The sequence below is a fragment of the Mixophyes fleayi genome, chromosome 3, assembly GCF_038048845.1.
Source record: "Mixophyes fleayi isolate aMixFle1 chromosome 3, aMixFle1.hap1, whole genome shotgun sequence".
NCBI lineage: Eukaryota > Metazoa > Chordata > Amphibia > Anura > Limnodynastidae > Mixophyes > Mixophyes fleayi.
In genome coordinates, this window is record NC_134404.1 from 268,145,289 (window position 1) to 268,217,377 (window position 72,089).

Genomic DNA, 72,089 nt, shown 5'->3' on the forward strand with positions numbered 1-72,089 from the left:
GTAATAGTATTCCCATTTAATAAGTAGCTCTATATCCCTTCAAACAACCCCAACATTAAAGTAATAGTATTCCCTTTTAATAAATAAATCTATTTCCCTCCCTCCAAACAGCCCCAGCAATAAATTAATAACATTTATGTATAATAAATAAACCTATTTCCTGCAACCATCACTGCCATTAAATAATTCTTATTCACATTTAATAAATAGACCTCATGGTCCCCAAACTCAGCCCCACTGTCACATTAATGACTCTATAGATGCCACTGAGTGGCATTGACGCAACGAAACAGGGAGGCACTGAGTCAAATGCACCCCGTTATTCACTAGCGACCCCGGCAAGGAGCTATGAATTTGGCTGCGTGAGGTGCGTAGGTCGTGGTTCTCCAAGTTAGTTACCAATGCAGTGGATAGAGTACAGGAATGTTCGTGCAGTCCGGGTCGGACACCAAATGATGATGCGGTACACAGGGAGGATCCAGAAGAATGGTCAGATGCAAGCCAGAGGTCAGAATCCAGATAAGAGAGCAGTACAAAAATGCAGGACAAAAAAATAGTCAGTAACATGCCAGGAGTCAGGACCAAGCAACAATAGAGGGAACAGGGAACAGGAGACAGGAACGCTGGAGCTGGTGAGCCAATACTCTGCCATTAAAATGGGGTTAGGAGGAGCCTAAAATAGTGGAGGGCAACCCCTGATAGGTGGCAGATGATTTTGGCGGCCCGTCATGGAGGACAGGCATCCGTCCCCAGCACTTATGGACAGTGCTGGAACGGCGCCTGACACCCACTTTCAATTAATAGCCCTCAAACAACCCCATCTTAAAATAATAGTCTCCGCTATGAAATTAAATTGTCCCACCATCACTCCACAAACAATATAGCACCCATTAATTAGTCACCATATACCACCCACACACTACATTTTCACAAGCCCCCTATGCCATCACACAGACACACACACACACACACTACATTGCCAAAAGCCCCCTGTGTCATCACACACACATACTACATTGCCACAAGACCCCTGTGCCATCACACACATTACTGTGCCCCTTCATACCAATGCTGTGCCCCCTTTTGATCATACTGTGCCCTCCGTGCTGATTTTGCTCCCCCCTTCACCTGGCCCCTTTCATCAGACTGTGCCATGCTGCTTTTGCTCCTCCCTTCTCTTAGCCCCCCTTCATCACCCTGTGCCATGTTGCTTTGCCTCCCTCTTCTCCTGGCCCCCCTTCATCACACTGTGCTATCCTATTTTTCCACCTTCATCACTCTGTGCCATTCTGCTACCACCTCCCTTCATCACTCTGTGCCATCCTGCTTTCCTCCTCATGTCTCGGTTCCTTTACTTACCTTCATATTGGCTTCTTTCTTTCTTTCTTCTCTTCTCTTCTCTTCTTACGGTCTGTCTTCTTGCATGCTAGCTCCTCTCTGCACTACTCCTCACTGAATGCTCGGCATGACGTCATCACGTCACGCCCGACATTCAGTGTGAACATAGCAGGGAGGAGGAAGGAGGGGCGCCGGCACTGCAATCAGGTAAGTTTAGGGTCTTTTTTAGTACCTTGCTCCGCCCAACCAACAAAGAGGGCAGAGCCATCAGGCATCTGGGCCCACGGGGGAATACCCCAGCTCCAAGGCAGGCAAGTCCAACCCTGCATAAGTGCATAATCAGACTCAAATATTTCTAACGAGTCAGTGGGTATAAAAGAATAGACAGCAGGAGTTGAAAGCTCCAGACTGACACAATTCAAGCAGACTCTAACACTTACTGATAACCCACTGTGAGATATATTCTATGATTTTAGGTGATGTAACAAAACAACGTAATAATTAATGTCAAATCAATTCTAGGAGCTAGCTCCCTGATTGCTAGATAGTATCTATAAGATAACTACTGTACACACTTATTGATCACTGGCTAAGATTCACAGCACAAGTATTAATGAAGGAGACACTCATGAATAACTGTCAACTTTGTTTCTAGTGTTAAAGTATTTTTTTCATGGGATATTATGGTATATACTGATTAGATCATAAGGTATAATATTTGTCAGCTGTGCAACCAATTACATTCCCAATAAAATACACTTTATATTAATTTAATAGGTGTAAGCAGGTTAGCATTGAATTAAAAGTGCAATCAACAATCACTGCTTAATTGAGTACAATGTAATACTATATTGTTGATTTAAATACACTGTGATATAGATATACATAGAGCATTAAACAAAACTGAGAAAGGAATTATTCCATATATTGAGTCGAATGGCATATATACTGTATGTGCCATGGTCTGATTATCCCCTACATGCTCTACTTATTCTATTATTTTATTTTTTGTTTATTTTCTTTTCATTATGAAAATTGTATTTATTTATTACAAAGTAAAAAGGTAAGAAGGTGTTCGCGAGTGTTTCACCAGAAGTGTGATGCTCAGGGAAGCAAGTTTTCGCTCCCCAACCCGTGTAAACTTTAACACAGAAGAGGTTTTGAGAGCCTTCGTGAAGGTGGGCGCTGTGCATCAAGAAGAGCAAGCTTAGGTGCTATGAGTTGCAGAGGAACAGTAGGGAAACACCAGGCTCTTAAGGGAAGAGTCAGTGCAGGTGAAACATGACAAAGATGTACCGATGCTTATATGAATCTGGATGAGGACCGGGCCTCTGATTATCCGTGTCTAAAGCCTGAGATATTGGCTCACTGTGGGATTTCAGGGCCAGGCCGGGCTATCATGAATGACTTTATGATAATGACAAAACCAGTCAGAGCACAATTGGTTGAGCTCTCCAAAATTTTTAAAAAATTGCTGCAACCTTAGGAGAATTCGCCTACCCAGATTATTAAAGTTCTGGTGAAAGATCACTGCATCCAAGGGCTGGACCGTGCTCTGGAATCAGGCCCAAAAAGTTATGAAGAGCTTGCCACAGGGGCAGAGATGTTTTGTGCGCTACAGCAAATGAACAAATGACCTGCTTTCCTGCCAAAGTTGATGCCACGTCAAAAGCCAGGTTTAACAATCCTTGCTAAAGAGCCCATTGGCAAAACTGCCAGTTACAAATGTGTCTAATCTGAAGTGGTTTGAATGTGGTGAGCCAGGCCACTTAAGGGCTGAGTGACCTAAACTACTGGAACCCATTTACTGTTCTGCTGCACATGTTGGGCCTGCTTTCCCAAGCTGTTGTACCATGAGGTCCGTGTTTGTTATAGGTGACTACTTATCAACCAAGACCTTGTCTTGGCATTGGATTACTCTGGCAGTGAACTTACGTTGGTTTCCATATCTGCCATACCCGAAACCAAAACTACGTGCCTGCCCAAGGTGAAGGTCATATGCGTACACGGGACGACTGACTAGTATGAGAGAACATTTCTGCCAGTCACACTTAAAAACCAAACAGTAATGATGGTGGCTGCCATAGCACCTAAAGTCCCATATCCACTCATTCTGGGGTGAGACTTCCCGCTGTTTAAAAAGGTTCTCCGTGAGCAGGTCTGGCCAGACATGCCAGAAACTGATGCAACGGTTTTAAAGGAGCTGTGTCAGAGTCCACAACATCTGGACATCGATCTTTGGGAACCACCAAACCGGAATGAAATCCTGGGGAGGACACAGCAGGAGTTCCACAAAAGCATCCACCTGGGAAGCATGGACAGTCTAGTATTGGCTGGTAGCGACAGGTATGAGCCCATCCCATCTGTCAGTGAAGATGAGGACTGGTCTAGAATACCAATTTTATTTAATCTGCAGGACTTTAGAGCGTGCTTTTAAAAGTGTGTCTGAGGTGAATGGGGTAACGCTGGCCAGTCTGCAGAAGGTATACCATATATTGTTGTCAAAAATAATTTTCTGTATAGAGCTGGCATTTTACAGGGGGTAAAAGTAGAACAGTCAATGGTTCCACTGGTCCATGTACCTCTAGTGTTAAAAGCAGCACACACATATGTCTGTAGGGGACTCCTGGGGAAGGATTTCTGCTCAGGATTTACTATCCCAGTGTACATATAGCAGTGAAAAGATATGCCAATCCTGTCCCATTTGTAAGAGAACCTGTCCCAATCCCATTTACAGGCACCTCTCATCTGTCAGGCGCCATCCCCGTGCTGTGTCCTTCACAGAGGGACGGACGCCTGTTTACGCTGACCAGCGCCTGGTTGCTAGGCAACCAGGCGCACTTCCGGATTCCGGATTGCTTATCTCCAACATCCACAAAACTAACAAGATATTTTTCTTAGCTAACAAAATATTTATATTTTATTTTATCACATGTAATGCCTAACTCTAATAAAAGTTTCCCGTCTGCGGCGCGTCCCGTTGCCTTGCAGATTCCGGCGGTGGTGATCAGTGTCACCACCGCCAATAGGTAGCCCAGCCCCCTTACACTATTTATAGCTGGCTCTGGCACCTAGTGGGTGCCAGAGTATTTGGTCCCCTAATCTCCAGCATTCCAGAGCTTCTGAATCATTGTGTCTCTCAGTGTATGACCCGGCTATTGATCCTGACTATTCCTGTTTCCAGTGCTCCTCGTGAATTGACTTGGCTATGTTTGACCTCCCTCCTATCTCCAGTGCTCCTGATATCTGACCCGGCCAGTTTATTGACCACACTTATGGACTTCCCTATTGGTACCTACTGATTGCACGGCTTGACTCGGACTGCCTGACTCCTCTTCCATCATAATGCTTCACTGGTTACTCCCTCTGAGGACCGCGACCTGCGTGTCTCCAGCAGCAAAGTCCATATTCTCTTGCGGGGGTCCCTGGCGAAGACCTGGGAAACGTTAGACTCAACACCTCTTTGGTGAGTAGTGTTGAAACCAGTAAGTCACGTACCCTTAGTTTCGTGACATCATCCCAATAGGAATAATACAAATTATTTTTGAAGGGATAGCCATGGACCTGGTAGGGCCACTGGAGAAATCCACTCTTGGGCACCAATATATACTAATAGTGTTTGACTATGCAACCAGATATCCAGAGGCAGTTCACCTATGTAACATAAAGCAAAATAACTTGTATTGATGTTCACATGCTTTGGAATACCCAAGGAACTTCTCACAGACCAGGGTATCCGTTAATTTCCAAGCTGATGAAGGACATGTGGCAATTGTTAGGGTTGATGGCTATTCATACCTCTGTATACCATACACAAACTGACAGCTTGGTGGAGAGATTTAACAGCATATTAAAGCACATGCTCATGAAAAGATGTGGCATAAGATAAAATAAATTGGGACACACTTATACCCTATTTGATGTTTGCCATCCGTGAGGTACCTCTGGCCTTAACAAGGTTTAGTCCCTTTGAGTTATTGTTTGGGCGACAGCCCAGAGGTATCCTGGATATGTTAAAGGAAGGATGGGAGCAGCAAGGCCCAAGGAAGCCAAATCTGGTACAATCTGTGTCCCAAATGTATGAAAGGCTAAGAAAGATAGAGCCCATTGTACAACAAGTAAAAGAGGCTTAGGAATTGCAGAAAAGAAGTTATGATAAAAGTTCTGTAATTCAATTTTTCAAGCCTTAGGACAAGGTTCTAGTCTTGGTTCCAACACAGGAAAGCAAATCTTTTGCCCGCAGGCAAGATCCATTTGAAGTCCTAGTGGTTGGCGGCTCTGTCAATTACAGTGTCTGCCAGTTGGAGAGGAGAAGGGAGGAACAAATATACAATGTCAATCTCCTGTGTATTTAGTCAGAAGCAAATAGAGCAGCTGATGAGAACTCTTTTTAAAAGGAAGGTGGGAGTGTCACCTACCCATTAAGCTAGGGCTGTGGTAAGAGTGTCAGGTATAAAAACCTGTTTGTTTCGCTGTTCAGTGTGACCGATGCTAGAAAAACTGGCCAGTGGCTAGAGAGTTGGTCTCTGTTAATTTAGTGTTCAAGGTCACAGTACTGTGTGGAATATTTATATTGTCAAGTACTTTTACCAAACTGAAACAAAGTAAAAAGGCAAGAAGTTGTTTGGTGTTTCACCAGAAGTGTGCTCTGCCACAATATTTTTAAAATACAGCCACAAAACCCTATAATATATACAAACTCAATTCAGAAAGCACCAATCAACTTCAGGGGTTAATTTGTGAATAAAAGAAACAGAAACCGTTAGCTAGTGCTGGCAACCATCATCATCATCGGCTTATATTTGTACCGTCCCTCTTGCAAGCTCAAAAGATACAGCTCCTGACAGGCTTACATGTGTTTCCATCCTTGTCTTCATTGGCCCATTTCCGTAAGCACGCCCTTATTGCCTACATGAGACTGCCCCTTCTCTCCCTCTTTCTGACTCTCCAGTCGAAACGAGGCAAAAGTGTCAGATGCATGCAACTCTGCATTTGCACATATACTTACTGTGTTTGTAGGCATGCACAGTGCAAGTTTTCATAATTTATACTGCACAAGCTGCCATACATAAAACTCAGCTTATTGTGTTTGAATCTCATAAGCTCATAATCATACATATCCAATGTTAACTTGTGCCCTCCTGTCACGATCTGCCTGCTACATCTCCCTTTTGAATGCTGCTTGCATCCTGCACCCCCTGTTTGTTTTGCACTGTGCTGTATTAGTGTGTATTTGCAGCAGTACCTCTGATCACCAGAGGTGCTGCTATCTTGCGTTTCATGGTTGCATTAGGGTTAACACTTTCTCCAATTATCCCATGCACCTGGGCGTGGTTTCTTTTCCCTTATATATACCTGTTCCTCCCAGCAGTCATGGCTGGTTATTGTTGTCCTATTCTGATGTCATATCCTGTGGTTACACCTTGTGATTCTTCCTCCTGCATTGTTCCTGTGATTCTACTGCATTAGGATCTCATCATTCATTCTGCTGATCTGTTTCATATGTGAACCTGGGACTTACCTGTGCATTTCCCTGTATATGCTGCCTGGAATCTTTCCTCACCTTCCATTTACCTACAACTGCTGAATATCAGGTATTTCTGCAAACTTAAGATTTCATCACCTGTTTATATTTGCCAGCAATAAACATCGTTTGTTTCTTCACCTATTCATGGCTCTTTAGCTGTATTTCTACGTTGTATCGTGACACCTCCTTCGCCATCCATGTAATTCTTATTCTTTTTCTGTAGTTTAGGTTATTATTGTCTGGTAATCACTATTAAAATGATACCTCATTTGAAAGAGGGGACTTCCCTTTTTCAAACAAGGGTGCCCCTGATTATACATGTGCCAGGATATAGGATTTAGAGCATATTTTAGTGCCCTCTCATAATTCCCTAGCTTAGCATTATTTTTCTGTAGGCAGTGGGCAAGGAGGTAGGATTCAATGGCTTCATCACAATTGCATAAGTTCAAAAAAGATTGTAAAATCCTTGCTTAGAATGTGAATCTATAAATAATGAAGTAGAACAAGAATGAAGTGATACATATAATTATGGTGCGCATCACAGTGCAGGCAATTTATATTAGAATAATAAAAATAATTAACCTGCATATTAAATTTTAAGATACATCATTTTACTTAAGGTACTTAATTTTCCGTAATCCCCAGTTAATAAAGAAAAAATGAATTTGTTATCATGCTGGAAATGTTTGCTTTCAGGAGTAGATTCATTTTCTTCCATTTATGTGACCACATGCATTATTAATTCCACAATAGACCATAGATATAAATATAGAACCCTCCATACCAGCAATGATCATGAGATTGAATAATGTAGATTTTTTTTTTTATTAGAGATGAGCAAGATCTGAGTTTTGGGATCTGAGTGAGACCGAGTCATGACTCTGGCTCGCATGCCAATATAGGATCATAAAACGAAGCAAAACGGGATGTCTGAAAAAATTTCAATTCAAAACTCATGAGAGTTTTGGACCAATATCTTCTATATATATATATATATATATATATATATATATATATATATATATATATATATATATATGTAGCCCTCCCTTCTTTTATCAAGTGCCATTTTAGAACAGACAGCGTGTAGATAGGAGGTTATCTGCAGTGCTCTGTTCTGAAAATAGTGTTATGAGTTAAAGAAGGATATAGAAAGCAATAGAATTGTGTGATAATTTTAAAGTGGTTCTGTAGGATCAGTCAACTAGCATAGTTTGCTGATTAATTGGCTTTAATTTCAATCTTTCAGAGAGTTTAGCAAACTAGTGGCTTGTGGCTGCTATTCATGCATATATAGTACTACCAGTATATAAACTGAGTAAGATATCATTCTGAACTAAGTAGTATATTTAGTGGAGGAAAATAGTGTGCTTTTTCTATATGACTATAAGCAGCAGAATCCAAAGGACAAACAGATTTATTTATTTTAGAATGTTAAATTTTTCTAGTGAAAGCAATCTTGTGTTAATTTTTTTTTAAAAAAATGGGTATTTGCATGTGAGTGTCAACACTGTTGCACACCCCAAAAAACACTATATATTCTAAAAAAAATAATATTTTACAATATTTGTCAACTTTCCAAGGGTCATTAAGTAACGTCTTCATTTAAAACTGGGTGTTTGAGTGTGAGTGTCATTGTAACTGCCCCCCCCCCCCCCCCATACAACGCTATATGTTCTAAAAATGTTTACTTTTTTCAAAACTTACAACATTTTTTCCCCCAGCACACTGCTATAGCCAGCAACAGATATGGCACTGAATTGCTGTTTGGAGACTTCTCAGGGTACCTCTTTGGTAAGTTGGCTCTCAATTTAAAAACACATATGTATGGCCCAAATATATGGGACTCTCATTGTTTAGAGTAGGACCATCCTATTCGCAAAAGCGCCTTGGCGTGGCGGATGGCTTAAACATACATTTGCAAATGTGTGCAACAAAGACTTTTGCATTTTTATCTACAGTAGAAATGGCAGATCTGTTGCTGGCTATAGCAGTGTGCTGGGGGAAAAATGTTGTATGTTCCTTGCAGGATAACCCCACCCTTTCAAGCACCTGTTATGGCCTATAAATTGATTTGAGCAGCTTCCACTTTTGTATTTTTTGAAAACTTGTCAGTTTTCAAAGGGTCATTCAGTGACATCTATACTCATAACTGGGTGTTTGCATGTGAGGTTTTTTATTTGCACTTTCGACATTCAGTGACTGCCATGCCACCACTGAAGCAAGCCCATTAGATAAACTAAATAACAGAAATTTAGTGTAAGGTGCAACAGGTAAAAATGTTGAAATGCTACACACACTAAATTTGGAGCGTTGGACAGCATTCATCATTAAGAGTGAAGTGGCAGTAACAATCAGATGTCATTAGATGTACAGAAGCATCAGTAGATATTTAGGCAATTGTATATAAATAAATTATCATGCAGATAGATGAAGGTGGCCTGAACCCATACAATAAATCATCAAAGACTACGCTCACAATGAATTTTGAAGGGCATGCATCATAGATGGTGAAGCTACAGTAACAGGCAGAGGTCATTGGATGAACAGGGGTATGAATGAAAAGAGTAAGACCTTTATAAAAAATAAAACGAGAAAGGTGGCCTGCACCAATACCAAAAACTTCAAAGATTAGTACTATGCACTTTTCGATGGTCAGAGAGAGCATTCATCGGTGTCAAAGAGCAAAACTTTCATACCTTGTTTTACTTATATGCTCTATACTGTAATGCTGCCCTTCTAAATCAGACCAGTAGACTCGCATATATTTATGGAAAGTGCTGAAGTATCGGTCGCCCTGGGGAAGCTTTATTTCACCCTGACCTATACCAATGACATCATTAGTGGGTATGTCCTTGGTATTTAAATGGATCCTGCTTTGGGCCTTTTCCCATTACCTATTTACTACTCCCTGAGGAAGACCAGTTGTGAGAGGGGAGAAACGCGTTGGGTTACCACCCCTACAATCACCCTGCTACCAGCTTTCATTACATTCTACATCCTATAACAACAGTGTTATATCAAGACATTTAGCGCGTATAAGTTCTCATAGATGAAAAGAACATGAATTATTAATATAAACACGTTTGTCAAAAATGTCCATAATATAATCTCCAATCCTGTACAGTGTAGAAGGCAGTTGTTCCACGACACAGGTAATGTGCTTCAAAGTGATATTCACCTCCCCAACACCTTTGTGGTAGGAATCCATCTTTTATTATTACCACGAAGGTGATGGGGAGGTGTATATCACTTTGAAGCACACTACCTGTGTTGTGGAACAACTACCTTCTACATTGTCCAGGATTGGAGATTATATTATGGACATTTTTGACAAACATGTGTTTATATTGATATTTCATTTCTGTTCTTTTCATCTATGAGAACTTATAAGCGCTGAATGTCTTGCTATAACACTGTTGTTATAGATATCTTTTAGGTTGTACACCCTTGTATCAGGATTTTGGCTGCATTTAGGACCATAGAGCGTTGTATTAGTGGTTATCTATTTATTTACATTCTACATCCTGCATTTGAGGAGGAGGAGGAAGGGTCTTTTAATCCCCGGCTATCATGCTTAACATAGGCACACATTGAATTGTTCCAATTGCCGGTAACATCTAGAGCCGCACATCCGGACATCAGTGTACACCAACTTCTCCATCTGCGCATGCGCTATTTTCATTTGCCTTGGTTTCATACATTTCTCATGCTTAGCTACTTCGTATTTTATAGCCCCTTGTATTTGGGATATTATACCATCATGGTCCTCATGGAACCTAGTCCTGGGCGCACAGTGTCTGCTTTTTACTACGGACATACACAGACATGTAAGTGTTTGCTTTTCAAGATCCTTATGTTTATTATCTTACTGGGTTCAGGGACATGGCCGGAATACATCCATTCTGCTGTTCAATTTTAGACCTTCTTTTATTTGAACATATATGATATGGATTGGATTATGTGTATTGATGTGTTTTCCCTCTGAGGATTGACAAAGTATAGTATCTACTTTTTTTTAAATTTATCAAGGCAGTACTTGCCAGTTGTATACCAGCACCTGGCCTGCCAATTTTGATTGACATTTTTTATATATTTTTCAGTTTTTCATTTTTTGGATTTTGCATTTATTTATACCTTTCTTGTTATTTTGGTTCTGGCTAGACCTTCAGGTTTTATTTTATGTTTACTATATTACCATTGTATCTAAACATAAAATATATTTAAATTTCAATACATTATCACTCATTTTTGTGCCTGTGGACTAGCATTTTCAATCTATTTCTATTTCTGGTTTAATATATTGTATTTATTTTATTCCTGTCTGGTTTAAATTGCAGTTAGTTACCAATAGTTTACAATTTGTATTCTTAAAATGCCAAAACTAAACACCAAAATTTGAAATGCTCAGATATAAACCATGAAGGTAAATTACATTGTTTAACATTAAGCCAACTTAAAACAGCAGCTAACTCACAGACGTCCCAGTTGCTGTAAGATCTCAGGCCTTTCACCTGTTTATGAATTATCCTTCCCACAATGTTAAGCATGTCTGCCAAGCTGCCAGTCACTACCTGTTTAGTTGCAGAAGGACATACTTACCAACTTTTGAGGTCTCTCCTCCAGAAGATCCCAAAAGGGAGAACAGCCTGGGGGCATGGTGACATCATCATATCACTGTAAACCCGCTCTGTTGAGGCGGGGCTTAACGGCTTGAGTCACGTCATTTAGTCCCACTACTCCAAGGATCTGGGAGAGTGTTTGATCTTCTGGCAGACTGGGAGCCTCCCAGACATTTCAGGAGATTAGGCAAGTATGAAGAAGCACCTCCCTTTCAACATGGTAAACTACTGCACAGGAGTAAAAAAGACTATGACGAACATAATTAGTTGAGCATATACACAGTCTATTCACAGCTATTTCAGCTATATAAATTTGCTCTGTAATCCACAACCTCTGATATATATTAATGCCAAATATTGTTTTCACTTACTCTTTAACTTAACTATAATACCACTCTCTAAGATGTAAATATTATGTATGCTTTCCTATACTATTGTGAATGTAAATCAGTCATTTTGAACATTTACATGCAAATGTAGTACTGTCCAATAATTAGAGATGTTCACTGACCCCCGTGAAGTGGTTTTAGTTTTGAATCTCAATTAGCTTCGTGTTTTGGTTTTGGTTTTAGTTTTGGCAAAACCACCCTCGTGTGTTTTGGTTTTGTATTTTTTTTAAAAGAAAAATTGCTAAAATATGCTAAGATCACATAATTTTGCTCTTTATTTGATCCTACATTATTATTAACCTCAATAACACTAATTTAAAGCCATTTGCAGTCAACCTGGACCACCTCACAGGTCACACTATTATTTTCATACACTTTCGGACAAATACTGCAGTGAAATACTGCATTACTGGCTGGATGCTAAGCAACAGAGCAATGACTCAAACACACGGCAGTTCCTACCACATCTAGGACACATTGGCACACAGCAGTGGCAGAAAAAAAAAGTCAGAAGGAAAACCTGAAAGGCCTAGTATTTGTATTTCAATGACAATTAACAATAGAGCAATGGAGCTCTTCTCTTTGGGTGTATATAACACCATACACTTTTTTGTGAAAATTTAAAAGAAAAGCCTGCAAGGACTAGTTGTTGTATTTCTGCAATGAGAATTACCAATGGAGCTCTCCTTTCTGTGTGTTACCTATATAACACTGTAGAATTGGACTGCAGAATTAAATCAACCCTGTAAGCACTATTATTTGTATTTTTCTGCAATGAGATTTAACACTGGAGCTATGGAGCTCTCCTGAATGTCACTGATTACTTTGTTTAACACTGCTACCACCCTCCTCTTTCAATTATCTAACTTTGCCTGCCCAACTGCTCTACACTCTATGCTACCCCTTCTGTGTCCCTCTCTCAAATGGAGCTAGATCGCTGTGGTGGGCGATATTTATAGATTTCAAAACTCGCAATATCCGACTATGTCACAATGACGTTCTGCCTCATTTTCGAACCTTAAAAAGCGCAAAAGTATCGAGCCGACTTGGCTCGGTACTCGGATCCCCCAAGTGCGGGTGTTTTCGGTTTCCGAGGAACTGAGCCTGAGCATCTCTACCAATAATGGGACTGGATCAGTAAAATTCCAGCACTAGGTGCTAAAATATAAGTACCTAAAGCAATTGGGTGTGTAAGCTTTCAATTTATCATGTGCCTAAACCTTCCATGATGTGAAATGCAAGGAATTATGTGGCTGTGCAGTAACATGGTTTTCATTTATTTATTAACTATTAAAGTCTGGACCTATTTCCATTGCTTTTGGTTCAGCATATTATTCTTTAGAAGCTGTTTACAAGGACATTCATTTTAAGTTTTTAATGCATGTTCTTAAAAGCTTATTAAAAGTTTTTTCATGCTCATAGAAAAAAGAAAAACCGGAAAGTGTATGGACTTGTACACAAGTGACAAGTTTTTGTTGCCTGCAGCATCCACTATCTTTAACGCTTAGTAAAATACAATGTCGTTTGTTCAGAATATTCATTAAGTGCCTACACTATGTAGCTTTGAGCTAATGTTCTATTAACATCTATGATTCATATTCGAACGTATGTCCATTTGCGTAGAGTATCTTGCGTGACATAGCCATGTGCATGCCTAGAAATGGACCTTACATGCAATTCAGGTCCGAATACAAATGACACTTGCTACTGCCTACGACTAGAAAAGCAGAATGGGGGAGGGGAGGGAAGGGCCGGGCTAACGTAGACCATGTGCAGTAAGGTCGTGCCGTGGGCATTCCTACGCAGATGCGGCCACTTCAAGTCCTGGATTTCTTGTATGTGCGCTTGGTTTCAGCAGTACCATTTGCACCAGCTACAGGGCTGGTATAAGTTATGACGGATAGAGATGAATGACACAGGGTAGTCTTTAATTTAGAATGACATGTATGGATTCCACTAGCTAGTACAGAATTTTTTTATGAAAGTAACATAAATTATTAAAATACATTATATGTAAATTACGCATTGACAGCATTTTTGTGTGTATTTAATGGAAAATCCATATGAATGAATATACTGATAAGAGTTGTTCATTTATTTTATACAATATTTTTTTTTTATGAATTCGGATGTTACCTTATGTTCTGCATGTCTACATATGCCAAGTAAAATTTGTGCAGAGTGTAATTACACCCAGATTCAAATCTAAATGCATCTGTATATGTGCTTCAATTTCAATACGGTCGGAACTGTGCTCAAGTTCCATGCTCAGTTTTACAATGTAACTTGTATGCAAGTTGCCTCCGAACATGAATTAGTTCCTATGCCTCTAATGTTCTGTTAAAATGCAGCCAAAATACAAGGTTTTGTCTATGCTTTTAATGAACCTTGTTTTCCAAAGACCATGTATGTAAGTTTTTTGGGTTTATACTATGATTTTAAATTATTATTAGATTAATAGAATATAGCACTGAGAACAACTCACTCAATCATATTGAATCCCTAAAATAAACCCTTTTGTAAAAAAAACAAAAAAAAAACACATATCTAAAGCTATAAGCAACAGTAAAAAATAATGTTGAATTATAAAATTGAATAAAAAAATGAAGTTGAGAAAAGAAACTGCACCATGTCTACTGGAAATAAAAGAAAACAATATTTCATATTCCTTATGCCAGCTGGTGATAATATATTGACTCCGCTCAGCATGTAACATTTCTGATTTGTTAGAACATTCAAAAGTGATTCAGTTGTTCTTATGCTTCTGGGAATGGAAACCATGTAATAGAATTGTACAGTGTGACAAAAAAGAAGAAAAGAAACAGGTTTGATTAATGTAGAGGGACATATGTACTTATTTTTTACTCCACCCCCTTCCACTCTATTTAGAGACAAAACTGTGCTTTGCCATTATGCTGCCTGAGACAGAAACTGAAATTGTGCTCCTGGCATCTCTTACACAAAATATTATAAAATGTTTTTATAGGTATAATGTTCACAAAAAAAAAGAAAAAATCCTTGTCAATTTTATCCACATTAAATCTATCTGCTTATTTAGCTTTTTGCTGCAAGACAAAAATATTATTTTGAAATTCTTTCACCAAATCTTCCTGCCTCCAAAAACTTTATACCTGAGATAGTAGCTTAAGGGAATACCATTGGCTGGAGAGGAGACAAGATACTGCATTTAAAAAAATCACCAACTCCTGTTGCAAGATCATACTTGCAAGCTGCCCTCAATTCCTTACACAGCCTGACTTGCTACATATTTAGTGAACCAGAACTTGCTTCCTAGGATTGTGTGGCAGAACTGGCTCAGTTATGGTTTGGTAAACAACTAGCAGGCAAAAACCCAACACCATTTATAGTATGAACAAACATAAAAAACATTTCTTCCCAAATAAGGTAGTTTCTAACCAAACTGGCTCTCATGGCGATCCTTGAAAACATGCCCCTTTCTCCCAGGAAACGAGGCATGTTTGTCAACAATAGCAGTTTCTATACCTTCATGCTCCCTGCTGCACTCTCCATTCTGTCAAGAGCTACAGCCTCTACTCCTTTCTTATCACCTTCTCTCACCTCCAAGACTTCTCCCATGCTACCCCCCACCGCTGGAGCTCATTCCCTCTTTCTCTAAGACTCTCCACTTCTCTACGAGGCTTCAAACAGGCTCTCAACTCCCACTTTTGTTTACCATCGCTTACCGGGTCTCATTCTAATCCACCCCCAATCCCACTGATTCACCCACTTCAAGTTACTTCCATTTGCTTTCCCCTCCCCTCTAGATTTTAAGTTCTCACGAGCAGAACCTTCTTCCCTTGTGTCCTGCTTCCATTACCTATGCCACCAGAACACATCTCTTCTCTCCTTAACTCAATCAGTGGCTCTATTCCTGTTCATTTCACCCATCCTCCTGAATACAGGGTCAGCATGAACGGATTTGCTCCACCCCCCACCCCACCATTCCTCATGACTCTTTCCTCAAGTTATAGTGAGAAGCTAAGTCCCATCTGGCACCTTATCATTACTGGTCCAGCTTCTTGTTGCTGTGTATTTTACTGTTTTGACTATATTGTATTGTGCTGTTATGTCATGTACTATTTTACTGTATGCTCTACTGTACTGGGTCTATGTTTCTCTCACAAAAAATTAAAAGACAAAAATATAATTTATATGAGATAAATTCTAATATTTTTCAAACAAATTAGGAATATAAATGGCAAGAATAGTTCATGCGCATTCTTAAAGTAATTATATTAAATTCACAGCATGTAGATTGATCGAAAATAACCTCTTCAATCTGGACATTTGAGAAAAACTCCACTTAACATATTTTCCCAGATGTAATAACCTTTAACTGTAAAAATGAAATGTCAAGAAAACACCCTTCAATTATGTATTTTTGAAGGCTCTTTACTTTAGGGACTAGGGAAAAATCAATGGAAAATTATGCAGTCCATGTATAGTTTGGATGGTTATATTTTGGCACATTTCAGACGTGATTTCTGTTTTTGGGCAAACAGCATAAGATAAACATATTACCACAATTATATAATAAAAAGTTGATGCTATTACAATGTATTTAGAAGATAAAGCAAAATCTAATATCCTGGTGTTTCTATTTCTAAAGACTGATCAGGGCAATGTGAATAAGTTGCAGATGGTGCATGTGATCAAATAAATATCAATCTTAACATTGAGTGAACATAAAGGTTTATATAACACATTTAAACAAGAGACAAAAAAGGTGGACAATTCATGATTTCTACTTGTAAAAAGGAATATGGTTTCACAATTTAGTTGTAGGAAATCACACTTTATAGGCATGATTTGGGAGGATCAAAGTCTTGTCTGGGTTGCAGAACCCAGAAGGATAACCCAGTTTGTCACAATTTCCCAATAGTTAATATTCGGACATGTGAAATTTTGATACGTACCACATCTGAAGAAATGTCAGAAGAGTGTCACCAACTTCAACCCCAATTAGGACAATACCCTAATAACTGGCCACTATTTAAAGAATGTTCTTTAATAAAGGATAAACAAGTGTATTTTGAAAGTATTTATGTAGTGACAATCATGTAGAATCAATTTGAATAACAGTAATAAACTAACAAATAAGTTATTCTAAAAAGAGGAAAGTCTTTCATGATATTACTCTACATACTCTTATATAAATAATATTGTGTTTTTGTACAGTAAGGTTTATATTTACTACAGCTCATTGATAAATGAATGATTATAACTTCTGTTCAAATGCTTGGTTTACAAGTGTGGCTCATTTTGGGTCCAAAACTTGTCTACAGTAATAAATGTTTTATATTGTTGGAATGCACTGTAATCCTAATAGGTAAGTTTTCTTGATGCCGTTATTTTCCCAATTTCTGTTTCTATCCACTTTATTTTGATAAGCACTATTTACAGGTAATTCACCTGGCCAGGATTTGTTTGTAACTTTTTATAAATAATATTATGAATATATAATGCATGAGCCAGAAATGATACCACTTATCTGTCCTGTAGGATTCAGAATTAAGGACACAACTCTGTAGGCCCTGAACCTTGTAAGCTTATTCCAATAAATTTGTGGTGAAGTCTGTAGTGTCTCCTTTTCATTCCGATCTAGTGGTAGTTTGAGCCTTCACTGTAGCCCATGAGAGATAGGTCTAGATTTGCTAAGATTCGAGTTTGGTGATGTTTTAAACTGCCACATATCGCCGGTGGCTTAGTGCTCTAAACCATCGCATTAACTATAGAGCGGTTTGAGGCTGCGATGTAAAATGGCTGGTGTGGCGGATTGAAAACAGCTAAACTGTTGGTGGTTTTATCCAAACCGACGGCGGTTTGGTTAAAACTACCATCAACAATTATTGAATATCTTTATTATTCATGCCCTATATAATGCCAAATGATGGATCCTAAATAATGGTATCCACCTATAGCATTTAGTTACTATTATATATTCACATTTCCCCTATAATATAATACAATATTAGTGTCCCCTTTAAAGAAAAATAAGATTGCTCCAATAAGTTAATTATAAACTAATTTTGCCCCTTAATCAATAAGTAATGATTGCCCCAATAATTGAAATGTAAATGGTGTTGCCTCTTATGTTCAGAATGGCAAAATAGCTCAAACAGCTGCAGTCTGAGCAATCTTACAACCACCTCTTTTATTTGGCCTATTGGATGGTGGTTTTTGCCGAGCTTTCGCAAGCCCCAGCTTAGTAAATCCGATGGTTTGTATGTTCATCATTGTTAAAAATCAGGAAGGCAATATTTAAAGTGGTGGTTTTGTAAAATGTCAATTCTGACCATTTTAATGGTGGTTTGGGCTTTAGTATAGTACTGTTGTAATGCAATGTACATTGCCTAAATAACATAAATAAATTTGTGTTGTAAGATACTTAATTTCGTTTCAAGGGTTGTAGAATATGCACTGAAGTGGAGATCAGGCCGGCCGCCCCCCAGAGGCGCTGCCCCCCTGCCCCTCGGGCCAGCCCGGCCTGATCCTTGTTTAGTGGAGAGGAGAGGCAAAGTAATATTTATATATTGAATGATTGCTGGGCTTTAGTTTGCCTGATGTTTTGGACCTTTTTCCAATTATGCCTACAATGTATTAACGTACCATTAATTGTTTCTAACAAAATTGAACTTAATATCGTCTCGGCTATTGAAAGAACAGCATGGTGACTTAGGGGTTAGCACTTCTGCCTTACAGCGCTGGGGTCATGAGTTCAATTCCCATCCATAGGCTTATCTGTGTGGAGTTTGTATGTTCTCCTTGTGTTTGCGTGAGTTTCCTCCAGGTGCTACAGTTTCCTCCCACACCCAAAAAACATACAAGTAGGTTAATGGCTGCTATCAAATGGACTTTAATCTCTGTCTGTGTGTGTATATTAGGGAATTTAGACTAAACTCCAATGGAGCAGGAACTGATGTGAGCGAGTTTTCTGTACAGTGCTGCGGAATTAGTGGCGCTATATAAAGAACTGATGATAATGATGAAACCATTGTGTCTTATTTCAATATGAACTTTTTTTTTTATTAATTATGCCACCTGCTACATTGATTTATCAAGCTATGTATTATATATTTTTCCATGTTTATTTGATTGAAATGCTTTCAATAATGCACTGTAGGGTGAATTATTACAGATTACTTAATATAAATTGGTCTTGCAAAATACATTCAGGGACAATATATAGGAATCACATACAAGTTTTATACATTAATTTAACAGGAAGGTGCTACATATATCAATATACACAATATCTGTAGGGATAGTAAATTAGAATAAAACATATAACACAATTAATAAATCCAAAGCATTTAAAGAACTGAATAACCAAATTCATAATCACATCCAACTAATGCATAAAGTGATGTAATCCATTTGTTCAAGGCCTAAGAATTTGGACTCATTATTTCTACTAATATATACAAACTGCTCATGACCCAATGTTTCTTTAACTAAATAAACCCATTTCAGGCCCCCTAGGTGCCATACAAATTCTGGCTATGCATACCTTGGCCAAAGTGAGAGTTTAAACACATATTGACTACATGTACTACCCAAGATGTTATTTTAGTGTTAAACCAAATATAGTTAATTATTTAGGTAGTGCAAACACATGGATACTCCAGATTCTTGTATGCATTTTAATACCGCTAACTAAAATCTCTGAATTACAGGGCAAGCTCATAATAAACATGACCTTTCTCCACATTTGGGCATTTTGTTTCCTCCCTTATACTACATTTTATTAATCTAACTGTCGAGAGGTACACCCTATGCAATATATAAAGACGATAATATAAATTAGAGATATTTTTACTATTGCCCATAGTGGAGTGTTTTTTTTATAGTGTCATCCAACCCCAAACTGTACCATACCATTAAAACTTGACGAAGCAGCAAACATTTATAAAAAACTGTCCTTAGATTTAATTTTTTAAAAACCCTTTAGCTTGTCAGTTGTAAAAGTGCTTATTCCAATTATCCCCACAATGTATAAACTTACCACAAACTGTTTCTACTAATATTAAACTTAACATCATCTTCACTACTGAAACCACCATTTCCTATATCAATAGTAACTCCCTCTTTACTATGACACTAACTATATTGAATTTTGTTCTTTACTATATCAACTATACCATTGAGTGACGAAGCCACTGGATGTCTGACAACCATGTATACATATTTAGTGTTTCCTTTTTGCACATGTATGAAGCAGCACAGTTCCCATAGCAAAGGAACACCATTATGTCACTCTCATGTTAGGAACCCCCCAGCCAGTACAGCAAAACCTACACCAAAGCCTGGTGTTCACTGTTGCCCCAGTGGTGCGGACTGACTTGGCTGCAGACAAACAAAGGATCGTGAGATTTGCACTGGCTGGAGAGAACCCAGGAATAGAGTACCGAGGCCGTAGAGTAGGAAGTTGAGGTGAGAGAGAATTGAGGCTGTAATTTATCCCACATAGCCACCAAGGGTATGGATACTCTAGTGCAGGTGGAAGTCAGATGTCAATCGTGCCATTGGAATAATTTAAGGAACAGTTGATGGAGATGTCCCCTGATACTCCGTAGCTTCTGTACCCGTGCGTATCCAGATATTAAAGGGAAACAGTCCTTAGGCGGTTGCTAGGGATAACTACAACCCACAGTACCGGTGAGAGTCCGGAGATTTGAGGGAAACAGTTCTTAGGCAGTTTACGAGAACAAGTAGCTACAGTTACAGACACACCGTGATATATGTATACAGTCAAACGTACCTGTGGCAAAGTAGAGTCCGGAGCCAGAGAGAGATCTAGAAATCTGAGCGCAGTGATGCTGCAGGGGCTTTGTCTCCGTACACAGGTTAGGAGGAGCAGAGAAGCTGGTGATCACACCGGAAGCATGGCTTTACCGGAGTCCAGAAGATAGCTGACTTGAAGTATATAGTAGAATAGTCACGGGAAATGCAGGGTCGGTACACGAGGAATCCAATAGAGAGTAGTCAGGAACGGAACCGGTCTGGTACACAGGAATACACTAAGCCGGCAGGAAACAACAGGAACAGGTAACAGGAAAAACACAAGGGAACAGGAACACTATGGTAAATGTATTACCAGCAATCCTGCAGAAGATTAGCCGGCTATTTAAGGAGAGCAAAACCAATGGGCTGCAAGTGACAATGAGGAAGCCAGGTGAGTAGGCTTAGAGAAACAGACTGCCCAGTTGAGGCATTACATAGGAATGACAGCATGATTGATGGCAGATTCTGACAGAACAGACCTAACCGACCCTATTTAAGTACCTATCTAGCTAATCTATCTGCCTATCTAATCTAACTAAACTAATCTGTTTAATCTATCTAAGAACTAAACCAACTATCTATCTAAACACCCAAAGTGGCTAACTACCTACCCCTAACTAACTAACTAGTTACTTTGACAGAGAGCCTGGTGAGTCATAACACTTTGAAGACCCACACTTTAGGGGTGAAAAGCTTAGAGTGACACACACAATTTTGGCGCATTGGATGATATCTCTTCAATACTTATTATCCATGCCATCTTTGTACTTTTTACCAATCAAAAACCTGCTTCCTTGGTGGCTTGCATACCCAGCAAACATGCACGACTCATAGGGCAAGTATAAAAAATTACCAGTGGCAGCAAGTGTCGGTCTTCACCGCTTGCAGTAAGATCTGCTCTGCATGCCAATGATCAAAATAAAGACACCTGTAAAAACCTGCAATCACCAATGGAATTGTCTTGCCTAGAATACAATCCTTTCCTTCTCACCTTTTAGAGAGAGGATCTACCATTGCAAAAAGAGCTCTGGTGGAAAAGTTCTTTAACACTTGGGAAAGCTTTATTCATATTTTCTCACCAACTCAAAAACATAGATCTAGAAATGTTTTCATCATACAACATAGTATAAAACAGTGATTCCATGACCCACCAATATCATTGGCACTGGGTTATGTAAACCCATGGTTTCTGAAGTGCTAGACACCTGAATACCTGTGACTGCCTCCCAATGTAGGTGTATCAGAAGTCAGTAGTCTTTTTCCAGCTTTATTTCCAAGACTAACACAATAAAATCAGGAAGTGAGAATTACAGCTTAGATCCTTATTACATGCAGCACATAGGTTTCTTAGATATTTCTGATTATCAGTTCTCAAATTAAGACATTTATACAAACATTATACGTTCTTATGCAAAATGTCAAACATCAACAGGATTACAATGTGGGCTCATAGTGTACAATGTCAACATAGCTCTTTATTTTTACCACTAAGCAACTTCTTTCAAAATGCCAAGTTAAACATATTTAGTTTTATACATTTCTAATTATATTACAATTAGTCAATATAACAAAATGTTCAAACTATAATTCACATATGTGCTATATGATGGTGGCTCACCCATGCCAGACGATGAAGCCTTTAATTGAACAAGAGAAGAAAATATTATTCACTATACCACTGCATTTATTTTCAAGTTTGTTATGTGTAGCTGACTATCAGCCCTGATGGCCATTATATCAAAGGTTGTATTAATTATTAATGAATGTTTATTAAGCACTGGATGTCAGCAATTGCTTTGCTAAACACTGTGACCTATTCATTGCATGATAGTATTCTGTTTTCAATAAACTGAGTGTAAATTGATTGTTACTCATTTGTAATGTTTGGTCATCATGTTAGCTTCACATATTGCTACTTAAAAGCAAATAAGCAATTATGCATTATAACACATTTTATAATAATTGTTAGAAGGTCCTGAGATGCATGAAATGCATCACAATAAATAATGCCTTTGGTTACCACAAACGTAATGCTCTATCAATAAATGTAAATGCAACTCTTAAGAGATTCAAAGCATTTAATTAATGTTACAATTTCCTAGCTTGTTTATAGAAAGTACTAGTAAATTGTGATCAATGGGAATGTGAGATGAATCCCCAGTTTTCAATTTACAACAACTAACTCCAGGGACCATGTGTCATTTCATTATGTGCTACTGACAGTGAATACATGTGCTGATGCTTTTGTTAAAAGAAGCTCCACTATTAATAAACACTTTCATCCTGTGCCAAAAACACCTTCTGATAATCAGAGATGAGCGGGCTCGGATATCTGAAATCCGAGCCCACCTGAACGTTGCCGATCCGAGCCGGATCAGAGACAGATCTGGGTATTTCCGCCAATTGCAAAACTGAAACCGAGGCTCTGAGTCATAATCCTGCTGTCGGATCTCGCGATACTCGTATTCTATAAATTCCCCGCTAGCCGCTGCCATCTTCACTCGGGCATTGATCAGGGTAGAGGGAGGTTGTGTTAGGTGGTTCTCTGCCCTGCTATATCTCGTGCTGTGCTGTGCTGTTCTGTGTCCTGTTCAGTCCAGTGGTGCTGTGTCCTGTGCTCTGTCCTTCTAAGGGCATTGTTATTTCCCCATTATTCCCAAGTTATAAAAAAAATAAAAATAAAAAAAAGAAATTAAAAAAAAATATCCAAAAACAATCCTGCAGTATGAGTCCATTGGTACTGCAATATTACAAAGTTCACTGATTCTGCAGTATAAGACCATTGGTACTGCTATATTACAAAGTTCACTGATTCAGCAGTATAAGACCATTGGTACTGCTATATTACAAAGTTCACTGATTCAGCAGTATAAGTCCAGTGGTACTCTCCTGTGCCGCATATAATTTTTAAAGGCTTTTCCGAGTGTGTGTGGCTTAGGGGTACGCTCTCTTGTGCTACATATATTGGAAAACAAAAATTTGGAGGATAAAGTAGGGAAAGATCAAGACCCACTTCCTCCTAATGCTGAAGCTGCTGCCACTAGTCATGACATAGACAATGAAATGCCATCAACATCGTCTGGCAAGCCCGATGCCCAATCTCCTAGTACAGGGCATGTAAAATCCAAAAAGCCCAAGTTCTCAAAAAGTAACAAAAAGAGAAACTTAAAATCATCTGAGGAGAAACGTAAAGTTGGCAATATGCCATTTACGACACGTAGTGGCAAGGAACGGCTTAGGCCCTGGCCCGTGTTCATGACTAGTGGTCCAGCTTCACCCAAGGATCTAAGCCCTCCTCCTCCCCCCCTACAAAAAATTTAAGAGTTATGCTGTCAGCAATAACAACAAAACAAAGAACTCTGCCTTCTAAACAGATGACATCACAAATCCCCAAGGCGAGTCCAAGGGTGTTGGTGGTTGTGAAGCCTGACCTTCCCATCACTGTACAGGAAGAGGTGACTCCATCCAGTATTTGCAGCACACCCTCTGCATATGTTGGAAGGATCACCCACAGTGTAGATCCAGATTTGGATAATCAAGGTGTCAATGTTGTACACCGGGAGGAGGCTATTGATGTAGCTGGCGCTGTGTAGGAACTTGATGATGAGGATGGTGATGTGGTTATTGTAAATGAGGCACCAGGGGGGGAAACAGCTGATGTCCATGGGATGAAAAAGCCCATCGTCATGCCTGGTCAGAAGACCAAAAAATGCACCTCTTCGGTCTGGAGTTATTTTTATCTAAATCTGGACAACCAATGTATGGCCATATGTAGCTTATGTAAAGCTCAAATAAGCAGGGGTAAGGATCTTGCCCACCTAGGGACATCCTCCCTTATACGTCACCTGAATAACCTTCATAGTTCAGTGGTTAATTCAGGAACTGGGCCTAGGACCGTCATCAGTACAGGGACACCTAAATCCCTTGGTCCTGTTGGATACACACCACCAACACCCTCCTCGTCAACTTCCTCCACGATCTCCATCAGATTTAGTACTGCAGGCCATGTCACCAGCCAGTCTGAGTCCTCTTCTATACGGGATTCATCCGAGGAATCCTGCAGCGGTACGCCTACTACTGCCACTGCTGCTGTTGCTGCTGTTAGTCGGTCATCTTCCCAGAGGGGAAGTCGTAAGACCGCTAAGTTTTTCACAAAACAATTAACCGTCCAACAGTCGTTTGCCATGACCACAAAATACGATGGTAGTCACCCTATTGCAAAGCGTATAACTGCGGCTGTAACTGCTATGTTGGTGTTAGACGTGCGCCCGGTGTCCGCCATCAGTGGAGTGGGATTTAGAGGGTTGATGGAGGTATTGTGTCCCCGGGACCAAATCCCATCGAGATTCCACTTCACTAGGCAGGCGATACCAAAGATGTACAGAGAAGTACGAGCAAGTGTCCTCAGTGCTCTTAAAAATGCGGTTGTACTCACTGTCCACTTAACCACGGACATGTGGACAAGTGGTTCAGGGCAAACGAAGGACTATATGACTGTGACAGCCCACTGGGTAGATGCATCCCCTCCCGCAGCAACAGCAGCAGCTGCATCAGTAGCAGCATCTACACAACGTCTGCTCGTGCCAAGGCAGGCAACATTGTGTATTACAGGCTTTAATAAGAGGCACAACGCTGACAACCTATTAGAGAAAATGAGGGAAATTATTTTGCAGTGGCTTACCCCACTTAGACTGTCCTGGGGATTTGTAGTGTCAGACAACGCCAGTATCATTGTGCGGGCATTGTGCGGACAAAGTCAACAAATAACACTTCGACGCTGTCTGTCTTTCACATACTTGATGGGATCTCAATGATGAATGCTCTTTACCATGGTCGTCTAAAACAAGAGTTATTGACGTGCTATAACTACTGTAGTTTTTATAAATTATAAACACTACACTTGAAAGTTGGAGGAGGTATTGTGGCCCCGGTAACAAATTGTGTACTGGGACCACTGCACTATGCAGTCCAGAAAGCTACCTCGGTGAAACGTTTTGGACTAAAAACAATATTGTGAGGTGTGAGGTGTTCAGAATAGACTGGGAATTAGTGGAAATGATTGTTATTGAATGTTATTGAGGTTAATATTAGCGTAGGAGTGAAAATAAACAAAAAAACTTCTTTTTAACACTTTTTTTGTTTTTTTTCAAAATAAATCCGAATCCAAAACCTTAAATCCGAACCAAAACCTTGCGTCAGGTGTTTTGCGAAACAAATCTGAACCCAAAACCTCAAGCAAATCCGAATCCAAAACTCAAAAAAAGAGACACCAAAAGTGGCCGGTGCACATCCCTACTGATAATTAGTCGAAAAACAAATGGTGGAAGAAAGACCACACATACTGTATTTTTAACATTAGACAGCTTGCATCATGGAAAGTGAAGAGGTAGTAATCAAAGGTCATTTGACAGACAGTGGCATCAGTAGACATTTTACACAAGAAGATAGACCAAGGCCATACTGTAAAATAGTGCAAGATGGAATTGTCCAAGGGACCACCCAGCCATATGTTAAAAAGGATATGCATAGTCTAGCAAACCAAGCACTTTAGTGACAGGGACTGCCACTTCTGTGGCTGAAATAATTGATTTTTTGGGGGCCAAAAAAAGAGAACATGTAGGGTGGTAGGGTGGTATTGGGCAGTATGGTGGCTAAGTGGTGAGCGCTTCTGCCTCACAATGCTGGGATCAGGAGTTTAATTCCCGATCATGGCCTTATCTGTGTGGAGTTTGTATGTTCTCCCCGTGTTTGCGTGGCTTTCCTCCAGGTTCTCCGGTTTCCTCCCACACTCCAAAAACATACTGGTAGGTTAATTGGCTGCTATTAAAATTGACCCTAGTCCTTTTCTGTCTGTGTGTGTGTGTTAGGGAATTTAGATTGTAAGCTCCAATGGGGCAGGGACTGATGTGAATGGGTTCTCTGTACAACGCTACGGAATCAGTGGCACTATATAAATAAATGGTGCTGATGATGGTAGTATGAATAACAGGAGAATGGATTGGGATTTAACATTATTAAGGGGCATTTGGTTAAAAGTGGCCATCCTCTATGTTGACAATGTCATCGCCCTCAACATCATTCTCGTCACTGCTGTCGAGTTCATCATTACATAGTATAAGTCCATTCCCTTTGAAATCTAGTGTTATAGATGCAAAAGTGTAGTGATCCAATTTCAAGATGCTGCAAACCCTTGAGCCCTGTTTAAGTGAATAAAGAACTTAATCTAGAGGCCAACATACTTTACAGAATCAATAAGTTTCATCTCCTCCTTTGGCTACTCCAGCTACTTTAATTGGGGGTATAAATTGACTAAGGCTGGCAGTGTCTAAACTCACTTAATTTGTTACAATTTCAAATGGCTTCAGTAGCTTGCATAAAACAGAAAGGATTCTCCAGTGTGCTGGAGTAATGTAACATGTCCCCCTCTCATGACTTGATTTGTAGATCTTGATAGCTTGTTGCAATTCATATAGCCGCTAAAGCATATAAAGTGTGGAATTCCACCTTGGTAATGCACGTTGATTCATCTGGTGGCATTGCAAATTATATATTTTTTGCAGCTCCTGCAATGTTACAAAAGTTTTTGGCCCACGGACAGCATCTCCTGCACTGACCTCTCATTTTTAAGAAATTCTGCACCACCATTGTGTGTGCCAAGCATATTGTACACTCGGGGTGAGAAATTTTGCTATGACATGCCTGAGTTTTTCCAACAGATTGACACTGGTATGCTTCTTTGTGAAACCAAGGAAACAAAGAGTAGCTTGCCTGTGAATGACCTAGCATTGTGTGCTGGCACTATATATACATGCTGAAAGAATGAGGAGGAGGAACATGGGGAAACTACAGACACTGCTGCTGCTGATGGTGATACATCTACCCAGTGGGCTGTCATGAACATGTATTTTCTTATTTCACCAGCACTGCTTGTTGACATATCAATAGTTTGGACAGTCAGTACAATAGCATTTTCTAGGGTCTTAATTACTTTTTGTTTAACCTCCCAGTATGGCTGCGGGACTGCTGTTTAGGAGAAACTGAATTGACACGGAATTTGCTAGTGTGGACACATGACCTCAGGAAATCGGCTAAAACCTCATGCTAACATAGCTGTCATGGCTTTAATGGACCACCGTGCAACAGGATGCTGACTGTTATACTTGTTTCCTCTTTCAAATGCTTACTTTACAGACAATTGTGTAAAACGATGCTGGTTTCTTTTATTGGTTCCCTTATGTATAGATGTATCCCCAGCACCAGCAGCAGTATTAGAGCGTAAGGATGTATCTTGAGAATCAGGGATTTCATTAGGGGAGTCAGTTGGAATTGGAAAATTGGATTGTGGACTATGTATTAATAATAAGAATGTTAATTATGAAGGTGTTGATGGTGATGATTGCATGATGTGTCTATCCATTTGCATACTACCTGATTCTGAGCTGCTTGCTAGTACACACAATTTTCCTCCTTTTGAATTGAATAAAATCACAGCAAATTACGTAACAGGGAGGAGGTATCTAGATTATCAATGTCCCTTCCTTTACTTATTGTGGCGTCACAGAGACTACAGATGCATTTAATTGTTGAGAAATTTGGGAAATAAGCTGCTCTACAATTACGGTGACAGAATCTGAAATGTCAGACTCACATAAAGCTCTCATGGATACCCTTAGACTCTCCACAGGATTCTATGAGTGCCAAAGTTGTTCTTCAGCCTCATTGTTCTTTTCATGCACTGACTTGTCTGTTTTGGAGGTGACAGACCTACACCCTGAGCGAGAAAAAGCTACATGGGAAAATAAGGAAGATACTTGGCCGTGGTGGGCACTACGGTTTGCAAGGGCATTCTAGTATGTGTACTAGCATAAGAAGGACCCCTAGTAGCAAAAGTGGGCATGGTCCGAGTCTTTTAAGAAGGTGGTGTATGAAAAGTTAGGTCTTTTCCTTTTTTCGACAATTCACCACATTCATCAGGAACTTCTCTCTTAATCTTATATCAAAAACTGATACTTTCTTTGAGAATGAATTTGAAAAACAGTGTTAGGATTTTGAGCACACGTTCTTACAATTTTTCGCGCATGACGTTTTTTTACTAGTAGAGGTCGACAAGTTACTACTACTAATATGTGGAAGTGGCAACGGACATAAAGGAAGGGATAAATACACTAGGGAAAAGGATGTTAACAGGAAAATATAAGTCTACTGGCCTAAAAACGTATCAGAAGTATGTAAATCACAATACAGTGCAATTAGCCTTTCTATGTTGCACACTATATAAGCAGAAATAAAAATGAATAAACATGCATTAAATTTTCACAATTAATTATTGAATGTCTCTCTGCAATTATATCCACACTTTACTAAATTAATTACACTTGGACTGAGGGTTCAGAGTATATGAAATTTGAGTAGTTTTCTCTAAAGGGCAACAATGTCCCAATAGTTTTCAGTAAAGTTCCACATATATTAGTCACTAGTAATGTATGTCAGTAGTTGCTGGTAATACAATCCACTGGGTAGCTATACTCAATATCTGTTGTTATAAATGATTTCGAGCTTTAAAATCGCTCAATTCCAATGCCTCCATTGACATAGTGTTTTCACATATAATACGTGGGTGACACGTGGATCAAAAGAAAAAAAGAGGCAACATAGTGAACTACCGTTTATAAATTTTAATAGCAAATCAAGGATTAAAAACACTCACATTTATGTAGTGCAGATCATTCATTGAAAGGTATCTTTAATTGATGTAATCCATGGAGTCCCATCTGATGTTCACATGCAGATGGTACATTCAGCTCAAGCCAAACAGCTGTGAGTCTGATCTGTCAACAGGGAGTCCCAGCTATGTCACATCGCCTTTCTCTGAAGTGTTCTCTGAAGAGTTCAATGTTATCAAATGAGGTTGACGTAAAACGTACGCGTTTCGCCATTGGGTGACTCTCAGGGGATGCTTCATTGTTCAGATTGTATGTATAAATACTTTCAATGGCCAATCAGAATATATGAATACTGTGTATAAAGTTTAAAAGATACAGCAATCATACATGTATTAAAATGAACAAAGATTCCACCTGGTTTGAACTGCAAGAATATTGTACACATTGAAAGCAATTTAAAACAATTAATTTTCCTTATTTATAGCATCCCATTATGTGACAGTAACAATCTGCAGGTGTTTGAATGATACTAACTGTACTATACCTGTACTTTTTATCCAGGTCTGCTCATTGCTAGTTTGCTTTCTCACTTAAGAACTTAGTTGTATGTTGATTTGAAGCAAGGGTAATGTGTTCGATGTATGTAACACTTATCCTACAAAATCAGATTGTTTACCACAGCGCTTCCACCAGTGCTGTTAAGTTTAATGGGTGTCTTTATATCTTTCTTTCTCATTTATAATCTCTACTGTTAATCAGTTTAACTCATATATCCAAGTGTTTGACAGTGGTCACTAATTACAGTTAGATGACATAGGTAAAAATATAAATGATGCATTTAATAAATGACGCTTATTGGCATTCCACCGGAATCGTATAAACTCAAAACCATAATATAACAATCAGTTTTCCATATTCCCTTATGAGTTGTAGCTATCGGATGTCACTTTGAGTGAATGTAGGACTAATTTTGCATCTTTGAATCAATCTTTCCTCCAAAAGTGCTCTCGCACTGCTGAACGCCTCTGGAGGAAATCTCGTTCCCTGGCTGACTTCCTCCACTTTAAATTCATCCTCTTCTATTTCTACTCTGCCCTCTGCCTTGCTAAACAATCCTTCTTTAAGTCCCTCATTTCTTCTCAGTCCTCCAATCCCCGCCGCCTCTTTGCCACCTTTAACTCGCTACTCTCTCCCCCCCCTCTGTCCCGCCTTCCCTCTCCGCTTCTGACTTCGCCACCTTTTTCTCTTCCAAAATTGAGGCCATCAGACTGAACATCTCCTCTTCCCCTTCTCCAGCCACCCTTATTGCTTCTCCTCCCTCCAACAACCAACTTTGGTGCTCCTTTTGCCCCACAACAGGCGAAGAAGTCCGCTCTCTTATTGGTCCCTTCCCACCCTCTACCTGTCCTCTGGACCCCATCCCCTCTCACCTCCTTCGCTCTCTCTCCCCCACTGCCTGTTCTTATCTCGCACACCTATTCAACTTATCACTCTCCTCTGGTGTTGTCCCCTCCTCTTTTAAACACGCTCTTATCTCTCCTATCCTCAAAAAACCCAATCTGGACCCCTCCTCTCTTGCTAATTATCGCCCTATCTCACTACTACCCTATGCCTCCAAATTACTTGAGCGGATTGTCTGCAGCCACCTGCCAAACACCTCTCTGACCATTCCCTCCTCGACCCTCTCCAATCCGGCTACCGTCCCCAACACTCCACCGAAACTGCCCTGGCCTTCGACACCGTTGACCACCCCCTCCTGCTGCAAACTCTTCTCTCTCTCTGTCTCTCTGGTTCTGTCCATGCCTGGTTCACCTCATACCTCGCCAACCGCTCCTTCTCTGTATCCACGTCTGGTTCTTCCTCCTCCCCCTACCCTCTCCCTGTAGGAGTCCCGCAAGGCTCTGTTCTCGGCCCGTTACTCTTCTCGCTCTATACCTCCTCCCTTGGTGCTCTCATCTCCTCCTTCGGTCTTCAGTATCACCTTTATGCTGATGACATTCAGCTCTACATCTCTTCTCCTGATCTTTCTTCCACCCTCCTCTCTCGTGTATCTGACTGTCTCTCCACCATCTCCTCCTGGATGTCTGCTCGCTTTCTCAAAATTAATATCTCTAAAATGGAACTTATTGTCTTTCCTCCACCCAGACTCCCATCCCACCATGACCTCTCTATTGTCATCAATAATACCACCATCTCCTCTGTCACCCAACTCCGCTGCCTGGGTGTCACCCTCGACTCCTCTCTCTCTTTTGCTCCCCACATCCATTCCCTTGCGCAAACCTGTCGCTTCCAACTACGCAACATCGCCTGCATCCGTCCCTTTCTCTCACAGGACGCTGCCAAAACTATCATCCACGCACTCATCATCTCCCGCCTCGATTATTGTAACCTCCTCCTCACTGGCCTCCCCCACTCCCGTCTCTCCCCCCTCCACTCTATACTCAATGCGGCCGCTAGACTCATCTTCCTCTCACGCCGCTCCTCCTCGGCCTCCCCACTCTGCCTCTCCTTACACTGGCTTCCCTTCCCCTATAGAATCCTCTTCAAGCTCCTCACCACCACTTACAAGGCTCTCTCCCACTCTACCGCCCCCTACATCTCTAACCTCCTCTCCATTCACACTCCTGCCCGCTCCCTGCACTCAGCCAATGATCGCCGCCTCTCCTCCACTCTCATCACCTCTTCCCACTCCAGAATCCAAGACTTTTCCTGGGCAGCCCCCCTTCACTGGAATGACCTCCCTCGTTCCATCCGTCTCTCTCCTACTCTGTGCTCCTTCAAACGTGCACTGAAAACTCACCTCTTCCGTAAAGCCTACCAACCATCCACTTAACCACCTCTCCTCCTCCACTCGCTCTCCCGTCTCTCTTTTGGCTCCCCTTGTGCCTGGTTTGTCCAACCTCCCTTAGGATGTAAGCTCACATGAGCAGGGCCGTCTTCCCTCCTGTCTCCTCACCTGTTCTTGTACTCCGTGCTTATTGTATTACCCTGTGTGGAGCTTTTGAAGTATTGGTATTTTTGTTTATTGTTCTGTACAGTTTCACCCTGTATAGTCCACTGTTTGTACTGTGTACGGCGCTACGGATACCTTGTGGCGCCTAACAAATAAAAGATAATAATAATAATAATAATAATAATAATAATAATTAGTAACATTTTAGTAGCATCTTGCTTTCAGACAGCGCCTAATCCATACGGTTTATTAAACAAAGGGACATGCTGACATACACTTAATTTCTTAACCAAGGCTGTAGTTCAGGGCTTATAATCAGTGTGTTAAATACATGTTCTACTCATCCTATGTAGATATATAGTTTATTAATCTGTTACAAAGCCGGTGCTGGATAATGCTGTCAATCAATTTCACTAGAAATCTACAGGGCATGTGTTTAGTACATTTAATATAGATCATTTTATGGTATCCTGTTTGGCATCTGAATTTACAATTCCTTTTCCTCCATGCTTATGAACTCTGCAGTCAATTAATTTCACTATGAGTCCCAGGGCAATGTACTTAATACACATTCTGTTGATCCTGCATACTTAGACCATTTGATATCAACATATTGTTGACAGGCAGTATGTTTCATTAGTTCTGCATGTTTAGAATCTACAATGATATGCTGATTTTTAATAATGCTCACATCCACGTTGTTTGTTACCATGCAGTAAAACATGTTCAATTCATTGGGTGTTAATAGCTCAAACTGTCCTTGTTTCTCTCTACAATTCAATAGGCTCATTTCTACTTTAGATGTATTAACTATGTCCTCAAATAGATCATGTGTACTAAACAGGCATAGTGGCTAACCTGTTTCAGACTACTGGTGTATTTGGCTGATCAATAATATTTTTTTTTCCTTGCTGTAGGCTGTAAATGCATAATTGCCTTATTTTTATTATTATTTATTCTTATCGCTCTGTTGAATTAGTCAAAGGGAAATATTAAAAAAAATTTCAACGTGTGATGATTCTATCAGAAGAAGGCCAATTCAAAATATAAATGGAAGCCAGCAGGGGCCAGAGTATTTAAGTTGTAAATCCATTTTGACTTACTTTGATTTCATTTTAATTTACTTCTGCTTACATAGTGTGCAACATATAAAAGCTAATTGCACTTTATTGTCATTTACATATTTGTGATACTTTTTTAGGCCAGCAGACCTAGACTTTCCAGATAACATTCTTTTCCCTGCTAAATATATCCCTTCCCATATGTGCCTTGACATAAATTAATGGTTTTATTTTAATTCTGGGGAAGTAAGACAAATTCCTTTAGGTTCTGTGGTAACACTCTTAATCCAGTTCCTTTTTTTCCTAAAGGAGCACTCCATCGATGAATTCTCTGTAGTATCTTTATAAATTACTACTACTTCCAGTACTGGTACTGGGATGCTCCTAACCTGTAGACTGATTCATGGTTGACAAGAGGTGTAATGCAACTTGATGTTGAAGTTACTTGTAATTGCCACCATACCAGGTGAATGCCCAATGAGATAGGGAAAGGAAGTCATGTTACCTAGTGGGCCTAGTGTCCCTCACTTAAACCAAACAATGGAATTCACAGATCAAACTTACAGTTTCTCTCAGGAGCCATCTGACTTCCTCCTCAGAAAGTGAGAGAGAGAGAGATCAGAGCTGTAGCCTTTTACAGGCAGCACACAGGTGCAACTTGTAATTAGTGTGCTCCAAATCCTGCTCTGGGAAGCTTTTTCCCACACACCTAAACAAACTCTGTGGTATTTTACAATACAAATAACAGGAATCTAGGACATAATAACCTGCCATCCACTTCTTTCCCACCGCTTCTGTCACAATATAAAAACATCAAAGAACATCATGTATTTCGCCCACTTACTAAAGATGTCACTGAGATTGCCCCTAACAAAATCACGTTCAGTTCTAAAAACTTTGCATTTTAAAGGAAAGAAGTATATTTGTTTTTTGGGCTGTGCATCTAACATTCATCAACAGCACCTTGTTTTTTCTCCACTAAATACTTCAGATGCTGCACCTCACAAAATACATATATATGTATTTTCTGGTTTTCAGGTCAAAGAACAACCTGTTTTTTGTCTGCTCAAAAATATGTCCCTGAGACTGCCCCTCACAAAGTAGCTTTCAGTTCCAGACACTTTGGATTTTAAAAGAAAGATATATAGTTGGTTTTCGTTGTGTATTGAGTCATACAGCAAGAGCAACCTGTTTTTCAAAAAATGACTTTCGGCTAGTGCCACTTTGGATTTTAAAAGCAAGAAATATATTTGTTTTTGTGGTGTGCTGCTCATACAGCACCCTGTTTTTCGTCCACTAAATGGTTCAGATGTCTATACTACCTATATTATTAATAGCAACCTGTAACCAATAATATAATCTCTCCCAACTGATCAGTACACAATAATGTTAGTCTGATCTTTACATAACTGCCGTAAAATAACAGTTATTGCTTTCTAAATAGATTGCCTCTTTCACCCTGTCTAAACTTCTGCAAGTGATTTTCTAAGTACAGCACTGAAGCGATCTTCATTCCCACTTGCAATCTCTTCTAAAATGGCAGAAGAGAACGGGAGGGTTGGCTACATATAAATGGTATCCACCCAAAACTCACAAGATCTGACACTTTACTGGAATTTCCATTTTGCCTGGTTTTCAGATCCGAATTTGCAGTAGAAACTGAATCATGTTTTGATGACACTTAAACCTAAAACTCGGATCTGTCGGATTTCACAGAATCCAAACCACTCATCATATATATCTATATCTAATATATAAATGTCTAGTGGTGTGTGTTAGTCTGTCTGTCTGTGTGTGTGTGTGGAAAAAATAAAACCAAGTTGCAGCGCCACCTGCTGGGCGGAGTTATACACTGACCTACTAAATTCTTAGTGTGTGTGGAAAAAAAAATTCAGAAAGGGCTGAAATTTGGTATACTAAGATGTTTTTAATTTGTTAATTTAATTTGTTAATTGTTAAAAGTGTTTATAAAGATTTAAAAAAAAATATATATATATTTCTTGAAGGAGAAGTGACAGTTGGGAGTGGTTGGTGGTTGCCGGGGGTGACAGTGGGGAGTGGTTGGTGGTTGAGGCCTGGGCTATGGCCCAAATGCATGACAAGAACCTTTATAACACCTTAAGTAGCTTGATTTGACTAGAATGCATGAGTATCATGCACGGGTTAACTTGCATATATATATATATATATGTAAAAATATATATATATTGTGTCAAAGAGGGATATTTGCCACAGTTCCCTGTGTTCCTACCTGTAAGGGAACAGGTAGGAACACAGCTAGTCTGCAGCAGCAGGCTGCAGACAGGGTTAAGTTTTCCCTAGGTTCCTCTTTGAGCACACACACGCACACACACACACACACACACACACACACACACACACACACACACACACGTGTTCCACATGGGTGTGATTGGTTTGCTGTGATTTGTTTGTAGTGCTTGGGGTGGAGGATAAAGACACTGTCTGTATCTGTGGGTGGCACCACCGATGCCAGTAAGTGGCCGGCGAGCAGACAGGGAAGTAATGTCTAGCCAGATGCAGGTGGTGGGGATTTTCGTGTGCTGTTACTGGACATGATTGCTGTACCAGCATTGGAGCTGTTTTACTATCCTGACAACTGCTAATAAACAGCTAAATGGTTCAGCATACCTGAGTCCGATTCCTGTGAATGTTGTACTTTCTCACAAGTGGTGTCATCATGGGGTCTGTAGGACAGCTAAGACACAGCCGTCCTCCCAACCCTCAGACGCAAGGGTGGTGAGTGGAGTCTGTTAGAAACCATTATAATCCACCAAACTGTTGTAATGCTTTTGTTTCAAATGTATTGCTGTAAAGAGACAAACCTTTGCATTGGGAACTGATTAGCAGCCGTTTGGTTGCAAAAGAAAGCAGAAGTTATAACACTGCTGGTCAACTTTTGTTGTTACCTGAATGTTGAGAGAAGCTAGGTTTCATTTCCCAGCAAAAACTCCTGTGGGAATGGAAGACATTTTAAGAACCCTAGTGCAGGTGGCAGCAGTGCAAGAGGAAAATACCCGACTTCTCTGTGAGGAGATTGCTCAGGGGAGAAGGGATAGAGAGGCTCCAGCTACCACCACGCTACATAATTTAACTTCTGATGATGACATAGAGGCATATCTAATAGACTTTGAGCATGCTGCCACCTGAGCCAAGTGTCCATCTGAGTTTTGGACCGAACACCTTGCTCCCTATCTTTCAAGAGAAGCACAGCGAACCTATATAGACCTGGATGAGAACCAGGCTGGCGATTATCAGCGGCTAAAACTGCCATCTTAGCGAGGGTTGGAGTCAACAGAGCAAGGGAGGCCCACCGATATCATGACTGGAGGCTCTCCAAAGATTTACCGGTGCAGGCTCAGCTTGCTGAACTTAGTAGAACACTAAAGAAGTGGTTACAGCCAGAAAAGAACACTGCGGGTAGAATGATCGAAATTCTGGCCATTGACCATTGTATCCGGTGTATGGACCGAAGGCTCCAAAGGTGGATCCTCAGTAATATGAGGAACTGGCTGCTGTGGTGGAGAGATGCAGCGCCTTGCAGCATATGCCCAAACCTCCATTGCCCGCTTCAAAGTTTGTGCCTCGCTCAGAGACTGGCATATGGAACAGTGGACCGGATGTTGGTGAGGAGAGATTGCTTGATAAAACTGCATTAAGTCCAATCTGCTTCAAGTGCAAAGAGCCTGGACATTGGAGGGCTCTATGACCAACGTCAGTAGAGCCTATGGGTTGTTCACTAGCGCACACACAACCATGCTATCCGAGCTGCTGTACAATGAGTCCAGTCACCGGGAAGTCCTGCTTCTTCCGCGTGACACTGTTTGTGAATCACCATCTGGTGCTGGCTCTAGTAGATTCAGGTAATGAATCGTCCTTGGTTTCCAGCTCCATATTGCCAGAGAAACTGATGCATAATCTGCCCAAAGTGAAGGTACTCTGTATCCATGGGACTGCTGAGGAATATGACAGGACCCTTTTGCCTGTTACTTTGAATGGCCAGGCAGTAACAATGGTAGCGGCCGTTGCCCCAAAACTGCCATACCCTTTAATCCTTGACAGAGACTTTCCCCTGTTCAAGCAGATGATCCAGGAGCAAATCCAGTTAGACACGTCAGCAATTGAAGCACCAGCTGAAAGTCCAGCCTTGATGGAGGAGCTTGAGGGAACAGAAAATGGAAAGCGCCAGGATCTACTACAAAACCTGAACCAGACAATTCAGGAAAATACAGCTCCTAAGAGGTGGGAGCTTAGACAAAGGAGAGCTGCACAAGTACCAACGCGGAACCAGGCCCTGGCATCTTTCATTGGCGAGACCTCGGGTAAAGGGGCTACAGCGCCCAATGAGGACTCAGACTGGGCAGGACTGTCTAACTTGTTTCCACCAAGAGACTTTGGCCGAGACCAACTTGGAGATGTTGCCTTAGCTAATGTCTATAAGAATGTGGTTGAGATTAATGGGGTAGAGAAGGCTAACAAGCCTGCAGATGGTATTGCCTATTATATGGTAAAGAATGATCTGTTGTATAGAGTTGATAATGTACAGGGTAGAACTGTGGCGCAATTGTTAATACCACAAATCCATACATCACTTGTTCTCAAAGCTGCACATACACATCTGTGTGGGGGGACACTTGGGGGAAGATAAAACAAGGGAGCGGATATTTCTCAGGTTCTATTGGCCAGGAGCGTACAGAGCAATAAAAAGGTTTTGCCGGACATGTGCAGTATGTCAGAGAACATGTCCGAAGCCAGACTATCAGGCCCCGCTAAGTCCCATCCCTGTGGTGCAGACCTAAGTTCAAGCATATTGGTAAGGATTTGGGTAGGCCCATTAGAGAAGTCAGCCTGCGGCCATCAGTATGTATGGGTCATAGTGGACTATGCCACCAGGTACCCCGAGGCTATACCTTGGCGCAATGTAAAGTCCAGCACAATAGAAAAAGAAACTACGATAAGTTAGCTGTAGTTGGAGCTTTCCAACCAGGTGACAAAGTTCCCACGAGGTTTGATCTGCCTCCAGGGCGGAGACGTGCTCTCCGCAGTATCAGCGTCACCAAGGTTGGCGACGCTAAGAGGAGGGGTATATAGCAAAGAGCGATATTTGCCACAGTTCCCTGTAAGGTAACAGGTAGGAACACAGTTAGTCTGCAGCAGCAGGCTACAGGCAGGGTTAAGCTTTCCCAAGGTTCCTCCTTGAGCACACACACACACACAGGTGTTCCACATGGGTGTGATTGGTTTGCTGTGATTTGTTTGTAGTGCTTGGGGTGGAGGATAAAGACACTGTCTGTATGTGTGGGTGGCACCACCAATGCCAGTAAGTGGCCGGCGAGCAGACAGGGTAGTAATGTCTAGCCAGATGTAGGTGGTAAGGATTTTCGTGTGCTGTTACTGGATATGATTGCTGTACCAGCATTGGAGCTGTTTTACTATCCTGAAAACTGTTAATAAACAGCTAAATGGTTCAGCATACCTGTGCCCGATTCCTTTCTCACAATAAATATATATATATATATATATATATATATATATATATATATATATATATATATATATATATATATATACACAGTCATGGCCAAAAGTTTTGATAATGACTAAAATATTATTTTTCAAAAAGTCTGCTGCCTCCGTTTTTATAATGGAAATTTGCATATACTCCAGAATGTCATGAAGAACGATCAGATGAATTACAATTAATTTCACAATCCCTCTTTTCCAAGACAATGAACTTCATCCCAAAAACAATATTTCCACTACATTTCAGCCCTGCCACAAAAGGACCAGCTGACATCAGGTAAGTGATTCTCTCATTAACACAGGTGTGAATGTTGACGAGGACAAGGCTGGAAATCACTCTTTCATGCTGATTGATTTAGAATAACAGACTGGAAGCTTTAAAAGTAGGGTGGTACTTGAAATCATTGTTCTTCCTCTGTTATCCATGGTTATCTGCAAGGAAACACGTGCAGTCTGTTAGGAACCCCTCCAGCCAGTACAGCAAAACCCGGAGTCTGCTCCGAAAGCCTGGTGTTCACTGTTGCCCCTAGTGGTGGGGACAGGCTTGGCTCAGACAAACAGCGGGTCGTGAGATGTGCACTGGCTTGGGAGAACCCAGGAAAAGAGTTACCGAAGCCGTAGAGTAGGAAGTGTAGGAGGAGTGAGACACCGAGTGGATGGTGTCAAGACTGATATATCACTTGTGGCCACTAGAACAAATAAAAGAACAGCTGATAGAGAAGTCCCCTGATACACAGCAACTTCTGTACCGGTGCTTGTCCGGAAAGGAACAGAACTTGCAGTGATAGGTAAAGATGATGAAACTGAACGTAGGCAGTTGCCAGAAGTAACTACAACCCACAGTACCGGTGAGAGTCCAGTGATTAAGGGGAAACAGTTCTTAGGCAGTTGCCAGAGGTATCTACAACCCACTGTACCGATGAGAACCCAGATATTTGAGGGAAACAGTTCTTAGGCAGTTGCCAGGTGTAACTTCAATTACAGGCACACAGTGATATATGTAAACAGTCAAAAGTACCTGTGGCAAGGTTGAGTCCGGCGCCAGAGGGAGATTGTTGGAATCTGAGCGCAGAGATGCTGCAGGCGCTGAGACTCCGTATACCGGTTAGGATGAGCAGAGGTGCTGCAGATCACACCGGAGCCATGCCTGGGAGCACAACTTTACCGGGGTCTGGGAGATAGCTGACTGGAACTGGTGAGTAGATAGTAGAATAGTCAGGAACCGAATCAGGTCTGGCACACGGGATATCAACACAGGAGAAGAGTCAAAGCAGAGCCGAGTCGGTACACAGGGAAATTCAATGAAGAGCAGACAGGAAACGGAAATGGTCTGGTACATGGGGATACAACTGGGACAGGGAAAACACAAGGGAGCAGAACACTATGGTAAACGTATTACCAAGAATCCTGCAGAGGATTAGCCGGCTATTTAAGGGAGCAGAACCAATAGGCTGCAAGTGAAAATGAGGAAGCCAGGTGGCTAGAGTAAGAGAAACTGGCTGGCCAGGTGAGGCACTACATAGGAAATGACAGCATGATTGAGGGCAGATTTTGACAGAGAACAGACCTAACTGACTCTATCTAGCTAATCTATCTGCCTATCTAATCTACCTAAACTAATCTATCTGATCTATCTAAGAACTAAACTAACTACCTATCTAAACACCCATTGTGGCTATCTAACTACCTACCTACCTATCCCTAACTTACTATCTATCTATTTAGCTAACTCTGACAGAGAGCCCGGCAAGTCATAACACAGTCATCATTGCTTTGCACAAAAAGGACTTCACAAGCAAAGATATTGCTACTAGTAAGATTGCACCTAATCAACCATTTATCGGATCATCAAGAATTTCAAGGAGAGGGGTTCAATAGTTGTGAAGAAGACTTCAGGATGCCCAAGAATGCCCAGCAAGCACCAGGACCATCTCCTAAAGTTGATTCAGCTGCGGGATCGGGGCACCACCAGTGCAGAGCTTGCTCAGGAATGGCAGCAGGCAGGTGTAAATGCATCTGCACTCACAGTGAGGCGAGGATGGCCTGGGGTCATGAAGGCCAGCAAAGAAGCCACTTATCTCCAGGAAAAACATCAGGGACAGACTGATATTCTGCTAAAGGTAAAGGTAAAGGTAAATGGATTGGACTGCTGAGGACTGGGGTAAAGTAATTTTCTCTGATGAATCCCCTTTCATATTGTTTGGGGCATCTGGATAAACGCTTGTCCAGAGAAGGAAATATGAGAGCTACCATCAATCCTGTGTCATGCCAACAGTAAAACATTTTGAGGCCATTCATATGTGGTGTTGCTTCTCAGCCAAGGGAGTGGGCTCACTCACAATTTTGCCTAAGAACGCAGCCCTGAATTAGGAATGGTACCAAAACATCCTCCAAGAGCAACTTCTCCCAACCATCCAAGAACAGTTTGAGAATTTGTGGTCAACCCTCAAGAGGCGGGTGGACAAACAAAAACCCACAAATTCTGCCAAACTCCAAGCATTGATTTGGCAAGAATGGGCTGCCACCAGTCAGTATGTTGATTGACAGCAAGCCAGGGCGAATTGCATAGGTCTTCAAAAAGAAGGGTCAACACTGCAAATATTGACTCTTTGCATAAGCCTAATGTAATTGTCAAAAAAAAGCCTTTGACACTTATAAAATGCTTATAATTTTACTTCAGTACACCATAGCAACATCTGACAAAAAGGTCTAAAAACACTGAAGCAACAAACTTTGTGAAAACCAATACTTGTGTCATTCTCTAAACTTTTGGCCATGACTGTACACAGCATTAAATGTATTAAATCAAACTAATTATAAATAGGGTTAAATGTATCAAGTATTATTCCCTCCAGTGTCTGATCTTTCACTAAGATGCCATTATTTACTCCGACAGCAACCCACACAACACTGTCCGGCAGTTACTCCTGTAATCAGTACACTGCCTTTTAACATCTGGGTGTAATCTGGTTTTCTGCATCCCCTGAAATTGTAAGCTGTCATAAGTGTCCTTTGCATTCGAAGATTAATTGGAAGCTGCTGTATTCTGTGGTGTTTGGTCCAGGAATGGGAATGTGCAGAGTAATTGTGTGCATTATACGCAACATAAAGCTATTTACTCTTCTAAATGAATCAGGCCAAGGAACAAGCTCCAGATTTTATAGTAATTCATTTAGGTTAGGAAAATTATATTAGACTCATTTTAATCATCTTAACAAATTTGCTGTTGATAGCCAATAGCTGGCCAAAGACTAACATTTGCTGGTCCAATATTATCTCTACGTTAACTTGGAGGGGTGCCCATATGTGAAGATACCGGGTTTATCTGGCCCAATGCTACCCACTTCACGCTGGCTGGCCACCCACGGGTGCCTTCCTATGCCAGGGAAGTCTACCCAGTACCTTCTAGGATTCGTATAGTCACTCAGGAAAAATGCAGTTATAAATACAACAGTATATTTATTGTCATACAAACAACACTAGAATATTATGTACACACAGTAAATAAATGCCAGGCAGGGTTACCACATCATCTGTCCCTCACCCCAATAGCTTAAGGAGCAATAGTCACCTGCTGTCCAGACTTCACGACCCATGGATCCCTCTCAGCTGCCTATATAGACTCTAGTTAGAAAACAATATTATAATAATAGAAAACATCCAGATAAACAGCGCTAAATTGTACCCAAAGGACTCTTGAAATTTACAAAAACAACAAAAAATTAAGATATATAGAATATAAAAATGCAATAAAAATGTCCAAGTTGCACAATAACGATATGTGTTCAATTCTTCATATATAATTCCTTAAATGCTGGATATGCAATGGTAATTCATTCATGGAACAGAAATAATAATATTGAGAGCTTCCACCCGACCGTCACCTTAGTATAATCGTAAGAAATAAATTCCTACCAGAAGTTGTAGATTAATGGGCACGTAACGGGTTCTTTTATCTCTCTCCTCTGAGCACGATATCCTGCTAATTCATGTTTCCCCAGAAGATGTAAAATGATGGGCATGTAGCAGGTTCTCTTGTCGCTCTCCTGTTTACTCTTGAATACTATATCCTGCTAGTTTATATTTCCCCTCCGATCATAGCAGAATCTTCAGAAGCTCCTGTCTTGTTCCTCTGCTGTAAGGACACTAAAAGTCCATTTAGTATAGTATTCAAGAGTAAACAGAGGAGAGCGACAAGAGAACCTGCTACATGCCCATCATTTTACAGAATGATTAGCGTATCATACTCGTTTTGTCACACCATAGTAGAACAGTAATGGACAATGTCAGAAGACAGGCTAATCGATCTGTTATTAATTTCATGAGGGACGTGATTATACAACACCCTTTGATTATATTTTGCCACCCTCATTTTTGTAGATCCGATGGGGTGTATCTGCTATCTTTATAGCACTAAGTTTTATTTCTTTGGCAGAGATTCTCAGGCCAGGTGGTGGTGGGTTGTGTATCCGTTAAAGTGCAGTCATACATTTATGTTGTAGAGATTTGCACATTGATCTGAGCTTCCTAAATGTCCTCCGTAAACTACAGTTCAATGCATTGTGGTGGCTGCCAAAACCTGAGCACTAAAATTTGCTATTTAGGGATGACAAATGCTTTACTAGCTTGGGGAGCCTTTTAACAGCTCTGTCAATTTACTCCTGAGTTTAATCCCTGTTGGCATCTGCTGCCTTTGTTTTCCTGGATTTTTGTTTTTTTATCTTGCACATGACCTCAGCCTCATTCTGGATTCTAATTTTTACCTGTAGTAAAAACTGTTAGTCTCTTTTGATGACATTACTTATTTATATACTATATTTCTGACTAGTCCTATCAACATTCTGATTTCTGTAATATTCTTTATTCTGGCATATAACTGTTGCTTTCTTTGGATCAGCTAGAAGAAAAATTACAATTAAAAACATGATGAATAAAATATCTAATCGGGATACTTCAGTTGCTTGAGTCATGGATTATTTATTCATATTTGAAAGTAAATAATAACCCCATTGGAACATTTGTTAAATTGCAACTGAGCTAGGACCTTTACTAATGACTTCTGAGGTATCCCCAATGTATCTGTTCAATTGAGTTCTGTATTTAAATGATATTTTCATTAATTTTAATTAAGTTCTCCTTATAATACACTGTCAACTGTAATGCCATTATTTACCATTATTTAACATTACAGTCTTCATATTGGTTTTAGTTTTTTTTACATAGGCCTTATCTTAGCATTCATACCCAATGAAAGTAAATTTTATGCACTGAGAATACCTCAATTTAGGTATTCTTAGGACCACTTAACTTTGGTTAATCACCAATAACAATAACTAAATCACCTTTCGCAGTGAATTTTTTTTATTTTGGATCAAGTATTTTTTTTTGGTATTTCCAATGCATAACAATATCACAACAGTCCAAATTCACATAATGTGTACAAAGCACACATTGCGAAACAGGAAATTATAGAATGGGAATCTGTCAAAACATATGCAGATATACAGAAGCATACACAACAGTTGCAAAATTGACAATAATTCAGTAAATAAAGTGAGACAAATATACTTATTCACTTTATTTGCTCTACACTTCAAGTGTAATCCAAAATGTGGCTGGTGACAGTAAGGGAAATTAAATACTTATTTTATTAATACAGCATAAGACATGAATTGTGGAGCAATCGAAAAGTAGATGCCAACATATCCCAAACTAAGTCATCTTTCTATTTTTCTCTTAAGTGCACGAGGGCATTGAGAGTTGATTCACACAGAAGGTAAAAGTAAACAGGAGATCAGACTCTTATATCCATGAAGCAGCTTTCTAATAGGTGTATCCACCAAGGCCAATGTTCCCTTGTCAAATTGTGTCGCCATAACATGGCAGAGCAGAAGATGCAAGAAAAACATTGCCCTGGGATTATTAAAGTCCCCACACAAATGCACAAATGATTTAAAGTAATCAGTTAAATTTGACCTATAGCCTTAAACACCATGTTAGTAGCAAAGAGAGGTACCCTCTACTGAGACCAATTTTTTAAACTTAGCCGTACCCCATAATGGAGTGCATGGATAAATACCATTATAGCCCACCAGTTTATTGGTAGCAGTACATATTTTTATAGCTTGTATTAGCAACGGAGAAGAACCAGTACTAATCGTACCTGACAGTAAGGCTTGTAACAGTTTGGTTACTATTAGATTGTCATAATATTTCCCAGCGTAAGTCTTGATTCTCAGGATCAGAGACCCAGAATTTGTTGTGGACCAGTTAATAAGCGTAGTAATAAAGTTTTAAGTTAGTGATCATAAGACTACCTGAGGATTTGGGTCTGTATAGTAAACTTATTTTTACTTTCAACAAGGAAGTTAGGTATTGATCTATTTTATGGAATAACGAGGGTGGGACAAAATTGAGGATTGTTGATTTACATAAAGAAATTTTGGATGTATCACCATCTAATTAAAATAATTCTACCAGACACCAAGTGTGACAGCTTCTGTAATATATGGACTTTTAACTTAAGGAAGTCAATTTGAAGTTGTATATTGAGCCTTACATAATCTGAGTCATCCAGATTCGAAGATATTTAAACTGGGGAGTCCATTTTAGTGGGAGATAAGATAGAGGCGACACAGGACACTACCGACCCAACGGACTTGTCCCAATAAATTTTTAAGCCAGAAAAATATCCAAATTTGTTTACCACCATCATCATCATCATCATCATCATCATCTATTTATTTATATAACACCACTAATGTGCAGCGCTGTACAGAGAACTCATTCACTTCAGTCCCTGCCCAATTGGAGCATACAATCTAAATCCTCTAACATACACACAGACTGAGAGAGACTAAGGGCAATTTAATAGCAGCCAATTAACCTACCAGTATATTTTTTGGTGTGTGGGAGGACACCAGAGCACCCGGAGGAAACCCACGCAAACACGGGGGAACATACAAACTCCACACAGATAAGGCCATGGTCGGGAATCAAACTCATGACCTAAGTGCTGTGATGCAGAAGTGCTAACCACTAAGCCATCATGCTGCCCACCTGCAGTAGAGCCACCATGGAGACATCATAATCCAATAATAGAGTAATATGTCATTGGCATAAAAGGCCACCTTGTCCTCCTTTGTTTTAAGACCCCTTATATACTGTTTATTCCTAATCAGACAGACAAGGCTCTATTTCAAGTGCAAGCAAAATGGAAGACAGTGGACACCCTTGCCTCATGCCTCTACCTAACTTAAACAGATGTGCGGCATAACCATGTACACACACTTGTGTTACAGGGTGTGAATAGAGAAGCTTAACCCATTTAACATATGTGGGACCCACTCCAAATTGGTACAGCACCTTCCACAGGTAAGTCCTAAGTCAAACACTATAGCAACCTCTGCTGCACTGTGAGGGGACCTGTCATGTACAAGTGTAAAGAATCGCCTAAGATTTAAAGAGGTAGACTTTCCATACATGAACCCTGTTTAGTCAAAATGATTAAGTTCCAACAGAACTCTATTAAGTCTAAGGGCTAACATCTTGACGAGGATCTTCACATCTGTTGATAGCAAAGATATAGTTTAATAGGCCTCAGCGTGTAAAGGGTCCGTACCTGGTTTTGGTATAACTGCTGTAGGTGCCTCTGACGTAAACTGAGAGATGGAATTACATTTATACATTCATTAAAAGTTTCCAACAGTCTAGAAGCATAGAATGCTTTAAGCTGTTTATACAGTTCTATGGGTATGCCATCTACACCAGGAGCAGTATTCACCTACTCATCATCATCATTATCATCATCATCATCATTTATTTATACATCGCCAATATATTCCGTAGCACTTGACAATTGAGGACAAACATAGTAAACTAATAAACAAACTGGGTAAAACAGACAAAGAGGTGAGAAGGCCCTGATTGCAAGCTTACAATCTATGGGACAATGGGAGTTTGACTGCAAAGGAAAAAGTGACTCATAAGCTAAATGATCCTGTCACTCAACATTGTTGGTCAGGGGATATTTGTCTTGTGTGAAATTTTGTAAAAGGTGGTAATAGGGTAATGTAGTGAGGTTAAGAGGGTGGTTGAGGAATATTATAAGCTTGTCTGAAGAGGTGGGTTTTCAGAGAACGCTTGAAAGTTTGTAGACCAGAGGATAGTCTTATTGTGAGAGGGAGAGAATTCCATAGAGTGGGTGCAGCCCGAAAAAAGTCCTATAACCGGGAATGGGAGGATGTAATGAGGGTGGATGAGAGACGCAGATCTTGTGCAGAACAGACTTGCCAAGTTGGGAGATATTTTGAGACAAGAGAGGAGATGTATGTTGGTGCAGCTTTGTTGATGGCATTGTAGGTTAGTAAAAGTATTTTATATTGGATTTGGTAGAAGACAAGCAAACAGTGTAGAGACACACAGAGTGATTCAACAGAGGAATAACTATTTGCAAGGAAAATCAATCTTGCCGCAGCGTACAAAATTGATTGTAGGGGTTTGAGTCTGTTTTGGGGAAGACAAGTAAGGAGGGAATTGCAATAGTCAATGCGGGAGATGATAAGTGCATGAATTAAGGTTTTTGCAGTGTCTTGCGTGAGATATGTGTGAATTCTGGAAATGTTTTTTAGATATATGTAACATGATTTAGATATAGTGTCAATGTGGGGAACAAAGGATAGGTGTGAGTCAAGGATTACACCTAGGCAGCGAGCTTGTGGGGTGGGCTTTATGGTCATGTTATCAACAGATATAGAAATGTCAGGTATGCTCTTGTTGGTGGGTGGGAATATTATTAACTCTGTTCTAGAAAGATTAAGTTTAAGTTGGCGAGAGGACATCCAAGATGAAATGGCAGTAAGACAACCAGTTACATGGGACAACACAGATGTCGAGAGATCAGGAGGGGATAGATAAATTTGGGTATCATCCGCATAGAGATGATACTGAAATCTAAAGGAACTTGTTACATTTCCAAGAGAAGAGGTATAGATAGAGAACAGCAGAGGACCTAGCACTGAGCCTTGCGGTACTCCAACTGATAAAGGAAGCGGAGCAGAGGTGGCCCCAGAGAAATAACAGTGATAGAGTGATTAGAAATGTAGGATGAGAACCAGGATAGAACAGTGTCTTAAAGACCTAGGGATTGTAGCATTTGTATGAGAAGAGAGTGGTCAACGGTGTCAAATGCAGCTGAGAGATCCAGGAGAAATAGAAGAGAGTAATGGCATTTAGTTTTAGCAGTGATCAGATCATTCACAACCTACTCAAGTGTAAACGTGGAACATAAAAATGATTTACTATCTAACAAATATTTGGGGTGAGAAACAATATTCAAGTATGCTTACAATGTAGTCAATGCAATATTGTACCTGAGATGCATAAACATCAGCAAAATAATAATGAAAAACTGAACGATGTCAGGCATCAAAACCTGCTTTACCACTCCTACATCCAATATACCCGGGACATCTGTATTGGCCTTTTCTGCTCTTGCACATAAGCTAAAAGGCTTCCATTCCTATCTCTTTGCGAATAATAAACATGTTTTGAAAAGAGCAGTTTTCTCTTAGACTTGTCCAGGATATAAACAACACACTCTTTTTGAGCCATTAACCAAGCGAGTCACCTGGCATTGGAGCATTTATATAGTCAACTTCAAGGAGTTTACATTTCCAGCTCTTGTTTCCTATGTTTGGAGGTTTTTCAATGTCTGCCACTCTAGTGATCAGGGTACCTCGCAGGTAGTTCTTAAAGGCATTCCATACCACTGGGGCTGGGCCATAAATATGATATCTGCAAAGAACCATTTCCACAAGGCAATCAGTTCTGACTTGTGCCGATTAACAATATCTAAAAGGGATTCAATTTTCAGAAGGACTGACCCCTGGTAATTTCAAAATCTACAGTCAACAGGAGGGGAGAATGGTCAGAATTTCCCCTAGCCTTATACTCTATATTGCACACTGTGGGTACTAAGGAGCAAGAGAAGGAGTAGCACGTCAATTCTAGAAAATTTATTATAAGATGTGAAAAAAATGAGAACTGAATAAAGTCAGGATACCGCAAACGTCAAATATCAACTTGCCCCAAATCCACTATCAGACAAGTGAAGACTTCATCAGCTTCAGTACTGGCAGCATCTTGCTCCCTGTATCAACACTTTTATTCATAACATTATTAAAATCCTCTATGCAGATAATGGGCAGATCTGTTAAGAGTAGAGATGCTCACTGACCCCCGTGTTTTGTTTTTGTTTTTGTTTTTGGATCTGGATTACCTTCGTGTTTTGGTTTTGGTTTTGGTTTTGCAAAACGACCCTTGCGTGTTTTGGTTTTGGTTTTGTTTGGTTTTGTTTTGCTATTTTGATTAATGTTTTTGGGCATAAAATAACCTAATTTAGTGCTCCACCTGTTTCTTGGATAAGTAAGGTAATTCTAAAGCTAATAAATTAGGAAGAAAACAGTTTAATCCCTGGTAGGCCATCCTTAATTCTCCACACAAACCTGGTTGTCTTCCTCTTCATCTTTGCCTATTGGCAATGCAGTCATCGTCTTTGGGGGTATATTACACCCTCCACTTGTAGTTTAATAGAAAAAAAGCAGCCTGCATAGACTGTGGAATTAGAAAGTAAAAATAAATGGACCACGGTAGTATGGTGGCTATCTATGCCCCCCTCCCCCCCCGCCCTCCACTTATAGTTGAATAGAAAAAAAGCAGCCTGCATAGACTGTGGAATTAGAAAGTAAAAATAAATGGACCAAGGTAGTTTGGTATCTGTCTGCATCAGACCCCCTCTCCACTAGGAGTACAATAGGAAACTATTCAGCCACTATTCAGCCATTAGAATATAAATAGAAATTGAGTAAGGCAATTTGGTATCTGTCTGCATCATAATCATCAACATCATCATTAGTGCCCTCGTCGCCTACACAAATCTCCCCCTCATCCTCTTCTAATTCAAAAGTGGCATCCTCAATTGGTGTATCACTGACTACACTCGGGCTGTTAAGGCACACATCAGCAGAACTGCTGAAAGGAACCTTCTTTATGGGTACACTGTCACTAACAGAATGCTCACGATTAGACATGCCACTGGTGGGTGGACTCTCCCCAGGGATTGGTGTCATTTCTGATTCAGAGCATACATTGTCCTCTAATGCCTAACTGTTTTCTTGCAGCTCAGCTTTCACGTGTAACAGTACTTGTGCACCACTTTTAGACTCCAAGTTACTTGGTTTTGCTTTGTCACAAGTGTCCGTACAAGAAAAAGGCTCAGTAACATTCTTTGATCTGCCACTAATAGAGAAAGGCCAAGGCCTCATTCTTTCTTTGCCACTGCGTGTGTAGAATGGCATGTTGGCAATATTTTTTTTATAGGCAGTTAACTTTTCCTCAGTTACACTTCTTTTGTGCTTCAACACGGTAATTTTTTTTGGGTGTGTGTTTTTTTGACTGATTTCAAAAGACTGTGTAGTGTGACATCGCCTTTCCCAGATGACGTACTGGGAACACTACCATCAGGACTGGTGACAGAACCTGGTTGCTGATTCTGCTCATATGTGGACTGCTTAGAATCCATTAAGAGCCCAACGCACTTGTAGTGCTTCAAATTGTTTTAGATACGGCTGACAAATATGACTTTTGACAGCCAGAAATATTAATGCAAAAGAATGGGGGACACCCCAAAAGCAAATGGAAGTGCTAAATATATTGTTTTTACAGTGCTGCAAAATAGTACTTTTTTCACAGCCAGATAAATTTCTGCAAAAGAATGGGGGACACCCCAAAAGCAAATGGAAGTGCTAAATATATTGTTTTTACAGTGCTGCAAAATAGTACTTTTTTCACAGCCAGATACATTTCTGCAAAAGAATGGGGGACACCCTTAAAGCAAATGGGAGTGCTAAATATATTATTTTGACACTGCTGCAAAATATGACTTTTTTCACAGCCAGATAAATATCTGCAAAAATATGGGAGACACCCCAAAAGCAAATGGCAGTGCTAAATATATTGTTTTTTACAGTGCTGCAAAATACTACTTTTTTCACAGCCAGACAAATTTCTGCAAAAGAATGGGGGACACCCCTAAAGCAAATGGCAGTGCTAAATATATTATTTTGACACTGCTGCAAAATATGACTTTTTTCACAGCCAGATAAATTTCTGCAAAGAATGGGGGACACCCCAAAAGCAAATGGAAGTGCTAAATATATTGTTTTTACAGTGCTGCAAAATAGTACTTTTTTCACAGCCAGACAAATTTCTGCAAAAGAATGGGGGACACCCCTAAAGCAAATGGCAGTGCTAAATATATTATTTTGACACTGCTGCAAAATATGACTTTTTTCACAGCCAGATAAATTTCTGCAAAGAATGGGGGACACCCCAAAAGCAAATGGAAGTGCTAAATATATTGTTTTTACAGTGCTGCAAAATAGTACTTTTTTTCACAGCCAGATGACGTTTTGCCTCGGCTCGGTACTCGGATACCCTAAATTCGGTAGGATTCGGATCTCAAGGAACCGAGCGCGCCCATCTCTGGTTAAGAGAGCCATAAGTACTCCACATTTTCTAAGGACCTTCCTGCTATATGGCGGAGGTATATATACAGCTAGAATAAACACCGGTGACCAGTTAATAGTGGTCTTAATAAATACATATCGACCACAGAGTCAGTTTGAATTTTATCCAATGTAAAAACGAAGTCAATTATTATTATTATTATTATTATTATTATTATCCTTTATTTGTTAGGCGCCACAAGAGTTCCGCAGCGCCGTACAATGCACAAACAATAGACAGTACAGGGTAAAATATTACTGAGCAGTAAACAAAAATACCAAAACTTCGGAAGCTCCAAGCAGGCTAATGCAGAAAAGACGGAGCAGAAGAGTAGGTAAGGACACAAAAGGGAAGAGGGCCCTGCTCAAATGAGCTTACATCCTAAGGGAGGGTGAACAAAACTCAGGTACAAAGGGGGCCAGTTGATATAAAGGAGAGAAGCGGGGACGGGAGGAGGGAGGGGAGAGCGGGTTAGGAGGAAGGATAGTAGGCTTTGAGGAACAGGTGGGTTTTTAGTGCCCGTTTGAAGGAGCTTAGAGTGGGAGAGAGACAGACGGAGCTCGGGAGGTCATTCTAGTGAAGGGGGGCTGCTCGGGAGAAGTCTTGGATTCTGGAGTGGGAAGAGGTGATCAGAGTGGAGGAGAGGCAACGGTCATTAGCCGAGCGCAGGGAGCGGGCAGGAGTGTGAATGGAGAGGAGGTTGGAGATGTAGGGGCAGTAGACTGGGAGAGTGCCTTGTATGTGGTGGTAAGAAGTTTGAAGATGATTCTGTAGGGGATGGGGAGCCAGTATAGGGCAAAGCAGAGAGGGGAAGCAGAGGAGGAGCGGCGAGAGAGGAAGATGAGTCTGGCAGCCGCGTTCAGAGTAGAGCGGAGGGGGGCGAGGTGGGAGAGGGGGAGGCCGGGGAGAAGGAGGTTGCAGTAGTCGAGGCGTGAGATAATAAGAGCGTGAATGATGGTTTTGGTTCCATCCTGAGAGAGGAAAGGTCGGATGCAGGCAATGTTGCGAAGTTGAAAGCGACAGGCTTGGGCAAGGGATTGAATGTGGGGGGTAAAGGAGAGAGAGGAGTCGAAGGTAACGAAGGTAATTATGTATATGCACAGAGGCCCCCCATTAATTAGCTTGTCCTGGGCCTTTTTAAAGAGAGGGTTATAGCACCCTCTAAATGTGTTTCCAGGATCCAAACTAAGGGCCTGATTCATTAAGGTTCTTAAATGAAGAGGATTCGCATTTCAGTCTCCTGGACAAAACCATGTTACAATGGAAGGGGTGCAAATAAGTGTTCTGTTTTACACATAAGTTAACTACTGACTGTTTTTTCATGTAACACACAAATATCAACTTTAAATTTCAGTGTACAAATAAGCTATCAAATATTTGTGTGTTACATGAAAAAACAGGCAACTTATGTGTAAAACAGAACACTTATTTGCACCCCTTCCATTGTAACATGGTTTTGTCCAGGAGACTGAAATGAGAATCCTCTTCATTTAAGAACCTTAATGAATCAGGCCCTAAGACTAGATATTTTTTTCTTAATTTGGCTCAGAACCAAAGAGTGCATAAATATGTTATTCAGCCCCTTAACATTTCACAATAAGATATTTGGTCTTTCTGAGAATTTTTTCAGAAAGCGTCATATAGAAAAGATCTCAACCAGTACAGGAGAACTTGTGAGCACCCAGCCATATCCATTAAAGACAGTACAACAAACAGACAGAATCTACTTCCAGCAGCTCTAAATAAGGATAGACTATTCATTGGCGATGTTACAGTAACTAATATATAAAAACAAAAAACCCTAATTTAGTACCAAATCCACAGAACCATCTTGTGTACTACACTGACAACTAAAGTATACCTCTATCACCAAATGTCACCCAACAGTTGTCACTCAGCAGGCCAGTGTAAAACTATCAGATAGAGCAGTGCATCAAGGAAACAGACCAGATCTAGCATAATCGTATGAGAAAAAATGAAATAAATTTGTAAAATGTGTCAGGTATATTCAGCATCAAAGAGGTAAGGGGAGCAAACTAACTAATAAGTTAGCCCTAAAGCCATGGACTTTCCAGCCAATATTGACATATTGCGAGAACATGGACAGTATGAAAATATGTATGCCTAACAGTGCATCTCTGAGACAGCAACAGACTAGACAAAGAAAATCTGCATTTGTTAAAACACATTACACAGAAAGTTTGAAGCATATACACATCAAAGACCTTCCTCTGTGCATATGTCAATCAATCCAACCTGCATTTCTGAAAAGGAAGTCTATATAGAATGTCAGTCAGGGTTCTCTACCCTTTGTCTCATGTCTACCCCCTCTCCATCCTTCTTTCTAACACATCCAATTTATTCTGGTAATTGCATCATCCATTTATTATTTTGCTTATCTGTACTAATTCTTATCTGCATGTATGTACGGTATATAATTTTTTTTGTATGATCTAACCCCATACATATGGCGCTGTGGAGCATTGTAGCCAGTTATACATAAATGCAATAATAATAATAATAATAATAATAATAATAGTCAGAAAAGCACATTCCTCCTAACATGACACCTTGCTGCAGAGGATTAAGTGAAATCAGGGTAGACATATTTAGTTAAGTATAAACATTAAAGTTTATTAATATTATTTTGCTCTTTAGAAAAAAAGCTGAACTGACTAAGCACCATCTTATGAGAAACTTTACAACAATCTACTACATCTAACATCATTAAATGATCCAGGAAATAAATTAAGAAAAGCAAGTAGAGCAGGTGAGTAAATGGAGAGCAGAAAAGAATTTAATTATACATTATTCCCGTAGGAGATGTCATTTGCCACAAAAAGATATTTTTCAAGCATTAAACTCCCCTGAGTGGAGAATGCATTAATTCATAGTGTCCAACAGAAATACTCCTATATATATATATATATATATATATATATAACTTCAAGATAATCATTTAGCACATGTCTAGAAATGTACATAGTTCTTGTAGAGTGTACATGTTGTGTGCAGGAGGCATTATAATATGATACGTATTGCGGTTTGTGTATGTAGCCTGTTTTCTGCACAGCTAATTAGTGTTCTTTTGTGCTTACTTGGTACCCAGGGAATAGTGCTGCTGTTTATGTGTGCCATTCTATTAGCTCTACAATCTTCAGTCATCAGTTGCTTTACACTTATTCTGAAATTACTTCCCTAGAGCACATTCTTGTATTTTGACGGAATTTAGTTGTCCAGTAAAACAGAATAGTGATTTTAATTCTATTCAGAGGGAAATTAGGAGCACATTATTTGTAGGCCAACAAAAAAAAAGGAAATGCACTTACTATGTTTCTTAACAAGGTAGAACAGAAGCCACTTAGTACAGACACTGTATCACAATGCATTATACGAACTAAACCAGCTTGTTGAACCATACTTGCCAATTTTGCATTGTTGGCATCTGGGAGGTTCCAGGGAAGGGGTGTGGAGGTAGTGCAGAAGTGGCAAAAAACTCATTATGTCGCAGGGTCAAAATGAAGCGATTCACAGCGAATCACTGAATTTTGGCTCTCGATGTGCAGGATGCGGGAAGCTAAGCACTCCCTGCCTTATATACACATAAAGACCAGTGGGGAGCCTAGGGCATCAGCCCAGCTTATTACCTACAGGAGTGCTAATTAATTAACTGCCCCCTGCGCATACACCTGGCTGTCAGCTGTAGCCAAAGCGCAGAACTGAAACTAAAATCGCCCCGGCTGTTGCCCTGGAGATGGCCAGGACGAGCATAAAGTGACATCCCAGTTGCCATGACGACCAGGACGTGGAGGTAACAAGCCGCAATGTCTCATAATAGACCAATGGATGTCAGAAAACAGGATATTAAAGCCAGAGTTGATTGGATAATCCTGTCCCTTAGATTCTCAGATCACACATGCAAGGAAATTTGCCATGATACAATGGCATCTTTATTACAAACTATAGTATGCGTCAATACAGTAATATAAAATAGAGAACCAAGCATTAAATAAAAGCACGTTTAGTTACCAATCTTTCAAACCAGAATGTATGAAATGCAGTTTCAGCAAAAAGTATCTTAATTTGTTGGCCTAGCCATTCTGCCCATTACCAGTACCTCACAACCAGGACCCCTACGCAAATTTCCTTGATCCAGCAAACTCACACAGGTGTGAGGGATTGCGAGTTTCCCGATAGAGTCAGCACCAATAGCACAGAATATTTGAACCTGGCAGAAGCCAGAACTCCAACCCCATTGTCCTGGTATTACACATCAGCAGTAACCCCCAGGATTTTCCAGACCCCCCTTCTTAAAAGGAGCTAAATTCCCACGCTCTCTAGAACCATCCTGGGTTGGGGTTAGATAACTGGGTTTCCTTTATTGGCTGCTAGTCACACTGGGGCTATTGCCTTTCAGACCCACACTTCTCTAGAGCCCCTACTGGGTTTGTTTGAGGATGACTATGTATTCCTTGCCCAGAACAATGAGTATCCACTTTGCTAAACAAGATGAAGTAGCTTGCTTGATTAAGTAAACCTCCAAAAATTAACCTTTTACATGCTTTTTAGCTTCCTGTTTAAGAAGAGGAGGCAGCGGGTCAGGAGGAATTTAGCTTCCATACCTGTCTTCTATACACCGGACCCTGCCAGATTTATCCACAACTCACCTGGCTCCGTTTAAGGACAAGATATACGAATTACCATTATTATCATGACTGCCCACAACATTGTAACATTGTCATGTATTGAGTTATAATTCTAATTTACCCCACATCAATCAATAGTAGCACAATTGTTACCACAATGCATAATCTTTGACATTCGTGATTGCATCATAATTCTAGAGATATGGCAAAACTCAGGAGGAAGCATGGGACAGCCAGAATGCAGTCATATGCAATTCAGCAGCACAAAGGTTAATAGTCAGAAACAATGCCCAACCTGATCTCAACACAATGATTAAGCTTCCTTGGGGAAAGATGTATTGAGTGATAGAAGAAGATTGAGGGTAAATATTTCTTAATGCTTCATTTCTGTTCTTGATTTGATGTAATCTATATGTGTAATAAAGCAAATATTCTTGAACTACACACAAACTCTTCCCAGTTCCAAATGAATTAATCTCTGGTGAGCCCACCTATTTATTAGCTGTGCAGCCAATCAGGAGTAGTCTCTTTCACTGCTCAGCCAATCATGTGCTGTGAGTGCATGTAGGCAATTATAGTTATTGCACTCTTTTTTAAAACTATTACTCTGGCACCCACTGGCCAGACTGCCAGGAGGGACTCAGTCATAATCAGCATTGGGCGGTCACTCTAAGTGTGGAGGTTTATATGAATGTCATGTAAAAATATTAGGATAGTGGTTTAAAACCATTTTTACATCATGCTATTTTATTTGAAGTTTGGCCTTTACCAAACCTCACATAAAATAGCCCAAAAATGTGCAGTTTTGCAAACATGACTTTCACACTACATGCATAATAGAAAAAATTATATACATGTTTAAATGCTCATGTGGACTTTATGGGTTAGTATTAACGACAAGTCATGTATTAGGATTCTCACTTAGGAAAAAAAATGTTTGTTGCAGGAGAATCTAAAAATTGGCAACAAGCAATGCCAGAGAGAATTGAGGGACACCAATTTTGCCAGGAACTTTCAAGCCTCATGTTTCTGTTCTTTAGTGGATAATCTTACAAGAAACTGACTATAGACTTATAGGTTCAAAAAGTGACTACTTCGTTGTGGATTTACACACTGAACCCACTAAACTCAGGGATCTCAAAGAGGAATATTGTTTTTCAAGCTATTTTTATATTTATTGTCATAATTCCTTTTTTCTACCTCCTTTGACTTAATATTATCCATGGTCATTCTAAATCATGTGTTGCTATGTTGCATTTTTCTCTTGCTACCATTGCGCCAAGGACGTTTATGTATGCACTAATTTTAGTTCTCATGTATACTTTTTATTTATAGTTTTTTTCTCCATGATAGACCATCATGCTTTCCACTATATGCAACAATTCATTTTAAGGTATATCCTTTCATATGTATATCACAGCTAACTGAGCACTTTACATTTGCACAATTTCTATTTATTTTTATTTAAAAAATGTAATTTGAGCACCGCAGGCATTTTTCATTTATATTTGCTACCTGTGTGTTAGAACAATGGCATCATGCTTACAGTACATTGAATCCTTGCTTTTGGCTGCTTTTAAATGTCAAATTACATTATTCTGGGATGTTAATTTAGGTGGGGGTTACAATTTCTACAAGTAATCAAAATATCACCTTGGCACAACACTAAGAGAAAAATATTCACTTGGAGAATTAAACAGAAGAAAATAAATCACAAAAAGGAAAAAAGAAGACATTTAAATAGAAATATAAATTTGGTTAATGCATGGAGAAAAATGTATAACGTTATCTACCCGTAATTTTGAAGAAAAGCTTTATTGATTGTCAGCCATAAGAAGTATATGATATGTCATAAATTTCAGAAAAGAAAAAATTTACCACAACATATATTTTGCTTTTTCCATTGAGTAAAACACTACCGGATATGATATATAGTTTTAAAACAAAGGCATACATTTTGTCTAAAAAACAAAATCTTTTTATTTTCTGGTTAGTTTGCTCTGACTACAAACAAAAGCAAAAACATCTTTGTGCAGAAAATCCTAGGGTAAGTGTAATGGAGAATAAGCTTGGGGTGCTGGAATTATAATTTTTTTTAAAATAATTATTAATTTATATTTTATTTGTTTTGTTTTTTAAACTTGAGGAGACTTAATAAGGTAGAGGAAACTGTGAGGGACATGGCAGCAACTATTAGATCCAGATTACATTGCCTATAACTGCTAGGAATCAGTCTGATTAAATAATAAATACGGGATTTACTAGTGTTTGGTCTTGTACCCTTGCAAGTTCATAAAAATAAAATGTGTTACAATAATGTGTACCATGAGAGATGTCAGTCAATTGGTACTAAAAGGACTCTCTAAAATAAGATAATGTATATTAAGTCCTATTAACTATGAGTCAATCCTCATATATAAAAGTTTTTGTTTGCCCTAACAGTACCATTTCAAGGAACACTTTTGAAATGTATTAGGCTAGGTACACACTATAGAATTTTCCGACCGATGTGTTATCTACAACATCTTTCCCTTTGACCGTTTGATTGCTTGGACGATTATCGAAAAGTTAGTCACATTTTAGACGATTAATGAAAGACCGACCATCCGAGAAGCGACTTTTCACCGCCATATTGTCATGAGCAAAGATTAAAATTTTGTACATACTGAAACGGCTGTGTAACGATATCCCCAAGAAATTTAAATAAGGGGCAGAGCATGTTCAATAGTAACAACCACAAATATTATAAAAAAGCGAAGGTAACATGTTTTCTTCATACATTCATTAGCATGTGTAAAATATATGTTTGTTCTCAACCGCACATAAAAAAAATATTTTTACTAATATAGATACTTTTGAAGAACGGCAAGCAACTGCTCTTTTTCTGCTCACTGTGGCAAGAAGACTGCAAGTACAGACCTGAAGAGAAGAAGGAGAAAGAAAAGATCTTGTTGGACCAAAGAGTTGTTCAAGAGGAGAGACTCATTCTCTCATATGTTCCTGCTGCAGGAGATACGGGACAACAACCCCGATGACTTTAGGAATTTCCTGAGAATGAATGAACCCACATTCCAAGAACTGCTCCAACTAGAAAGCTCCATCATCAAGAAGGAGGACCCCCATTCAGGGAGATCCATCACTGCTGAGCAGAGACTGGTTGCTACCCTAAGGTTTCTGGCAACAGAATGGACACTGACTAATCTGAAATACAGCACAGCAATTTCACCGCAAGCTCTGGGTTTGATAATACCTGAGAACTGTGATGCTATCATGAAGTTCTTCATCAACAGTATATGAAGGTTGGTAAACATAAATAGTCTTTTTTAGATATAAATGTATAATTTTATTTACATACATAAAATTTACAATATATATTAAACTTATAAAATACAAACCAAAAAAAGCAGCCAAATATACAGTTTATAGTTGTTCATATTGCAACACTTTGCTATTATCTAACTGTGATGACCTTTCACTGAACTGTTGCATGTTTGAGCTGGGTATAGGGGTAGAAGTCAGGAATGGTTTTGGCATTAAATATTGTCCTCCCATACTACCATGCTGTATCTGTGTTGGCCGAAATGTGTACAAACGTGTCTGGCTATGGTTTGCTGGCGTTAGAATTGTATCCAGTTACAAATATGCCTTGGTACCCCTGCACAAGAGATCGCACACAAAACGCTCCATTTCTACTTGCATTGGTCTACTAGCACTTTTCATTTTGCTTGCTAGCATTTGTCCAAATAGGTCAAAAGTGTGTGGTTTATGTTCTTTGCCCATAAAAGTGTTTGCGCTTTCCACCGTCTTTGTAGTTAGCGCATCACTTTCATCAACCTTGTGGAGCCTTTTTTTGTTCTCTTGTGTTGCGTTTCTGGTGAAATTACAACCTCAGGTACATCCTGGCAGTTCCCTGTACAATCTTCGTGGTCAGTAAATTCCATCATGAGTTCTTGTGACAGATCAGCTGAGTATTGAAAAAATAAGGGAAAAAAGAGTACAATATTAAATGCATGTAATTAAACTCTTTCACTCATCCTTATGTTTCAGTTTCCTGCAACGGTGGTGCCATTGATGGGAAACATGTCAGAATTATGCCTCAGTCCAACAGTGGATCTTTCTATTATAATTATAAAGCATTTCTCAGTATTATTCTAATGGCCATATAGGACGAAAATTATGAAATCTTATTTGTTGAGATAAATGGTAAAGTGTCTGATGGCGGTACATTGGAGCAGACTCCCTTTCATGCAAAATTAAAAAACTATAAAATTAATATTCCAACCGGAAGTAATACAAAATATGGATAAAATTTTGTGTTTGTAGCGAATTAAGCATTTGCATTGCACAGCAATGTATTGAAACCTTACCAGCAATGCAATCTGTCTACAGAAAGGTTGATATTTAATTATAGACTGTCGCAAGCTAGTCGTGTTGTTGAAAATGCGTTTGGAATTCTCAGTAACAGTTTCAGAGTTTTCCATTCTGCTATTAATCTGCGTTTGGACAAGATAAAGTGGTGAGGGCCTGTTGTGTTCTGCATAACTTTATAAGACGTAAAACCCCCTGTGTACGCAGTTCACATATTTATGAGGACAACAATGTCGAGGAAACGGAGGTAGTTGGCTTGACACCTCTAGACAGGGCTGGATTTACCGCTAGGCAACCTAGGCAAATGCCTAGGGCCCAGCGGGGTAGGCAAGGCAGAGGGGCGCTCCCCTCCGCCTGTCATCCCCCTCTGGCCACCGGCATAAATACATGCTGAAAATGGATTTAACAAAAAAAAAAGTCAGCTGACCGCTTGTCGGTACCCGGCACTCTCCTCTCCTTCTCTCCCACTGAAAATGACGTCGGGCGTGACGTCAGCACGAAGTCGGCGAGGAGCAATGCCGGAGCAGCGGCAGCGTGCCTTAGAAAAAAACTAAACAAGCCAAGAAGAACAGAAGAGAGCAGAACAGAAAAAAAGGAAAAGGAAATTGAAAGGTAAGTTAATTAACGGAGGGCCCATGCAAGAGAAACTTGGAACAGGCATTAAGGGAGGGAGCATGATGATCACAGAAATATGGAACAGAGGAGCATGAGGGGCATAATGATAGAAATATAATACAGAGGGGCATGAGGGGCATAATGATAGAAATATAGAACAGTGGAGCATGAGGGGCATATTGATAGAAATATGGAACAGAGGGGCATAAGGGGCATAATGATAGAAATATGGAACAGAGGAGCATGAGGGGCATAATTTTAGAAATATAGAACAGAAGGGCATAAGGGGCATAATGATAGGAATATGGAACAGAGGGGCATGACGGGCATAATGATAGAAATATGGAACAGAGGGGCATAAGGGGCATAATTATAGGAATATGGAACAGAGGGGCATGAGGGGCATAATGATAGAAATATGGAACAGGCAGTGTGAGGGGAAATAAACAAGGGGAGTAAAAATATGGAGGGCACAGTGTGATGATAAAAGGGCAAAAGCATGATGGAGGGCACAGTGTGATGAAGGGAGTACAGTGTACTAAAGGGGAAACAGTTTGAATGAGGAACAAAAGTGATAAAAGTGATGAAGTTGGGGACATTTTTTTCTCTTCTGTACTTCAACTTATTTGCCCAAATACATTTTTTGTAGGAGGGAGCTGTGAGAGCTTACACAGGCCCAGTGTGCTTGGACTGGGCGTGCAGGGACTGAAGTGACATCATACGGAGGATCAAGGTACAGTGCACAGAGTTGGACCAATAATATCAACCTGCAGGGACTGAAATAACCTCTCTATTCATCAGCAAATGTGAGTAATGAAAAGTAATCATTCTAAAATATTTTTAAAAAAGTATTGCTATGGATTGTTTCACGGAGGGGGCCCCCAAACCAGTATCTTGCCTAGGGCACTATGAGGTCTATATCCGGCTCTGCCTCTAGAATCGGGCCACCTTAGAAATGCAAGTGCCAGTACAAAAGTAAACAGGGAGGCATACCTTCAATATTTTAGCGGGGAGGGTGCTGTGCCATGGCAGAATGAGTATGTGTAACAATTGTACATAATTATTAACAAGCATGTTATGTGTGCAAACTTTATTGTTATGTATTTCTACTGTATTACTTACACAGCAACAGCAAAATATACTTTACTTACAGTTCCACTAGGAGGTATGTCATCTGTCTGGACCACATCAGTAGGAGTACTACTGTTCGTATGCAGGCTGCAGTCTGACTGGCGTGTAATTTCATTTTAACAAATGAAATGCTGAAGGTCAAAGTATTTTATTTTCCACAAACAGGGGTGCGCCCTATAAGTCTCAATAAAATCCCTCATGAGCTCCACATTGCGGTCATATGACATTTTCAGGTTCTGTTTAAAAATAAAAGAAAGAGTCATCTTTTGTCCACTGATAATATCAGAAAAACTCTACAATATATAGTACTATATTTAGAAAATATTTTCAGTATTATTTTATGTACTAGTACTAGTGTATCATAAATAATACTATAAAGTATAACCAAAATATTTTGCATATACACATATTAACATTCACAAAATATTTATTTATGCAGTTGTTACGATAAGCACAATGGTACAAGAAAACATTCATAATCAGAACTAGAGATGTTCATTGACCCCCGAATTTTGGTTTTGGTTTTGGATCTGGATTAACTCAGTGTTTTGGTTTTGGCAAAACTACACTTGCGTGTTTTGGTTTTGGATCCCGATTTTTTTTTTCTAAAATCCCTTTTTCTTTTTGCTAAAATCACATAATTTGGCTCTTTTTTTCGCCTTCATTATTAACCTCAATAACATTAATTTACTTTCATTTCCAGTCAATTTTTGTCAAGTGACAAGAACTGTTTCTGTTTGAGAAATGGCACTGAGTAATGGCAATGGAGACTGGAGAGTAATAAGAACACTGCTACCCCTGTTTCTGTGTGAGCAATGGTGCTGGAACTTCTGAGGAGGGAGGTACTTATGGAATCCAAAATCTGCGAAATCCGACAACACAACATGATGTTTTGCCTCGATTCAGATCCGAGGACGCGCAAAAGTAATGACCCGGCTTGCAAGCCTACTCGGATCCCCTAAGTTTGGGTGAGCTCTGTTTTCAGAAAACTGAGCCTGAGCATTTCTAATTACAACTTACCTTGTTTGGCAATGGATGTAAGGTGTAAATCGATCGTTGTAACCATTAGTATTTCTCGGACGACTAGGGGTTAAATATATTCGCCAAACATGAGGTTATTAAACATCAATGGCCTTCACCCACAATGCTCCATTCTGTACAGATAACACCACTGATTGGTCCACAACTGAAACAAACGCCCATGTCTGAGTGTATAAAATTACTGAGGAGCCTGTTTGGCGCCGAGGGGCATAAGAAGATGGCGGATGAGGAGCAGATGTTGGTGGGGGTGCGAGAAATAGCAAAAAAATTTGTAGAAGTAGTGGCGGGAGATGGAGAAGAAGAAGAAATACAATTAATGTGTGTGTAAAGTGCAAATGTAATGAGCCCATATTGCTCTACTAATTTGCTCTACTGTCTCTTTCTAAGACACGCAGGCCCTAAACTACGATAAAGCTAAACTAAGAAAATGTAATAGTACTGCATGTGTGTATTCCAGTGAGCACTCAAATCTGTGAATTAGCAGCTCCACCATTTTGTGAGTAACAGCAATCTCTCTCCATGATAGTACTGAATCTGCAGCTAACCACAAGATGTGATGGCATACCATGTCTGTATTGCGCAAGTAACACGTCCATTAAGGTTTCTGTCTTAATCGTTGTATTTTCATTGCTTTTTGGAGTTTGAGTGAAAAAGTTTCAATAGTTTTCTTACATTTTAGATGGTGTGTAAGAAACCTTAATCGGACATGTTAAACCATAAGGTTTTTTGTCTATGGAGTTTCATGGCTCTTTGTAAAGTAAAAATATTGATAAATATATAAGCCTAGAATTGTACGGCCGTTAAGAATAACTTGGCCCATCTAGTTTTCATTATTTTTCTTAATCCCTAAAAAACAAGAGTTTTAATATTGCTCTATTATATTATCCACTACCGTTTTGATAAAAAGCAGCCATAATTTGAATTGTTTTAACGATTATGCCCAAGTACAACAAGTATTTTTTTAACTTTGTTTATTCTGAATATTTTTAGCATTGGGTATATGATTAAACTTGTTAAAAATTAATTAAAAAAAATAAAAATTACTTGTTGTACTTGGGCATAATCGTTAAAACAATTCAAATTATCGCTGTTTTTTTATATAATCGATTTTATTGTTCGTCTCCACCAAGAGATGAGCGCTGTTCAAAGCAGTGAAAGGGACTCTGCAATATACAATAATCCAGCTAATCAATAAATTGTCATATGTTATAATTTGCCAGAGCTAGAAGTTACCTGGGAAGATTGGTGTGTATGTGGGCATGGTCCTAGATCAGCAGCTGAATAAGTCTGTGTATTCTTATTTCACATGTTTCCTACTATACATTAGGAATAAGTGGTTTAAATACAGCCTGTTTAAACGCAATATATCACAAGTTAAACTTGTTCACATCTGGGTGGACTTCCTCTTGTGGGCAGAATGTGCCCTCAACCTGCACTTTACTCAAGTACAGGTTCCACACCATTCCTTGCACTACATAGGTACCATCCGCGACTTCTGAACCTCCGGTCATCATGACATTGGAAATGCCCGCAGTGGGCAAGGTACACAGACAATTCCAAGACATTTTTTTACTTTTCTTTTTTACTGTTTCCCTAAACTAACTAAATAAAAATAAAAGAATATTTACTTTAAAATGCCACCAATAGAAGACCCTCAGCGGGGATAAAGAGCCCATTTGTCGTGGGGGCAGATTTCCCTCCTATTTGTCTTTCATGTAACACCCCTCTATATGATATCCATCATATCCATATGTGGAGATCTAGGATAGGAACTGTCTGCTCTGCGAGGATGTATCAGTGGAGCTGTGATTGGTTGCTGCCTTGCAGAGAAAATAGTGGTACCGGCCCTATGTATAAAGCAAATGACGTGTGACCTGGTGGGATCTATAGGTGGTGTGGTGTAACCTGGTGAAATCTATAGGTGGTGTAATGTAACCTGGTGGGATCTATAGGTGGTGTGGTGTAACCTGGTGGGATCTATAAGTGGTGTGGTGTTGTATGTGTTTGTTACTTACTTCTTAATCCATTAGAGTTATGAAGTTGTCGGGAGATCTTCCTCTCTTTTGGTTCTTTGCCTTCCTGTTCTTAGTTCGGTGGCATGGTCCTGGAGTGGCTAATTTTTGATGTTCCATAAGAGTGAAGTGGTTGCTTGGTGATATTCCTCTTGTTTGGTATTGGGGCAGTTGTTTCGTTTATAAGTCCTGAAGTAGTTTGTCCTGTTGAAGAAGCAGATGGGAGATGAGTAACAGAATGGGGGCGTTGTTTTGGATCCCCCCCCAAAAAAGATGAAAATGGTGATATTTATTTCTCTATGTTACAAGAGCAGTTGAGGATCAGGGAGATGTGTTGTGCAGATGTGGTGGATAATGGGAGATATCTAACCAGTGGGAAAAATAACAAAATGGTGATGGTACCATTAATAGGGCACAATGTATAATGGTTGGGTATGTGTGGCTAGGTAGTGTGGGGGCAGCTATAGTACAGGTCACATACGGTGAGCCTGATGTCTGTTAGATGAGCTGTGTACACTGCACAGGGAATCTGCTGCTGAGTAGCTGCACTCAGCAGAGCTCCTGAAGTTATGGGGAGAGCAGGAGCTGGGTGACACAATGCTGCTGGTTGTCGGTGGCTTCAAAATCCAACGTTTCTTTCTGGTTGTGGACTTCATCAGGGATATGGTGTAAGTGACTGTGTAGTAGGAATGGCGGTGTGTAAATAGCGTGTGGGAGGAGGAGGTAGGTCTGTGTGGGAGGTGGAGGTAGGTGCGTGTGGGAGGGGGAGGTGGGTGCATGTGGGAAGGGTAGAAGGCGGGGATCAGAACACTCTGTACTGAAGATTAACGGTGGGGGGAGGAGTTGTGGGAGGTGATCCTGTTGATGTAGATGTCTGTGTATGGTGAGGGGCAGTATCTAAGGGACTTCATCGCTGTCTATGGTAAGGACAGGTAGATCGCTGCAGATGTGAGCAGAGGACTCGGACCTGCTCCATTCTGATAGCATGTAGGAAAGACTGTCAGTCATAACCTGCACACAGTGTAATAAAGTGTATTAGGGTATGTGAGGTGTGAAAGCCCTGTAGGAGAATGCTACATGAGGAGTAAGAGCAGCACGTTACATTGCTAGGATTAGGGGGACAGTTCTGGACCTACTGGCTCCTAACTTCGTGATCATACTATCCAAGTGTTCATCATCATTTATTTATGAGGGGCAAAAAAACTTAGAGCCGGACACTCATCTTACAGATATGACACACATGACTACAATAAATATTATGACTGATACAGATAATAACAGTGACATGAATACAATTAAGCATAATAACATTTCCATTGGTGGCCTGAAGCTAGCATTAGTGCAGGATTGACATTAAGACATGAGAACAAGGTTGTACGAGGGAGACAGACATGAGGATGTGAATTTAACATTAGACTGTATGCTGTTCCAGGGAGTGTGGGGCTAGTCTCTAGCACTAGACAAGCTATGTGTTAGTGGCACTTGGTGAGGGAGTGGTTGGGTTGAAGGTGATAGTAGGGGGGATGTGGGGTAGTGGGGGTAAAAGGAGGGGGGTGGGGCCTAGTCTTTAGCCCTGCACAAGCTATGTGTTAGTGGCACTTGGTGAGGGGGTGGTTGGCTAGGAGGTGATAGTATGGGGATGTGGGGTAATGGGGGTAGAAGGAGGGGGATGGGGGTTAGTCTCCAGTACTAGACAAGCTGTGTGTTAGTGGAACTCGGTGAGGGGTGGTTGGGTAGGAGGTGATAGTAGTGGGGATGTCGGGTAATGGAGGGGGTGGTAGTAGGTGGATGGGGGGTAGTCTCCAGCACTAGACAAGCTATGCGTTAGTGACACTTGGTGAGGGGGTGGTTGGGTAGGAGGTAATAGTAGGGGGGATGTGAGGTAATAGGGGTAGAAGGAGGGGGATGGGGGCTAGTCTCTAGCACTAGACAACATATGTGTTAGAGGCAATTGGTGAGGGGGTGGTTGGGTAGGAGGTGATAGTAGGGGGGATGTGGGGTAAAGGGGGTATAAGGAGGGGGGTGGGGGGTTGTCATGGTGTGTGAGCCCCTCTGTGGTGTATGGGGCATAGCTGGTCTGGGTATTAAGTCTCTCACAGCTCTGCCATTATAATAACCATCTCTGCTATTACTAACAGCCTTCTTCTGACTGCAGTATGGGGCACAATGAGAATTATGTAGCAGCTGATGTGATAGCTCACGCCGCATGTTTGAAGTTCTGATCGCAGGGAGGCTGCACATAAACATGGGGTAACTCTATGGGGGTAAATCCCACTGTCTTATATATTATTACAGGGAGATATTACCTCCACCTTGTACAGAGCCCGGATGTCGCATCCAGGTTCTAAGGTGGCGGCTGAGAGATTGTGTGGCCACGGCCCTTGTGCTGTGTAGGTTGTTGTCAGGGGCGGAGATATTTCTGTAAGACAAATAGTGTGCCTTGGGGGTCTACAGAAAAATGGCCTTTGCTGTCCTGCACTGAGGACAATACAGTAATAGAATCTATAGATTAAGTGAGTGGAAATGTGTGAGGGGAGATGCGTATAGTTGGAACAATATGGTTTTAATATAGCAGTTTAATCACGAGCAAAACAAATAGTTTCTGCTACTGTATTGTATTGACTCCGATGTGCAATGAGCTTAGCTCATTGCTCTAGGTCTAATTATAGTATTAGGGGATTTCCCCATGAGCGTGGGAAAATCAGCTAATACAATAATTAGAACTACGCAATGATCATATTGGTGCTTCTACTAGGTAGAAGTTGTTTGCGGCGCACCAGCTTTTTTTTTTTCTTCAATCAAGAAAGAAGAATCGGAGGGATGTTACAAATATAAAGCCCTTCTGGCTGAAGCAAGAAAGATTTCAATCAATAAGGGGGGCTTTATGTCCAAGAACAACAGAAGAGATTTCAAGCATGGACTTTTGGATAAAAATACTTTGGTGACATTGCAGCATGGACTTTGGGTATTACAAATTTAATTTGGACTTTGGTGACAGTCATTTTTGGATTAAAAGCTGCTGACAACAGCAGAAAACTTCAGTGGAAAGTATATTGGGGATTTATTATTTTTAATAAAAATATATGGTGTAAATGAGGGTGTTTACTGTCTTTATTGTAAGTTTATTATTTTAAATAAATGCTAGTGGTTTTAATGAGGGTGTTGTGGTTTTGTAAACATTTTCTATTGTGGAACTACAGGTTCCAGCCAGCCGTGGGTGTCAGGGCATGTTGGTACTTGTGGTTCTCCAAGTGCCAGCATGCCACACTCTATTTATGGCATCCTGGCTGGCTGGGACTTGTAGTTCCACAAAATAAAATAGTGTCTGTTTGTTTTTTTACACTATATTCACCGTTATTACCCTACACCCACCGCCCAGGGGTGTAGGAAGAGCCCTAGTGCTATTAGCACTGGGCTGGATGTCTCTAGAGGGGGGGCCTGCTCATTTTTTCAGCGGGCCCCACTCCCTAGGGAATCCAGCCCAGCACTGAACAGCCTGGGGTTGGATGTCATTATGGCATGGGGACCTCTGCCGCGTGTCCTCCTGCTTTAGTACCATCAACCCCGGCTGGTTTGCCTAGTGTTGGTTCCATGAAAATCGGGGGGACCCTATGCAAATATTTTCCCCGTTTTTCATGGAACCAGCAGTAGGCTGGTAGCACTAGGGTTAATAGAGAATAAAGGGGGACCGCACGTTTTGTTTTTTTAAATCACTGCAGTAAACCTCAGATCACTTTTAAATTTCCCGCCCCCCAGCTCAGTGCAGTGAATAAACTAACTGACGTCACAGAGGGGCGGGAAGTTTAAACCTGCTCTGTAACACAGCTCTGGCACCACTCTGAGATATTATTAAACTGTGAAATGAGATCGGTACCAGGGCCAATACTAGTATAGTGTGCCCCCACTCAGCCCCAAAACACCAACCAGCCCCCCTGTAACCAATAAATATGGCTAAATTCTCCTGCTCACAGAAGACAATTTCTTAGCGAGATGGTCAGTCAGCCATATTTGTACTCTCAAGTGAAGCCACTTTCGGTACACCCAACACACACCTTTATCTGACATGCGTTATGAAATCCCCTATCTTTAAAATGGAGCATATTTTACAAAAAAAACTGTAACTTTGTCAAACTTGTGAACCCTTAAAGGCACTCCTCAGCCCTTACAGCTTTCTAACAAAACTTACCGCATGTCTTTAAACGCCCTGTACACCGAATTACGCTCTGCCAAAAAACACAGAAAAACGGCAACTTTTGCAAAACAGGAAGTGGAAAAAAACGGCGAGATTTTGAAGTTTAGATTATTCCTAATTTGTCATTTTTTATTCTTTTTTCTGAAATTTAGCAGGCAGCACCTGTGGACAGTTCTCCATTCACATGGCAAATTTCAGCTTACTAGCTTTAATATGTTTTAAAATGTAGACCCTCAAACACCATGCTCCCCCTCTCTCAGATTTTAAATGGCAGAATTTCGTTGTGTATGTGTGTATATATATATATATATATATATATATATATATATATATATATATATATATATATATAGTTGCTATGACTTGGAAGGAGGGCCAGTTTAAAAAAAATATATTATTATAACAATCTGAGCAAATGGCAGAGCTGTGTAGAACAGTCAGATGTCACTGTACGGACACTTATATATGCAAATTTTTTCACATAAGCCATAAGAATAAATAGAAAAATGGATAATCATACTTTTATAGGGTTTTGGTCATGTATTGGTGACTGTTGATTTGCTACAGGCTCATTTGTGTAAACTTTATTGAGTTTTACCTGATTCTACATTGTGCATTTTCTATTCACTGAATCCTGACCAAATCTAATTCAGATATTGATTTGTTTCATTAAAATATACAAAATTTGAAAAAATTTCAAGTTCAGATGAATCTTCCATTATCCTTGAAAGGTTTGCCAGATATTTTTTAAAAGAAAAAACATTTGGAAGAATTACATGGAAAAACTATTGATCTATTAAATAAAGACCTAAGCATTCCCTAAAATAATTAATTTTTGCTATGCATTATCTTTGAGAATCCATTACTTTTGGCTATGTAGAAAGCCATATCTGGATTACTATAAAACACATTTTGTGGACTTTTTCTATACACACTACTGTACCTCAACCACAAAGAATTAGATTACTATTTTTTTTAATTGCAATAACATGTTTTATTTTATTTAATAATAAAAATAAATGCTATTGCTTGCCAGGAGAGAATCATTGTGTTGGATGAACTATCGGAGATGCTCCACATCCAACCAAACCACTTAGTCCTGAGTGAACGAGTCATGAGTGGCAAAGTTGAAGCGAATGAGTTGGAGAAAGTAAAATTGTGAGTTATGAAGCTGAAGTCGATGAACAGGTAAACAAACCAAGACTCTTTTAAGTACGAACAGATAAATACAAATCCTTGAGTGAGAGTTATATAAGGCTGCATACAGGTAAGGTGTCTTAGTGGTGATTCTTTTGACCTTTTTACCTGAAGTGCTCATCCTTGCATTGCTTAGACAATTGCTAGCATTTGTAAGGAAACAAAAATAAACTTCGTATCAAACTGTAACACACTACAGAAATTGAAACAGTGAAATCTCAAAGAGGAAAATAGGTGAATCTGTGCCCAAAAATTTGAACCTTAGAATATCAGTTATTATCAGGCATGGTTCTTCAGGACTACTAATTCCATCACATGACACACTAGCAATACACTGCATGTACAGTACATCGGTGTTTCTCACGTCCAGGCCTCATGGACCTTTAGGGCTAGATTTACTAAGCTGCGGGTTTCAAAAAGTGGGGATGTTGCCTATAGCAACCAATCAGATTCTAGCTGTCATTTTGTAGAAGGTACTAAATAAATGACAGCTAGAATCTGATTGGTTGCTATAGGCAACATCCCCACTTTTTCAAACCCGCAGCTTAGTAAATCTAGCCCTTAGTGTTCCAGGTCCATCTCACAGACGAGGATCAAAATAATTAATGTTATACATTTACTAATTGTGTGAAATCCAAGTGAAGCTGTACAGTATTTGATGCAATAGTGTGGCATATTGTAACTTGCATAGTATCATTGGAGGTCTCTATTCTGACATGAATTTATTAAGCAGTCATGTATATAGAGAAAGTGACACACCGAGTACCACTTAATTTACTATAATTTATAAAGTTAGTGGATAACAATTGATTTGAAAAAAAAATTGTCAAGAATGTAAATACACTACTTTACATTACACTATGTGAAGGACTACCATTTGTGGCATCAGCACCCTTCTGACGATACACACAAGAACAACTTCTTGCTTTGTTCTTTGCTTTTATTGTCATGATGGTAAAGTAACTTATAACACAAATTTCCACACACTTTCCTGTGATCCGAACAACTCCCTAGACCCTGGCTACCTTGTTCAGTATCAGTTGCCTTTACATAATGAACAATTACATTCTTTACACTCCTCCCACAGCCCTAACTTGATGGACAACTGACACTCACATATGGTATTTATAAAGGAATTTTCCTCAGGTGCTCTGCTTGATTAGCCCACACTGCAGACACACCTGGTCAGCTGCTGTTAGCTGTATAAAAAAGTAACTCCAAGCTACATTAAAATATGTAAGTTGCATCACACTCTTACATTGTCACACATGTGTCCTCCACCTGTATATCTTTAAACTAGGTGCACTGTTGTACAAAAGTGTAATATCTGCAGGCTGTCAGTTGAATACCTAACTCATCTCTTAGATGCCTGTGGAAAACAAGTCCCTTTGTCACACATTTAAGTGGATGACATTCTC